This window comes from Schistocerca piceifrons, chromosome 2, assembly GCF_021461385.2.
Source record: "Schistocerca piceifrons isolate TAMUIC-IGC-003096 chromosome 2, iqSchPice1.1, whole genome shotgun sequence".
NCBI classification, from domain to species: domain Eukaryota; kingdom Metazoa; phylum Arthropoda; class Insecta; order Orthoptera; family Acrididae; genus Schistocerca; species Schistocerca piceifrons.
The window spans coordinates 411,546,821-411,618,909 of record NC_060139.1 but is presented as its reverse complement, the minus strand read 5'-3'; positions in this window follow the sequence as shown (position 1 = coordinate 411,618,909).

The following is a 72,089-nucleotide window of genomic DNA, read 5'->3' as shown; positions in this document are numbered from 1 at the left end:
AATTATCAGGTATGAGAGAGAAGCAGGTAAAGTTTCGCATGGAATGCTTCAAATTCAAGAGACAGGAAATTTCGAGTCAGAGAGTGCAATCTGATACGACAGGGAGACTAACAAAGAGGACGGCACAGTCGCTTCACGACTGGAGGTCACGTTTAAAAGGATCAGAGATTACCGCGTACAAGGGAGCAGCAGGGCAGTTTCACCACTGCAGACGCATTCTCAATTGATTTCAGGAGCATCAACTCCAAGTAGAAGAGATAAGCAATGTAACTAAAGATTTGATTTACTGTAAATTTCGCAAAAAAAGGTACAAATGAATGAGGTAGCGAGAAAGGAAATGTTACATGAAGTGAAGGCAACTAGGAAAAGGCAAAGGAAAAATTGTATATTCTGAGCCAAAATTTTAAAGCTACGAAAGATTAGCAATGGAAGCAAACAAAATGCTAAACCTTTGCCTTTCTGGGGCAAGTGCTCCACCAACTGAGCTACCCAAGCACGACTCACGCCCGCTCCTCACAGCTTTACTTCTGGCAGTACCTCGCCTCCTACCTGCCCGCGAAAGGCAAAGGTCCCGAGTTCGAGTCTCGGTCCGGCACACAGTTTTAATCTGCCAGGAAGTTTCATAACAGCGCACACTCCGCTGCAGAGTGGAAATCTCATTCTGGAAACATCCCCCAGGCTGTGGCTAAGCCATGTCTCCGCAATATCCTTTCTTTCAGGAGTGCTAGTTCTGCAAGTTTCGCAGGAGAGCTTCTGTAAAGTTTTGAAGGTAGGAGACGAGATACTGGCAGAAGTAAAGCTGTGAGGACGGGTCGTGAGTTGTGCTTGGGTAGCTCAGTTGGTAGAGCACTTGCCCGCGAAAGGCAAAGGTCCCGAGTTCGAGTCTCGGTCCGGCACACAGTTTTAATCTGCCAGGAAGTTTCAAAATGCTAAACAGTTAGCAGAAGTCTGTGAGAAGGCATTGGAAGAAATACGCAATTACAACAGCTTCCAGTCGTGGAAAAGGAATTGGACCAAGTATGCAGAAGAGAGAAAAAGTAAGAAAAACGCATAGCAGAAATCGTTAGAAGTGTGGACAATACTAATGCTGATATTGTCACGAAATCAGGTGAAGCCACAGTACTTTCAGAATCGGAGAAGGAAAATTAATCTCTCATGAAATACAAAAGAGATGCGAAGATCCTAGAAAGTTAGATACAGCTTTAACCAAAGAAAATGAGGAAAATCAACCATTGTTCAGTCGACTGCAGCACAGGAATGAAAAATTAGTAACCTCGTTCGTGAGTCAATCGTGTGACGTTCACGTTTGGAGTTGGATGACAACCCAAGAAATAACTGTCCAGTTTGCTGCAAGGTATAGTAGAAGTAGTGAGTCAGCAACATATTGGGGATCTGTAGCACGATACAGAGGAACACAAACAGCTGATAGGAGATATTGTCGGGAGAATGAAGCATTTGATTTTAAGCACTTCCTTTCCGTACATATATGGCCAATCTGTTCATCCCAAGGTCTGGACATCTCAATTCAGTTCATCATTACCACGATCCTGGGCACTGCAACACGAGAAGGAGATCCAGCAGACTGAGTGAGTGAGACTCTACAAAGGTGTAGCTCATATGTCAGGTTTGAACATGCTTCCTTTGCGATATATTAGTCGAAGGGAATCAAGAGCGCACAAAGCGAGAAATTGCTTTGCACAGTGGCCTAGAATCATCAGAACAGATGAGTCTAGTGACGTTCTTTGACAATCTTTTACGCAAGAACCAGTGCTTGGATACACCATATAGCAGGAGCAAAATCATACGATTTTGCTGTCTGAAACATGAATAACAGCAAGTATTGGCCATGTAGACATAAAAGCATTCAGAAACATATTACGGGAGTTGGAGCTTGTTGCCGGCCGCGGTGGTCTCGTGGTTCTAGGCGCGCAGTCCGGAACCGCGCGACTGCTACGGTCGCAGGTTCGAATCCTGCCTCGGGCATGGATGTGTGTGATGTCCTTAGGTTAGTTAGGTTTAAGTAGTTCTAAGTTCTAGGGGACTGATGACCACAGCTGTTAAGTCCCATAGTGCTCATAGCCATTTTTTTGGAGCTTGTTTTCAACGAGAATTAGGCGAAGGAAATAAGGATGGAAGCGGAGAATAATAGGAACAACTTTAATAATTTTTGTGGACCCCCACGATGGCAGAACAACTGAAGAAATAACAGGAACAAATCACCAGACATGGGTGGGCGGTTTCAGACGTTCCCATCAAACAGAAGGGCAGAGAACTATTTGAATCCGAAAAATCACGCGCAATTTATAGCAATGTGACGACAATCTCATGAAAGGGTACAGCAAACGTAAATCACAGAGATGAAGCCACCAAATGCTCGTGTGAGAGAGCACACCACAAATCGGAATCAACAATGACAAATGTCAGAAGCGGCGTCGGTCCTCTGTACACCCACAGAAAAACTCTGAGCAGAGCAGGGCTATGTCATAGATTCTGTAAAGATGTAAGCGGGAGATGCAACAAAGGAGAGACGAACATTGCGGAAGAGATGCCCAATATGAGAACGACGGCAGTTACAGAGAGGAACGAGCTGATGGGGATCAGAAAATAAGCATTTATACTTTAAGCCATGCTTTAGAGAAGGAGGAAAACGCGGGAAAGAGGACGATGAAGACTGGGAAATGATTCCAGACGATGAACAAGACGTAGATGAAGAATCACATTTAGTACTACTGATATAAAATTTTGAGTGTGATGAGAGGAAATCGGAAATGCAGGCACGACCAAAGTTAGTGAAAAACCTATGTCTGAGGAGAAGAGATGGGAAGAAGTAAACTGCGATCAAAGATAAATCCACCAAGACATGAAGCGAGCATGGGTTGAAAAAGAAAATAATAAATAGTGGGGACCTGCTCAAGAACGAAGACATTTCGGAGATAGTTGTGCGGTCTAGAGCTACAGCCAGTGGTAAAGATAACAATGGGGAAATGAAAAACTGAAGAGAATTTTTGATAGTGGCAGTAAAATCCTTGCGATTTCCAATGTCGCCTTGGAAAGATGTGAGAAAGGCGGAGACAGTGCTATCCTTAAAAAAGACACACATAAAGGGCGTGATTATAGGCAAACATACGAATGGGGGGGGGGGGGAGGGCGGGCTAGAATAGCATTTACATGTCAGCGACATGAACTGGAGTGTAACTCCATCATTATGCTTGAGCTTACCACAGTTTTGATATTCGGTATAGATTTCATGAGGGAAGATGAGGTCACATTAGAATGGGCGTAGCGTAATTATGCTTCAAAGAGAGAAAGAACTACTTATACGTTTCGAAGAACAAGCTATTAGGGCACAGGCTCCAGCAACGCATCTCGTGGAACAAGAAACGAAGGTAGAATCGAACGAAGAATTTTATCGGAACCAGCTGCGGCGATTCCTATAAGAGGAGCCGCAGATCAGGCGTCAGATAGGTCAGAAGATTAATGAAATAGTGAGGGCAAAGCATGACGTCGAGAATCAAGACAATTAAGACTGACACGATATTTTCTTTGGTAAAGCGAAGATATTTTTGGCCAAGACAGATGCAATAAGAAATCTTCAATAAAAATTCGAAGCCTGTGACCATCAGACGTTCTGCGCAACAATATATGAAATGCTACTTGCGTAGAAATAAGGTCTGTGAAGAACTGAATAAAATGCCCAATGAAGAGAAGCAGGCAACTTCACCTAATAACAGCCCCTTGAATGTGGTGATAAAGAAGGACCAGTCAATCCGTCTTATATAGAACTCGCGGCAGGTCAATACCATAACTGCGCCAGAGACAGACGGGATGGAGAAGCTGGAGACCTTATTACAAAAGTTTCGCCGGCCGCTGTGGCCGTGCGGTTCTAGGCGCTGCAGTCCGGAACCGCGGGACTGCTACGGTCGCAGGTTCGAATCCTGCCTCGGGGATGGATGTATGTGATGTCCTTAGGTTAGTTAGGTTTAAGTAGTTCTAAGTTCTAGGGGACTGATGACCTAAGATGTTAAGTCCCATAGTGCTCAGAACCATTTGAACCATTTTGAACAAAAGTTTCACGGAGTGTCATTATTTACGACGATCTATTTACGAGCAAGTTTCTGGCAGACAGAGCTCCACCCATGCTGTCGCTAATATAAGGCATTTCTTGGTTCTGTAGACGTTACCAATTCAAATGTCTACCATCTGGATTATATCGTCAGCCGCTTTTATCCGTTGAAAGATACCTTAAAGCAATCAGCTACGTAGATAATATATTGATAGCAGGAACCTTATAGGGAAAGCACAAAGAGGTATTGAAGACACTCTTTACCACCCTGAAAAGTCATGGAGTTACTGCCACTCTAAACAAGTCATCTTTTGGATCGCTGTATGTGAGGTTTTTGGGGCACAAGGAAAAGAATGTCATCCAGAGAAGATTGAACCAGTTGCTAAGCACCCTTCCCCAAACACCAGGGAAAGACTGTGGAGCTTTCATGGTGTCATTAAATTTTATAAAATATTTGTGAAGACTGAAACATTAGCGACCTCATGCCTGTGTGCCTGTGTGACAGGAAAGAACATGCCTTGGGTATGGGACGAGGAGACAGTGGAAGATTTTCAAACCTTAGAGTCAGCACTGAGTAATGCACCGGTTGTGGCCCATCTAGATATGTCGCAAGACTTCTGTATAACCACAGATTCGGCAACGACAGGCTTGGTGTGAAAGTCTTTCAAGAATATGAAAATGGTGACAACATATTTAGGTTACCAATAGAATTCAGCTGTAGGTTACTATCTAAGAGTGAAGAACTATTCCGTGACAGATCTAAATGCATTAGCAGTTGTCTGGGGTTTCCAGAAATGTCGTTATTTTCTGTTTGTGAGAAAAAATCAATTTATACCGACCTTAAAGCATTACAGCTTGTTTGCCACAAAATTGATACATGATAGTCTCACCAGATGGATCTTATATAATCAGGAGTTTGATTTTTCAATAATATACGTACCTGGTTCGACGAATAAACATGGAATATACGATACCGCAGACTGAAAGTTAGGAGAGGGGCTGTTGTAATTGGTTAAAACAAACCATTGAGAAATGAACGGAAGTCTGATTTTCAACCCATGCTTATATTTTTCTCTAAATTGAAACCGGTAATTATTTTTAGCACAGCTGAAAATAGAAACAAATACTTAATGAACGCCGTTTGTTCTACTGTAAAATGTTAAGTACACACAAAGTAATTTGTAGCGTAAAGTTGACGCTTGAAACCTCAGTCGCGTGTTGTAAAAAACAAGATCTGTGGGGGTTTGTTTATGAAGACTGCGATGTTTACGAGTTTGGATGTTTCCGTGTCTGCATGTAGCGCTTGCTGAATTAGTCCTTGAAATCAGAGTAACTGTAGTACACTGTGTTGACGAACGTCTGTGATAGTGTACTGAACACAAGTAAGAACAGAAGTACGCTCAATAAGAACGTGAGAAGGTCGCAAGTACAATAATATGTACAATGTTGTAAGAACTGTGACAATGGTTTATTCTAACTCTGAAAAGGTAGAGATGATACTTATCGATGGCGAGTGTAGACAAAATGGAGCTGCAGCCTGCAGGTTGTATGCAGAAATGTATCCGGACAGAGATCGTCTAACGCGCCGCACACTTGAAAACATCTAAAAACAATTGTATGCAACAATTATAGTCGTAACATGCAAACGGGTTCGTAACAAACCCATCACAGAAAAAGCAGGTGCAGTTGGTGTGTTAGCTGCGGCTGCCGTGAACCCACAGATAAGTTCACGTGACTTCGCTAGCGGCAGTGCAATGAGTCAAAGCAGTGTAATGCGTGCGTATACTTCATCGTCACAAATTTCACCCATATCATGTGACGCTGCATCAGCAATTGCATGGAGATGACTTTAATACTCTAATCAATTTCTGGAATGGGCATCAACAGAAAATGCGTTGCAGTTCCACCTGTTTACCGATGAAGCAGGTTTCACAACCACGGTGCAGTGAATTTACGAAACATGCATTACTGGTTAGTGGACAATCATCGCTGGCTTAGACAGGTAGAGCGACAGCGATCGTGGAATGTAAATGTATGGTGCAGAGTAAGTGGCGACCATCTCATTCCTCCTCACTTCATTGAAGGCACCCAAACAGCTGCAAAATACATCGAGTTTCTACAAAATGATCTGCCAACATTGCTAGAAAATGTCCTGCTGGAAACTCGTAGATGTGTACGGTATCAACACGATGGTGCTCTTGCACATTCTGCAATGAACACTAAGCTGATCCTTGACAGAATGTTCGACGGACGTTTCATAGGAGGTGGCGGACGCATAAATTAGCCATTCCGTTCTCCTGACCTTACACCTTTAGACCTATTTCTATGGGCTACGTTAAAGGAGAACGTGTACCGTGATGTGCCTACAACCCCAGGGGATATGAAACATCTTACTGAGGCAGACTGTGGCAACATTACACTAGATGTACTGCGTCGTGTAAGACATTCATTACATGGTAGATTGCAAATGTGTGCAGCAATGATGGGCACCACTTTGAACATTTATTGGCCTGAAATGTCAGGACACATTGTTTTACATTCTGTAAATGAAAACGAAAGACAAATTTCTAAGTTTAACTAAATTCTCAGGTTAATGTACGTTTTCTTCTAACAAATCAGTGCCGTATAGTATTCTTCGAAGAAAACTAATAAAGACGTTAGCATGTCGACGTAACGTGCTGTTCAACTCTCTTCCGTACCTACGTTACATCTCTGTTCTTTTTTAATCCCTATTTAATTCGGTTCTCTCCGACACAAACGACTGAACTGCTGAGGAGTTACTCAAGCGTGAACATTACCTTACAAATTACTCTGGATGTAATTAACATTATACAAAGTAAGAAACGCCATTGATTAAGTGTTTTTTAATTCTATTTTATGCTGTGCTGAGAATAATAAAAGGTTTCCATTCAAAAAAGACCAAAGTATGTGTTGAAATCATACTTCTTTACATTTCTCAATGGTTTGTATCAACCAATTACACCACCCCCTCCCCTAACTTTCGGTCTGCGGAATTGGTTTTTCCGTGTTTGTTGTGCTTTTGGGGGTGTTTCTAATGGTAATGGATAGGTGACTCACCCTGTGTAATTTGCACCATACATAGCTGCCTACTGCACATCAGATAGCACGTAAGTTTGAATGAGAGTGGTTCTAATAAGTATGGGAGTGATAGTAAGCATTATGCATTCCTTGACTGGTTGGCAGCACATCCCTTCGTTGTCTATTTTGTTTCCAGATACCCAAAGGGTAGGGATACTCAAATTTTTCTTCAGTCTGTAACACACTGAAGTCTGTCACAGACATCACAAGAGTTCAAACGTAAATGTGATGTAGTGAAAGACGGCAAAACCGACGGTCTCGCTGGCTTTCATGTTATTGATATGTAGCGTATTCCTTTATTTTTACTAAAGGTCATCAGATGCCGATCACCAGTATATGACGTACTCATGGGCACTTTATTTCTTAAGAATTTCGTTCGACTGGGCTGGCAGTTTCACAGACAGACAGCAGTTCAATGTGGGCCAAAGGCCATCATTACTTAACGCAAGTTGTAAAAGGTGACACTGACGCTATGCACAGCAGCGTTCACCGAAGCCTGTTGTGTGTACTATGTTGGACGGAAGGACACCAGTTTTGAGTCGACACAACGCTGTGGGTGTCCGGACAGTCGATGGAATCGTGCATGCTCCAGTGATGGTGTTGATGCTATGTTCTGGGCGGAGCATTGCAGGCGAGGTGTGAGGATCCTATAAGTGTGAGACTGCAACTGTCTCGTCCCAAACGTTCCTTTGTCTGGCCCCTCATATACATAAAAAAGATAGGAATCTTAGGAGGGTCGCATGAAACAACATGCTAACGCACTCCTTTGATGTACCGACAGGACAGAGCCCAGAAACATTCCTGTCGTTAACAGTAGGACCCTGTGTGTCAAAAAAAAAAAAAAAAATGCCGGAATATCATAGGTTTGCCTAGTCTACTTGCAGTAGTTCTGCAAATTTATTGAGGAGTGGAAGGGCGCTCATTGGACGAGTGCTCATGGGAGGCTAGGACGGGTTCTTGAAGAAGGAGCGAATGCTATGAATGGAGACAGTTAGTGAGAGAATCACTTTAAATTTGCCCACAAAATTTGATGTGCGATATAGCCAATTCTGTTATAATATGGTAAGATGTGTGATCGCCTTCGACATATATGGGTCGCATTGTACTCCTAGCCTCCCATGAGCACTCGTCCAATGAGCGCCCTTCCACTCCTCAATAAATTTGCAGAACTACTGCAAGTAGACTAGGCAAACCTATGATATTCCGGCATTTTTTTTTTTTTTTGACACACAGGGTGCTACTGTTAACGACAGGAATGTTTCTGGGCTCTGTCCTGTCGGTACATCAAAGGAGTGCGTTAGCATGTTGTTTCATGCGACATTGTACTCAAGTGTTAGTTAATAAGAAGAAGATGCCGTTGTGGGATGCATAGCTTTAGGAACTCAAATCTGGGCAGTTACCATTTTGTCGCAAGCTATAAATTATGGAGTATTCGCTGTTTGCACTCACTGCGTCCTGGGATGCCTACAGAGACACTTTCGTGGTATTTTACTAAGGGTCTGTTGGAGATTATATTTGCGAGATAATTAATTGTATGCCAGTTTCATTGTCTTTTACAGCAGTGTACAGATCTGATGTAAACAGAAATGGGTTAAGTGATATGCACTGAAAGACAATGTGTTCTGGAATTCCTTCGTCTCCACACTCAAGCTTTCTGCCTGAGGCTGAGTCGTTCAAGACGAGTGGGACAAAGACTGTGACCTGCCAAAAGATGCTCCATGCCCCTGGCAGGGTTTAACATGGTGCATTTCCAAACTTCACTGAATCTTCGGGAAGAGTGAGTAAACTCGTCTGCCCTTGTGCGAGCTTTTCTGCCATAAAGAGTTTCACATGATGTTTCGAGAATACAACCCGATGAAATAGATCTCTTGTGACGATATTTTGGCTGACAACCATTCCATTATCTTCAGCCGTAATCATTTTTTCCCTAGCAGGAGAACTGATTTCAACCACCAAGGCCATTTTCAACAGGTTACTAGTGTAGCATCGCGGAGGCATGCAGTGTGTGCATGCTATTGGCGATCCTAACACCAGTCAGCTTCTTGCAAGTTTCGAGATTCGCTTTTCCTTTTTTATAGCGATATCACTCGCATATATTTCGAGCTGTACATTCATGGTGATGCAACTGCCGTAACCGATGGGTTTTATGCAACCCACAACATCTTCAAATATCACGCATGAGATTTTCATATACTCTCTCAGGCTGCAAGTTATGAACAGGGTCTTTTTGTAAGAAATGCAATAAGGCTAAATTTTGTACTTTGGTATGTTTTCACTGGAGGCCGTAATTTACGAGTTATTCGAGAAATACTTACGAAGTGCCCTTCAAATGCACCCCGACTCCCACACTTAGTCTCCACTTGTTAGGATTTGTAGTATTTTTTCATCGCATTACCTCCTACCAGAGTACAAAAATTTTCGACTTAATGTATTATTTCCCACATTCGATCCGTTGGTCAGCATTGACAGACCTTGTTACACCACCACGTTAGGCGAGCACTTACAAATTGTAAAACTGACGTTTGCGTAAACCTTACCATGCAGTTTTGTGACTTTTAGGAGCATGAAATAAACAATTACACCGTTGCATTCTTCAGGTCTTCTGACTACGAATCTACCGCCCTTGTAAGGGTTAAGTTTGGATCGAAATGTTAACGTAATTAATTGAGCTTAACGTTTACAAAAGGCGTTTTTCTTTCAGTAGCCTCATGAGCGCGTTTAAACGTAAACTGAATAGCTGTCTATGCTGATGGTGTAATAAACCAATCAACAAAGAACAAAAAGGTCAAATACTGAGAATAGTTGTGTAGTTGGAAATTTTTGTAAAGTGGTAGGAGGGAGTGTCACGAACAACATACTATAAATCCCGACTAGAATGGGATGAGTGTAGGGTTGGAGCTGTCTTTGAAAGTCACTTCCGTAAGGTTCTCTTGAGTAACACAGAATATAACAGCATTAAGTTTTATAAAAAAAACTATTCATTTCTCTCTTAGCACTGTTTCCCGCGTAACGAGCAGGAGAATACAAAGATCTTGCGCATGGTTTTTGAAGATTTTGTGGGTTACACAGTGGTAGCTGAATGACCCTCTATTATGGCTGTAGTGGGGTGGAGTGAGACTTTCTGTTGAGTAATACGCCGGAGCTGTAGTCCCAGCGCAAGATATAGTTGTGCAAAGTGGGTAGTTCTAGGTAATCTATCTGCAGAGCCGTTTGTTTCTTACACAGAGCAGACACTTTCAAGCATTATAGCTGGAACATGACGAATAATATCTCAGAAAAAAGGGGAGTTCTCCCTGTGTCTGCGGTTCCTGAATGGCGCGCAGGAGATGAGGATCGGAACCGCAGAAGCGGGAGGCACTCACAAGAGCGGGCGGCGGCGGCGGAGGCATTCCGGAGGGTCTGGAGCGGTCCTCCTGTGTGCGCGCCCAGGAGGAGGCGGCGGGGGCGACGGCTCACTCGGCGCCCGCCGCCCGCCGCGCTCAGCCCTAAAAATGCGGCCGAAAAATGCGGGCCGCCCGGCGGCGGCGCGGCGCGGCACGCCGCTCCCAGAGGGCCGCTTCCATTACGGGCGCACAATGCAAGTCATTACGGCCGGCTTTGGCGGGGGTGCGCCACCCCCGCGCCGTCCGTCTGCTGCCTCCGCCTCCGCCGGCCAGCCACTCTGGGTGGGGTGGCGTGGGAAGGGGCGGCTAAAAGACCGCTGCCGCTGCCGTTCGGCTGCTCGGGCAACAAAGTGCGGCCGAGCTGGCCGCCACGAAATACGGCGATACTGTGCGCTGCGGTCCGGGCCGCGAGGGGAGCGCAGGGGAGAGCAAAGAAACAAATGGCTCGCGCTCTGTGATACTGTGCGGACGGCGGCTCTCCGCGTCCACGTTCCCGTGAATTGTGGGACTTCTGTCGCAGGCGGGTTTAACGTAACAATGGAGAAACGAATGCTTCGGTCAGGACGTTAAACACAGGCTGAGTTTTTCCAGGTCTGTATTTCAGTAAAGATCACAACGACGGTACGCAGTGAAACTGCAAAGGTTATTAATAGTTAAGGTCCTACTGGGAAAAAGCTGATTGACAAAATTGGGATAGCACGATATCACACAAGATCTGGTTTCATTGCAGTCCCGATCGCAAGAAAACCATGAAACAATTGCAGGACCGATTGGGTAATCTGTAATGTAGACAAATAGTGATTCTGCTTGTTTGGTAAAAGTTACATATTATTCTCGAATACATAGAAATTTCTGGTCCTAGTATCCAAGGTTTCATACAAGGGAGAAAAGCCTCTTTCAAGATTCTATCACCATTAACAATGCAAACAATCGACCAACGGTAGTAGCTAGTGGAAAATCTATGTTTATTCCGCCCTGATCTTAATTTGGCCTTCAAGACCATCATGCGATACTGAAAATCATACACGTGTGACCACGTGAAAACATAACACCTTCAGTGTCACTGAATGGCGATGACGTTCAGCGGATTGCGACGACAATAGATTTAAATAAAGCAAAACGGTGCTATCAGGAAACGTTTTTCATTCAATCACATTGCAAGAAGGCGTCACATCACAGCATAGTATTTTTCTTTCAGCCGAAGCCTATCATGTTAAATGAATCCTGTTATACTACAGTATTCGCCTAATCACTATTCATATAGGAAATGTAGGCACACACACACACACACACACACAAACACACACACACACCCACCCAAACTCGCGAGCGCGCACACACACAAGTTTCTTCACCTTAGCATCATGTTCAAAAATATCTGATTACTTATCAAATGTTGTATAAGCAGTTAGACGCATCCACGCACGAACACACACACACACACACACACACACACATACACACACACACACACACACACTCATACGCACACGCGAGCGCGCCCACGCACACACACACACACACACACACACACACACACACACACACACACACACACACACACACATACACGCACGCACGCACACAACAAATACTTTGACTGTTTCTGTATTGCGAAAGAAATGCAGCATTAAAATCTGCACAGCTTGCCCCTTTCTTTTCAGCAGCAAGCTTTGATAACAATTGCTGAACTCAAAGTCTTCCAGCTGTAGCTTTCTGTCATCCTGAGAGATAATTTGCTTCAGAAGCTTCTAGATAGATTGGTGAAACAACTTTGGTGAAAAGACCAGATTTTGAATAAAATCTTCTCGGTTTACAAGCCTCGTCAATTCGAATAAAATTTTCCACCTTTCGATAGCTATCTCCACAATAATCGTCACGAGTGAAACCATTGACTGCCGGGTCTGGTGCGATGCTCGTCTTATATAGCCACGAATACGGCCTCCGGCTGTAGTCAGAGAGGGCCGAAACGACCCGGCGCGGAAGGCGAGTTGGGCAGCTTACAGAAGCTCTGGCCCGCCGCGGGACCGAGGCCCACGAGAAAGGTCACGAAGATAGGCCTGAACTCGCTCGCTCGCTCAGCAGACAAAATGTGTTCCTGAGCCTGTTAACTCGCAGCTGCGCGTGTAGATACTAACGACCATTGCGTCTTCTGCTGGAATGTGTTGTTATGAAGTCTTACTGGTTAACAATACTACAACAAAATTAAATTTAAGATCAATAATCGATATAAACTATACAACGACTTGTTTACAGCATTTAGTCTCTTCTGCTTCACAGTCCTCATTTCATGCAAGAAGCTTTACGCAACTGATAATCATTTTGGAGTGATTTTAATTTTAGTGTACCTAATACAGCCGTAACAAAGTAGGTCTGTGACTTCCGATCATTGTAGGACTAATAACAGTAAGACTCCGTAATTGCGGATTCCGGTAGAAAAGGCAGTTCTCGTATGTACGTCAACACCTAGTTACGAGTTAACAAGTGCAGGTATGTAGTTTGTCTGCTGAGTTGAGCGAGCGAGCGAGCGCACGCCTACCTTCGTAACGTACGCGCCGCGACCTGTCTTTCTCGTAGGCCTCGCGCGGGACCCAGTGACGTTAGGTGGAGCGAGGGGCCAGCGCCACGTTTCAAACCACCGCTTCCGCCTCCCTACATGTGTCAGGCACTCGTAGTTGCTTCCTTTCGACATCTAAAGCCCGCTCCCCGCCCTGCTCAGTGTGTAGCCCTGGTGTCTGTTAAATTTTTTGATATTCGCGCTAATCTCAGCCGCCTCTTTTATAAAGAAATCGCAGTATGTTGACTTATGAACCAAGAATCTGGCGTTCTCAGACAGTATTTTGTATCCGTTTCCCAGGCAATACACAGCTATGGCCGAATTGTCAAGCTTCCTAGCTTGCGCTAGGTGCAATGCTCTGTAACTGTGCGAATTGTCTGACCTATACAGTTGCAGCCGCATTCGCAAGGGATACCATACACAACGGGCACAAGATGAGGTATGTCGTCTTTAACAGGGCGCAGCGTATGTCGTATTTTTGAGGTGGGGGGGGGGGGGGGGGTGGAACACTGTTCTCAGTCCTTGTTTTTGCAGTACACGTTCTAACTTGCTGTCTGCTGCCGCACGGTATGGCAGGTAAGCATGCAATGTCTTTCTTGCTACAATCATTCACTCTGAACACGTGCCTCAGGTGCTGCAATCCAGAGTGTAGGCGGTGATCGTCAGAAATAACTTTTACTCTGTGTATAAATTGTTCAGGAGCACTTTCTTGTGTACACGGTAGTGAAAACTACAGCGTTCGAGTATCGATCAGTGTGCGTTGCTTTCCTGTACACTGAATGACCAAACGGCCCTCCTGCCTTCCACTCAAATAAAACGTCCAGGAATAGTAGCTTCCCATCCTTCGCAGCTTCCCATCGTTCTCAAACTCTATGGTAAATTTAATGTTGAGATGGACACCGTTCATGTGAGGGAAACTGTTGCAGTGTATTTTCATCGTGAGACCATATCAGGAAAGCTTCATCGACGTACCTCAGGGAGCAAGTTGGACGCAACCCCGCCAAGTTCAGAGCCTGCTCCTCAAAATGTTCCATGAAGAAATTGGCTGTGACATTTCATAATATTTGCCGCGGTACAAGAACTATGTCGTTGTTAGTACATGACGGAACAACTTCGGGATTCCAGGTGGGAACTGTTGAGCGAAACGATACTGACTGTCTTATACTTGCAACCTCGTAAAAAAGTGACCTAAAGGCCGCTCTAACCATTACGTCGTTTGGCCTATTTTAATTTTCCTCAGTGTTTCAGTAAACGTCTGCGAGTTTACAATATGGCGTTGACAATGTCCTAGTTTTGGCGCTAATAACCCTACAAGACGTTTTGCCAGTCTGTAGGTGGACTAGCTGGTTGCGCTATCAATGGGCCTAAGAGGGACATTTTCCTTATGTATCTTCGACAATCCATAGAGCCTGGGAGCTATGGCTGTACTAGGCATTAATTTCCTCACCACTTCGTTCTACTAATCTAATGAAAATTATTCTTCAGCATCCGTCCCCGGTAGCTGGGTGATCAGCGCGACAGAATATCAATCCTGAGGGTCTGGGTTCGATTTTCTTCGCTCAGGGATTGGGTGTTGTGTTGTCCTAAACATCATCATTTCACCTCTATCGACGCGCAAGTCGCCGAAGTGGCGTTAAATCGAAAGACTTGCACCCGGCAAACGGTCTACCTGACGGGAGGCCCTAGCCACACGACATTTTTTATTCTGCAGTCATTTGGTGACAAATTATGATAGCATTATTTTAGAATACTCAGCATTAATACCGCAGCAGAATATTTTTGTAAATGCAGCTGGCCAGTTTTCAGTCTTCACACACACTGTATAATCTGCTTTCTGACTGAATAAGAATTGTCATTCTATCTTACAACAGATCTTACTTAGAATACCTTCCTATTTACCACATGTCCTTACATAGCGAAAGTGATACTTTGAAGAAATTATTCAAGTGTTGCGTCGTGTCACTAATCCTAATTACTTGTGAATGTTTCAAGGTATTGTACAAAGGGAATAAGGGAATAATTGGTAATGAAATTACTGAAACAAATGAAACAACCTACTTAGGTATGAATTCTGACTGGTCTTCACCAGTAGCAGCGCATCATCGTGCGAAAAAACTATTCGCTCTTGATAATAAAAGACAAAGCAGGTCGATGCATTGTAGACCCGGAACCGTGGATTGTCCCTCCTTTTCATTTCGAAAATCTAGGAAACAAGCTCTTAGCAGATACGTACATGGGAAGAATACTTTCCAACTTTTTTCCAGAGAACGTGGGAGAACTTGTGTATTATGTCGTTTTGTAGTATTTGGTACTTGTACTGCTTTGGAACGCAGTTGGTATTGCGTACTAGTATCACTGCGTTGCATTTTTCCGTCTCTAAAGCTGTTTGTGAAGCACGGTGTCATTTGCAGTTCTCGAAAGTGATATCCCGAGGAAAACTTACTGCAAACTTCTGAAATCTAAGTTCCTTTCCGCTAGTACTATATACATTCCAAGTCACAAATGTAGAAATTACTGTTTGAATGAAGGATCAGGCACACCGCCAAAATGCCGATCCTGCGGCATTCTGAAACGATACGGTATGGATTTACAGACACAACCACAAAGTCAACTGATCTCAACTGAGATTTTGAAGTGAGAACTTACTACCCATGTGTGATATTAAACTATAGCCCTCTAGATATAGTGGTCACAGGCAGCAATTGGCATACTACAGTATTATACGCTGGTAACCACGTTTCCAAACGTTGATTACATCGTACGTACACACAGGGTGTATCATAAATAATAGCGAAAAACTCACGTCAATGAAAACACTTATTATTGAAAACAACCATGTGTCTGTAAACAAGCCTTTTGCGAGATGACTGTGATTTCGTGGTTAAGAGGAGGCAGTCAGTGACTTACGACTGTACGTTCAGGCACGCACCACCAGCGGCGGCTTACGTCAAATGGTAATTGAGGACGCAGGTAAGCTCTGATTGTGCGTGGTGACACACATACGCGAGAAATGCATGCTGTTGACTGCCGTCGCTCCACTGCACACGAGCCGTCTAGGGACAAGACAACAAAAGTTTATAAACTCGATCTTTGAAGTACCCAAAATAGGCATTCCTACTGTATCAGCTTATCAAACAAATAAATTGAATCCGTTTAATTCTATGTCAATTAAATTTCCGTCAAATAGAACGTTCCTTTAGAAACTTGGTCTTGCAATCAATGATGCTGCCACATACCTATCTTCCTGGGATGTACCTAGTTGTACGTTTCTTTTCTTTCGTACATTTTGTATTTGTTTACCAACTACGGGTGATTCCCACCACTTACTAACAGTTATATGATATTTAGATTACGTGAAATGTTACTACATATACCGACACGTACCAATAAAATTCGCAGGACCAGCAGTTCTACGCGGGATTAAATCTGACTTTGCTTTAGAGTCTACCGATGTTCATGGTGAACAGAAATGCTATGGCAGTTGCTAGTGTGGACGAGGATAATACGCAAGAAGCTACAGGTGTGAAAAACCTGTCTTCCCCTAGATGCCTTCGCTTACAAGATTTTAATATTGTCTGAGACTGAGTGGTCATATTCTGCCTCCCACTGTGCACCTGTTGCTTTCGATAAAGTTTTACCTGTTCGTTCAGGACGTACTTGTTAATTACATCGTAACGATACGTTGAGAATTTGGATTAAATAACGTGATCATAGTTCCAAATTCACTGTATTAAAAATTTGGAAAAATATCGTCCATTCGGTTAAAGAAGGTAAGCGTTTCATTCTAGGTGATAAAGCGGGTACTGCCGCGTGACGTCAGACGGGTTGGGTGCAGGTCCTCCACTGACCTCCTTTTAACCAACACACGACCATCACTGGCACCGAGGCAGAACCAGTTTTCATCAGAAAACACCTGCCCTCCATAGAACTCTCGCTTGAAACCAATGAAGTCGCAAGTAGTGTTGCTTTGAGGTCAGTGTAATGGACGCTACAGGAAGTCCGGCTCGGATCTGTCCTTGAAATATCCGATATGTAACAGTTCTCTGTGCCACTGTGAAGCCATTTGCAGCTTACATTGGTACTGCAGATGCAGTGCGATGCGCCAGAGCCATATGCTTCACACGATGGTCTTCCCTTCCGGTAGTGTCAAATGGCCGTCTGGAGCCTGGTTCTCTTGCGACTGTACATTCTCGTGACCATCGCTACCACCAACCACGTACAGTGACTACAATCCTGCCAAGTCTTTCAGCAATATTGCGGAAGGAACATCCAACATCTCATAGCCCTATAAAAGACCTCGTTCAGTCTTATTGAGTTATTGATAATGGGGTTTTTCTCGACTTAGAGTCATTCTTGACCAACATCAACTCACCATGTCCAGTCTTAAAGGCAACTAACGATCGCAACCGTTACGGCATGTATTGAAAGCAAACCTAATTTGTTACCTCATAGTGGCGCTACTAGCGTCTCTCTTATTCGAATGGCGCGAAATCTGAATAGTCATAGTATTTCAGATGCAGAAACACACCTACCATCTTTCGTTAAAGTCACACAACTTCTTCTTGGTACGGCGATTTGTTTTCCGTCAATGTATTTTGGGAGCAGTAAATTCGATCCAGTCACAGGCAGTGTTGTTTGATGGTGAGACACGTTGAATGGTCGCAGAAAAACATTCTGTGTCTTGCTTTTGGTTTGGCTGTTGTTACCGTTGTCTGCATCCATTACTGCACTGAACAGACGCGGATACAAATTGTCAATGAATTGAATTAAGGTTACTTTCTGATGGCTCAGGAGACGAACTGTGAGAAGTATGGTAAGATTTTGGCATGCATTTTGCAGCTTGACGTCATATTCTATTTGCAGTGTTTCACGTTTTTAAACATGCTTTCACTTATTTTCCAACTTACTTCATTGTTCAACGAGGTTGATCTTGATCCATGTTGATTTCGCTCATTCATTCATACAGTAGGCGTACTGGCTATATCACATCCCTGTTAATTAAAACGTTTTCCAGATTTGTTAAGGCATCTACAGCTTTTATGTGTTCAGTTTTTCTTACATCGAATACTTGTGTGTCACGTGGTCCATCACCTGTTGTTGATTACTTCTTTTGAGTTGGGGGATAAATTTAACTAAAGGATGTATCAATTGATTTCATTCCAGAGTCACGAAACACATACTCCAATGTGACTCCACAAGCATTTTTATATCCATTTTCAAATCAATACTTAATTTGAGCACGAGCTTTACTCTGAATTCAGTCTTCGGCAGGAACGTTAGTCAATGCATTAAAAAATTGCTATCAGCAGAAGCGTTTTCAAAACTGCAGAGATCAGAAACTCTTTCATCTCTCTGCGTTCCTTAGAGTACAGAAGGTTTGCTGTTGCCAAGATTTCAAGAATACGTGCTGCTTATCAGTTTGTGTTCACCATGATTGTTTATATGTATATTACCTGGATAGCTGTTAGGTTTTCGGAGTGAGGCATGAATCCTCATGGTCTACCTACCAGGAAAATCAATCATGCGTTCACCGTATCACGTTATGAAATCTGTGGAAATAACTGTGATTTTAAGTTACCTTATGTATTTATTTAAATCCCTACATATCCCCTTGTGCAATGTAAGAATTCCCTGCTATTCAATATGTTTATGAAATCCTTGTCAGATTCCGTTATAAATTATTTCTTTGGGCAAAGTGTTATATTGTCTATGCCTCTCTAGGTATCAAATTAACTCAGTTTGATGTGCATTTGAAGGGAGACTTGAGACTGGTCACAAAGCCCCTAGCGCATCACTTCACTATAATGTGAGTATAGCCTGAGAGTATTTGCCATAGTTACAATGTCTTCTGTAATGCTTTTAGTCGGTAATTTATGTCTTTCTATCTAGCATATTATATTCTTTTGTAAATATTTTTATTCTGATAGTACATTATACGATTGATAATGGTTTTGAGGTATCGCTAAAGATTGTTAATACTTCCTAAAGCATCTTAAGCCTAATTGCAATTATTTGTAATATTCACAATGACTTCACGTAACAGAACTGTCATTGTATATTCTTTTAAGGAAAAATTACCCAGAACTGCTAAGGAACTTCGTTGCAACACGTACTATAAAACTCAGCGAATGCGTCATTTCTAAGCGAACCTATTTCCACGGAAGCTAAATATGAGAGAAACACAAAAATACGTCTAAAAATGAAACTGATGGTTTGAAAATAACTGTTTGCTTATCTTCAGAGTATTGTACGTATTTATATGCTGTGTATTACATATTCTTCTTGATGTCTTCCATTTCATTCTCTTCGATTGAACGCTTCTTTTTTTCTGTGTTCACTTGCAAAGGAATTATTTCTATTGTTATTGCTAAATGTAGGCCCAAAGTTTGATTTTCAGTTCTCGCCCTGAAATCAGAAGTATTCACCACATGTGGATTGTTCGAGTTGTATATAAACTACGATAGATAACAATCGCAATGCTAGCTTCGATTGACGAAGCACTTATGGTTCTCCAGATCCCATGGTCAACCGTCAATTCTTGTAGACTACCCGTTAAAATAAGGAATTTCCTTCGTATTCTTGATGTGGACTGTAAATATGTAATTCTTAAAACAGTTCACTTTTACGATTATGTGGTCTTTACCAGTAGAAGATGCACTTCAGAAATGAATGAAAATATTGCTGCGTTCACGTATGAAGCCAGAGAAATCTACAATAAAAATCTTTTAACGGAACATGAGACGAAGGATTCTTCATTTGTATGGCCATAGTATCCGTAGTTTCTTTAAAATTCTTGAGGGTAATTTTGTTCTGTCGTTTTTTTTTTTCTTTTGGGTCTAAAAACTAGACCAAAATTATCATTGTCTAACACAGAAAAATTTCATTGGGTGTATCCTAAGCATAATTTCACTATCTGCAGTATAGGTAATTTTCAGTGCAAGTATTACACTTGCAGTAGCAGTATAGGGTCAAAGAAATCGAGTGGAAAGGGCTAATATCCGTTATATAGTCCACTATTTTCCTGTCAAACTATTCGTGATTGTTAGTTGCATTCAGTGACAGGTTAAAGAATTTACTGAATACAAAATCAGTACACAAAGAGGAAAAAAACAGTAGTAAATAAACATAGGTTTGTAACAGGTTTTTTCTTTACCTTTGCTAACGGCAGCCCCTGAAATCTTTCCAGGTAGAATTTCTTCGGAAAAGATTCATTAACGTTCCACAGAAAAATCGAGGTCATTAAAAAGCAGACATACCAGATTGGTAAGCTAGCGCAGGACTTCCATAAGCCTATGTAAGTCACCTGGTTCCTCAACTGGAGCGACAGAATGTAAGGGACTTTTCGTGAGATACGACAGAGCGCTATCTCACGCAGCTCTCCGTGCGCCTAATCTAAGGTGGTCGAGTTTCCCGGTAAGCCGACTGGAAAGCGAGGATCTTCGCGAGGCGAGCAGTGCTGGCGTGCGTAGCCTCGAATGTCTGTCGCTAATGCAATTTGAATCGGATCCCATGAGCCGGCTAGTCTGCTATCTGGAGCAGGCCAGTAATCCTGTCGTAATGCGCACAGGTGGCGCGTATCGGCCGGCTCCTACAGGTAGGCAGCCCCGCGGCACGCTGCGCGGTGCGCTCCCCGTCCCTCGGCCCCGCTACCTGGCCGTGGATCGCCGAAGAGCGGCCCCCGGGGCCGATAAATCCCGGCGCGGCCGTACATCGGGTCTCCAACCCCTCTACCGGCGCGCCTCGTCCGCCGCCGTCGCTCGCTGCTCCCTGCAGAAGTAACACCGTACTCGCTAAGCCAGCCTGCTCCCCTGCTGACAGCATACAGAAGCGCACATAGCGGACGAATTTCGCGGCAAAATGCTCGGAACCGTTGAAATTCTGAAGTCCGCAGTCTGGCGAACGAAAAATCGGCCCCGAGTACTAAACTGCTCATCGTCGCTCGTCAACTGTCATTTATTCTTTCGAAGTTGTAGCGACTACGTTTTACACTGTCAGCTCCATGTCTCTTTCACCTGGTTGGTCAATATGGGGGCGGCTAATGCTGTTTCTGGATGACATCTGAGTTGTCCCACATGTGCTCGATTGGAGACAGATCTGGTGACCGAGCAGGCCAAGGCAACATGTCGACACTCTGTAGAGCATGGTTAGTTACAACAGCGGAATGTGGCGAGCATTATCAGGTTGGAGAACATCTCCTGTTCATAAATGGTAGCTCAACAAGTCAAACGAGCAGACTGACATACAAATGTGTAGTCAGCGAGCGTAGGATAGCCATTAGAGTGCTCCTGCTGTCACACGAAATCGCTCATCAAACCATAATTTGCGTGTCTAGTACGGAGACAGGTCGGTTGCAAGCCCTCAACTAGCTCCCTTCTAACCAGCACACAGGCATCGCTGGCACCGAGACAGAAACACATTTCATCAGAAAACACAACAGACATTTATAGTGCCTTACACAGAAATCTTGCTTGATACCACTGAAGTCGAAAATGGCGGCGATTTGGGGTCAGTGGAATGCACGATGCAGAGCGTCTAGCTTGAAGCTATATTTAAAGTAACAGATTTATAACAGTTCGTTGTGTCACTGTGGTTCCAACTATTTCTCAAATTCCTGCTGCTGATGCAGTACGACGCGCCAGAACCATACGCTGAAAACAATGGTTTGCGCTGAGTGTAGTGCCACGTGATCATCTGGTGCCCGGTCTATGTGCGATTGTATGTTATTGTGACCACTGCAGCCAGCAATCATGTACAGTGGCTACATTTCAGCCACGTATTTATGCAATATCGATGGAGGAACATCCAGCTTCTCCCAGCCCTGTTAAAGGATCTCGGTCAAACTCAGTGAGTTGTTTACAGTGATAAATTTGCCGTCTTAGAGGCATTCTTGACTAACATTAACTCGCCACTTTTAATCTCAAAGGTAACTAAGGTATTTGTAAAGCAAACCTGAATTTCACCCTCATAGTGGCGTTGCTAGCGCAACTCTAGTAGGAGTGACATGAAATATGAACAGACAGTATGTTCCAGACGTAGAAACACACTTAACAAGTTCCTTCTTGGTGTTGAGATTTTTTCCGTCAGCTTATCTCGGTTAGATGTATCGTCTTCAAGAAAGAATCGCAGTAGTGGTGGCGTATGTGTCTACGGACTCATTTAAGAAAACGTGGTACAATTTTGCAAAGAAGGTTCCTGGTGTTACCATACTATCAAAGCGAAGAGTACAGGATTTGATGACATGGTGGCATACCACATGGTCAGTTCCAAACCGAAAAGATATTCAAGCATGAATGAATCTGAGTCCAAAGTAGTCGACACGTAAGTTGTTGCAACAAGTGAACGTTTCGTGAAAATTTGTCAACATGTTTTACGCCATTTACTGATGAAGTCTTACAAAATGACATGTGTGAAAGAACTGAAGGATGAAGATAAGGCAAAACATGTGCATTACTGCACAAGTCTATGACAAACACCTGAGAGTGGAATGTTGGATCCTCCGCTGTATTTCGTGAATGATGAAGTCTTGTACCATCTGAAAGGACATGTGAACTCCCAAAACATCACACACTAGCCAACAAGGGATCCCTAGACATTTAATGAGGAACCTCTTCACGCTGAAAAAATTTTGAACTCCCAGAACATCAGATACGGGCTAACAAGGGATCCATAGACATTTAATGAGGAACCTCTTCACGCTGAAAAAATTGGAGTGTGGTGTGTCGTGTCAGCAGGTCGGATTGTGGGTCCCATGTTTTCTGAGACAGCAGTAAAAACTGAGGTGTATGTGAGAGCCTTTGAGGAATTTTACTTACACTTGATCCCCATGAACTTACGCATGGTGTCTTTCAACAGGTTTGAGGCGACCTTCAGGCAAGTCAGTATCATGAATTCATGAAAGATTCAAAGAAAAAAGGACTGTTAGCAATGGATTGTGACCTTAGAGTTCACAGGACCTAACCACTTGTGACTTTTATCTGTGGGGCAGTCTAAAGGGAAAGTGTACGCAAATAACCCAATGACGTCATGTGCTTTGAAGGAATATTGAAGCACAAAGAGTTCAGTTTTAGTACCTTATGTAATGTAAAAGGCATGATCAGTTTAGTAAATGTAGATCTTTACATTAGCTTACTTGTTATTTAATATCTAACTATTATATGATTCTCTATTTTTTGTTGTTTCTAGTCGTGGCGGGCAGCAATTCGTGCGTAACTGGTGAGCATTTTGTACTCGGAGCCGGTTTTTCATGCGCCACCCTGTATTTCCTTAGCTGTTCAATATATATAAACCAGGCTTTCCATAAATTGCATGACACAAAACGGCGAGCATTCTGCTGGCTGATAAGTTCTCGTATCTAAGATTTTCATGTCGACATCTACATCTACAAGACTACTCTGTAATTTACAGTTAACTTATTTTAACAAAGTGGTGTTCCAGATCTGACATATGTTTAATGAAACACATCTATGTATAGATTCAACATCATCTGCTATCAAACACATTATTAAGATAATAATAGTTTCGCTCATATATAGACGATCTATCTTTTGGCACGGGTCAAAACATTCATTGTAGCATTTTGCTTTCCGATGCATTACAAATCTTTGCCTTTATATTAAGTTACATATGCAAGTGTCAGTGTTATTTTTATATGTCATTAATACATCTTTAGTATCTGGAAAGTTCAGATTTGTCTAGAAAGGGAAAGTGAATGGTCGGCCGGAGTGGCCTAGCGGTTCTCGCCGCTACGGTCGCAGGTTCGAATCCTGCCTCGGGCATGGATTTGTGTGATGTCCTTAGGTTAGTTAGGTTTAAGTAGTTTTAAGTTCTAGGGGACTGATGACCTCAGATGTTAAGTCTCATAGTGCTCAGAGCCATTTTTGAAAGTGAATGAACAACATGTCATAACACTGATTACGTCGATCAGTTCTAACTTCTAAGGATACCATGTCGTGCAGCAATATTCCAGAACAAGACACACAAGCCCCGTATATAACTGATTTCGTGCTTTATGAATTTTATTCACCCTTTTCTGCAATAAACCATAGAGCTGAAAAACATAAAATCCTTAATTCCATGGTACACACTGTTCCGAAAGTTCTAGGTCGTAGGTTAAAACAATGTTTATTCACACTTCATACTGGTGTATCGGAAGAGGGAAATGGTTGGTCTGGTTCTTGAACATATTTCATTTCACAAAAATTCATGCAAAAAGGGAACAGCATGGATAAGAAAACTCATGGCCATTACAAATTCGACTTATTGTCTGTGGATGCATATGACAACAGTATTGCAACAAAAACCATTTAAAAACTAGTTAATTTAACGGGTACATTATTATAACATAATCTAATATGTACATTCCCATAATAATTTGATTAAAACACCTTTACTCTTAATAATTGTCAGCTCACTGGTAGTTAATTGATTAGAGTAATTAATGCCTGATATGGCGTAATGACATTATCTCCATGTTAATTTGGCAAGTAACAGAGCACAAATCTTGGACTTACGTCTCGTTAAATATGAGTTGCATTAACAACGATTAAGGTTAATTAAAATTGTAATACCAGCGCAATCAAAAAACTTGTAATTTCAATGGAGTTAAAAATTCCTTTCACTCGCGCTACTCATGAGCTTTATCTAAAAACATACATACGCTGTAAGGTTTGACCTCAACTTCACATTTTGAAGTACAGGGAGACCGAACACTCTCCTCCTGACACAGTTTTAACACAAAAGTAAAAATGTCGCTGGATACATGAGTGAACACAAAGCCACTATTACACACCAGAAGAATTACAATGATATTCAGATCAACTCAGCCTTGCCAACATGGATTAAACGTACGAACATTCTCTGCACAGCCATAACAATGCTATTATTTAAAGAAACACAACTGCCCATGTTTTAGTTCGAGCTAACGCTACGCTCCGTCTACAACACTATCCAGTAAACTTATACATTATAAACAAAGCTCATTCGATTACCCAATGGAGTTCACAATTATTTTGCTGCTTGTAAAATACACCGATGTTATGAGGTACGCGGACAGTACAGTAGTGGCAGGTGTAAGAGATCTATCCGTGTCTCTGCCCGTGCACGCAGGAGTATCATACATTTAACATACTTCACCTATACCTGTACACATACATCGTCTGTATGCCCGCGCACGCAAGTGTAACATATTTCACATATTAGTCTCCTACAGGCCGTAGACAGCACGGTGGATCTATCGAAACACCGCCCTCCTGCAGTCGCAGCTGATAATCCACACACAATGTTGATCGCGCAGAGAAAAGCTTCATCAGCCGGTGCTGCATGGCACTTCCAGTGGTAACGCACTGTTCCAGCAGTCTCCACTTGGACTCTTTATATTGAGAAATGGTTCAGTGAACGTTATGCCAAATACATTTTGCAATTTACTGCGCAGCAGATACTCCAGCAATTACTGATTCTTGCCTATTTACATTCAAACATCGACAGAAAGTTAAGTTCTCTCATTTTCCTCATAGCATTAACGTGTGCTGTAGATTTTCGATTCATAGCTAAAGTGAAAATTCTTATATATGAAAACCAGAAAACAAATATGAAAACAAATAAATTTCATGCAAATTGTATCCCCTACATATTCAGGAAATACGAGAACAGAAAATCCCAAGTAATTTTTGAACAGCATGTTATTATCCACTTTTTTATAGTCTCAAATCGCACTTTTAAATATCTAATTCCACACGAAAGACATTACAACTTCGTCATTATAGAACGCAATGCAAAGTGAAACAAGTCAGTAGACTATAATTTATACTGCATGTTATGTACATGTGTGGCAACGGTTTTGCCACAATCGTAACACCGATTCCCTTTCAGATCGGCGAAGCTAAGTGCTGTCGGGCTGGACTAACTCTTGGTTGGGTTAACTTCCGGGCCAACTGGACGCTGTTGGCGACCGGTGTACACTCAGTCTTTGTGAGGCTGATTAAAGACCTGCTTGATTGAGAAGTAGCGGCTACGGTCATGAAAAATGACAACGGTGGGAGAGCGGTGCGATGACCGCATGCCCCTTCACATCCGCATCCATTGGGCATTTCCGAGGTCTCTTCGGATGGAGTTTACTTCCTTTACGTACAAGGTGGTCCACATAAAGTTCTGAATACAGAGTTGTTCATGATCTTAGTGCTTTCAGTATTATTTCATATCTCCAGTCACCTAATTACAGCCTATAAACGTACGACATAATGAGAAAGGATGTCGATATTTTATTCAAGGGTCTCTATGTTTCCGATCATGCGTTATTCTGTTATGCCTGATGATTGATATTTGATGTACCAGGTGAACTTCAAGTAAGTCTTGTACATGCCAAGTTACCAAGTTGTCAAATGCCAAGTTACTTCAGAGAACGGATATATTATTTCACGAATACTTCACTGAATTGAAGTGCAAATGAGCTGTCAAATTATCAGCTTTAATGATGCCGTGATCGATATCCCTACCAGCGAGTGACCTAGCTATAGGCGCTAGCTGGCACGCCTTAGATTCTAGAACATTCTATAGTTTCACGCCTTTCCGGAGGACTGTAGAATGCCGTGTGACGCCGACAATGCTAGCCAAGGGAGGCAGTCGTTCGAGTGAACATCCACTGAAACAGCCGAGAGGCCGAAATTAAAGTGTAAAGTGTTTAACAGTGTGTTGAAGGGTGTATTTAAGTGAAATAAGACATGAAAAGTCTGTCTGTGACTTCTTCAGAGTGAATGATCATTTGAAGTTTTCCAGTTCATCAACGTGAATGAATGAGATATGGTTAGGCATAGCGCTATTGTTGGCAGCTTAATAACAACTAAATAAATATAACCTTGCGTTGCAGGAAACTCTTACCATCATTTATTATTAGTCTTGACAGTTAATTACAGACATGGACACGTTCAATTAGGCTGTAGTATAATTATCGATCATGAACTGATGAAAGTCTCTTCACTTAGGGCCCAAGGAATACAGTATTTTCATTCCATTTTCATTCATTGTTACTGAGAGAGAGCTTACAAAAAATGGCACTGAGCACTACGGGACTTAACATCTGAGGTCATCAGTCCCCTAGAACGTAGAAGTACTTGAACCTAACTAACCTAAGGACATCACACACATCCATGCCCGAGACCGGATTCGAACCTGCGACCGTAGCAGTCGCGCGGTTCCGGACTGACGAGAGCTTACAAACATTGGTCATTAATATGTGAGTGCTTTAATCGCACTACTGTGTACGTTCTTACACTTGTGGCTGACGTGTTGAGCGTGGTAAAATGTGCATAAATTTTTTTGTGCTAGTAATGACGTCATCGTCGTACGTTTTATTCGTATACCCACTGAACTGCAACATTTCTGCAGTATGTGAAACGAAGTATATGCATTTATAATCGTGTAACGGAGTAGTCATAATAGTTGACAGCTCTTGTTATCATAGCAGACCTGTAAATTTCGGTATAGTGAGCCAGCCACATCGTGTCATTTCTCTCGTACATTAAAACTATTATTTGTGAAGTTGTCAAAGCTGCAATGAAAAATATTACTTACTAGCGATGACTAGCTTCGGATGAATCGTTCATTGTCAAACCATCCCCAGCATCGTAAGAACTAGAACGTAGTACACCCAGTACGTTTGTAATTAGCCATAACCGGCAATCATTAAGTAACATGCACAGAATGTCTACAAGCTATGATCAATGATTCTTATCAACAGAATCGAGACAACTCTGTTGATAATAAACGTCGATCAACAGCTCCAGGACAACTCTGTTGATAAGAAACGTCGATCAACAGCACCAGGACAACTCTGTTGATAAGATAGTCTGTACATGTTACTTATGATTGTCGGTTATAACTAATTAAAAGTGTATTGGTGTATTGCATTCCAATACTTACGATGAAGGCGGTGGTTTGAAAACGGACGTTAAGTCCGGAACTAGTCATAGCTTCTAAAGTAGATATTCCTCATTGCAGCTTCGACAGCTTCACAAAAATTAGTTTTAACAAAACAAAATAAGCTGTTGAACCATTTTTCCTGTCTCATGATGGATGCTAGTAAATTTATCAGCTATGAGAAGATTTCAACATAACGACTACCTGCCACCCAGTGCAATAAATCGAAGCAATTGCAGGAAATCAATGGTACCGAATTACAACGCAACAAACTTGACAAACGATACTTATAGTAAGTGTAAGAAAATGATAATCGTGGGAAAACTGGGAGACTTCAATAATGATACGTGTCAAGAAAATGTGTTAAATTAATAATTGCAGCGCCAGTACGCGAAACCAAACAGATAATAATAGAATATATTTATGTGGTACCTATGTACTACATCACAATGGAATTATCTTGTACGAATAGCGTTGTACCGGCTTCGTTATGCGACATTTCAATCTTAAACTGAAGACAGTGTCACCACAAATTTATCAACAGCGTATAGACGATGCCTTTACTTCACGTTTAAATTAAAATAAAAAAGTATTTTATAACAATGAAATTCCTCGACATATTAGTAAAACGCACTAGCGATAACCAAAATAGACAACCTATTGCTTCGTGCTCAAAAGTATTGCAAATACATTTTGAAAACCGAGCCTAAACAACAAACCACATGATGATTTCATTCTGGATTACATACAACATCTTTCGTCTTACTCGTTATTAATAAGAGAGGAGAGAGAGACGTGAAACTTGAATAGTGTATGATATTTTAAGAATAGGTCACGTTGAAAAACTTGTTTGGGAAAAACCGAAGAATTACGAAGTTTCCTTTCACAAAATACATGCTCCAGTGCCTGTATTATCAGTTCCGCATATAAGATCGTGTTTGTTTCCTACAGAAACTTCGAACTGAATGGAGCATGAACCAAGACCAAGATTTGTCATAGACCATTACGTTCGTAACCTATGTTTCCTTATTATTTAACGTGATATTAAGTTAAATGGTTTGTTAGTCATTTGCACGATTTTTATATGAATAGTATGGAATCGAGCAGTGACGTGTGCCTCATTAAATTATGTATTATTCGACATTAATTAATGAAAATACTGATAATATGATTAGACGCAACGGCGTAATTCCTTAGCAGAGTGTCACAGTGAATCTTCTTAAATTGTCATCCGTAAAATGAAGCAATTTCTGATTAAGAGACTACACCATGGCAAAAAAGGAGAGGAAATCAAGATATTTCACCTTGGTAATCATTTTGTAGTAAGTTCGAGGTCATATGATTGCTTAACGTTTAAGATTTAGTGCAAACGATTCGAATTAAGTGCATCCCGTTTCTTGAAAGGTGCTTATAAGTGTAGATGTGGACGATAGATGCTTTATTGCAAGAAGTTACACAAAAGGTATTCAAACCAAAATATGACTGACGATGACAGGTAAATCCGTGTTTCAACACCAAGTACCTTAATGTTTCCAGTAAGTCTCAGTTCGCGTATAAATTCAAGGCGCGGGATTGAAAAGTCAAATAAATTACCACCCAGCAACTTCACCAACTCGACTGCCTCGGTTGAAATCCACAAGGTGAGGAAGGAACAGAGAAAAAAAGGAAAATAGCAGAGGTCGTGTGCGGCGCTCATTTTAATTCCCATTTACATCGCGGGCAGTCGTTGCGCCGCGGCAGAGGGCAGCACGGTACGGTCGCGGACAGGCGCTGCGTCTGCCGACTTCTTATGGCGGCCCGCATCTGTCTGAATAATTCATGAGCTGCGAGGTGTCTGCGCAACTTCTATAGGCTGGCTGCATCTATTTCGTAAACTTCGGCCATTTATTCTTCTCGCAATTCATGTCATATGACCGAGCAATATTTATGGGTCTCTGTGTTTCCCAGAAAAAAAAAGTTACCTCCCATCTTGTTTTGTCTCTTACTATTTATGGACACAAGAAACTTTTATCGCCAGACCTGAACTGAATATGCTTCCATACATAATAAATTAAATACGAATACGCTCCATTTCCGATCCAGAGTAACTCTTCGTGAAATCCTAGGTAGTGAAAGATATTACAGAACTATTCGCATAGTAAAACGTCTAATAGAAGTTAGTTGTATAAATCACTTGATAGATGTCTTTCAAACATTCATGTTTCGCGGCAACTCAGTCAGAAATTTCGGGGTGCACTCCTGGTACGAGGGTCAGCCGTAAAACTTAAATTATCACCCCTCTCCATCAAAACAGTACAACAATATTGGGCGAAAAGGGAGGGGGGGCAACGAAACTGATGCAGTCCATTGATAACGTGCCGCAATTTTCGGAATCAGGCAGATGATAATTATAATTAAGCTATGCTATTTTCTTTTGGGTCCTTTAGCGTCGTAAAGATGCAGTGGAAAAGGCATTTCAGTATGCAGCAGGCATGTACCTCGTATTAGGCACTGTTAATGATTCACCTTTGTGGGAAAGACTGCTGGCATTATAAATGGGAAATAACTACAAATTCCATGAATCCTGCACAAATACGACCAAACATACCGCATGTCCATCTAAAACTGTGATTAAATACTAGCTTATTAATGTACACAAATAAAAATCAGTTACCACCTGTGTGAAAGGTCATCACCAATTTGGTTAATTTTTTTTGTCGTGTTCGTTATCGTGAGGACAAGGTTTAAATGAAATAAAATTTTTGGAAAATCCAACGAAAAAGTCCGAAATTAACATCAGTTGTCGCATATATCGAATATCATCACTTAAGATAGGCTCGATTGGTTTCGTTGACTTTTGTCTTTGATGTGTCTGTAATTATCAGGACAAGGTATGCATGAAAGAAAATTTTTTAAAAAATCGACTGGAAAAGTTGGTAAATAAAATGAATTGTAACAGATCCATACTTGAGAACGCCTCGACCGATTTTGCTGTTTTTCTTTTTTTCGTAATTATGGATCGTTACAGCATTTTGCTATGAAGAAAAAGAGATTCCTGCATTCCGTTTGACAGTTCTGTTGACACATTCTTCATAACAAAAAAATCATTTTGACAGTTATATACAGATAATATAAATTCGTATATAATATAGAAATGGGAAAAGTTGTTGCCGAAAATCTCGAAAAGTATTTTACCGATTTACTACAAATATTTACACGGCACTCCAATGAACGTTCGGACGGACATACGCTGTATGTTTTTGTAAGACGTATGATATATGCATTTTTCAGTAATATGCAATGGGGAAATGCAGTTACCACAAATCTCGAAAAGCTTTTGACAGACAGAATTTTTGCACGATATTCTAACATATATTTTTGTAATACATTTAATCTACACGTATGTCTATAATATGCTGCAAATATTGAAAAGTTCTTGACCTTTTACTTCAAATTTTTACACTATACTCCTACTGAATATTCAGACGGAAGTGCACTTAGTGAGGGGGAGGAGGAGATGGAGTGGTTAAGGAGGTTATGCGCAGAGAGGTGGGAGGAGGAAGAGATGTACAGAGGGGGCAGGGGTGAGGGATGAAGGGAGATCGGCAGAGGGAGGGTGGTCAAGGAAATTAAGATGTATCTCCAGTTACCATACATATTTAGCAATTAGAAAGCACTGCTGGGTTCGCTAGTGTTTATATAAAATGGTGAGTTCCTTCACTGAATCTCAATTCCAGCTCATACAACGGTTTGTTATTTGCATTTGCTAATAAAAATCGTTATTTCGTACATAATTCCTCTGTAATAAACATTTCATAGATATGAAACTTCATGGCAGATTAAAACTGTGTGCCGGACCGAGACATGAACTCCGGACCTTTGCCTTTCGCGGGCAAGTGCTCTACAATCTGAGCTACCCAAGCATGACTCACGCCCCGTCCTCACAGCTTCACTTCTGCCACCACCTCGTCTCCTACCTTCCAAACTTTGGAAGATAGATTAGAAAGACCAATTAATTTATGGCACACATTATTGTGTAGTTGTATATCACATGTCCCATAACAGTAATTTCACTTGAAACGAAAGCGAAATGCGTATAGACGTTCTTCCGTTGTTTGGTTCTTTATTTTGTGTATGACTACAGCAAATGTGTTTTGTTCTGAACTAAATGCTAGAGGTTTCAATTAGAATGGAGATATAAATAAATGTTGTGTGACTAGGGCCTCCCGTTGGGTAGACCGTTCGCCGGGTGCAGGTCTTTCGATTTGACGCCACTTCGGCGACTTGCGCGTGGATGGGGATGAAATGATGACGATTAGGACAACATAACACCCAGTCCCTAGGCGGAGAAAATCTCCCACCTAGCCGGGAATCGAACCCGGGCCCTTAGGATTGACATTCTGTTGCGCTGACTACTCATCTACCGGAGGCGGATAGCGACAGATGAAAACTACGTATTGTACGACAAGATGTTATGTGTAATGTCTCAGTGAGAAATCAGAATCAATTTTCAGTACTTTCCTTCAGAGTTCATATACAGGAGTTTCTCTCACAAAAAAAAAGCAAAATCTCAGTACCTTCGAGCCCGATATTTAACGATTCTCGCGAGGAAAGTGGTACGTAAGGTATATGGAGGAGTGTTAGATGCGGTACAAGTTCACGTAAATACACATTTCAGTTACATTAATCCGACCACCTTTCAGAAGCTCCACGAACCAGCTTCTACAGCGCAGACAGCTGCAAGACGTCCAGGAAGAGAGGCAATGAGATTCTGGGAGGTATCTTCAAGAATGTAGAGCCGAGCTGTCTCCAGTGTCGTGGCCAGCTGCGCTACGTATCTCGATTTCGGATGCATGGTGCCAACAGTCCAATCGGGGTGATCTCACAGATTATCGACTGCGTTTAAACCCGGGGTGTCTGGTGGCCAGGGAAGAAAAGCAAACTCATTCTGGTGCTCTTCGAATCACTCGCGGACGTTGTGAATTGTGTGACACGTTGCATTACCCTGGTAGTAGATTCCGTTGCGCCGAGTAAAATTATACTGCATGTAGATGTGGACGTAGTCCCCAAGCATAGATCCCTACTTGGATTGACCCATTGGGCCCCTAAGAATGACGAGAGGATGCAGGGAATGCCACGCTCCTTTTTCCGATCAGGATACTTTCGACTGTTGCAGGGTACTTCCATTCAATCTGATGGAGCATAAAAAGTTATTAATCAGCAAAGGCCACCTACCGCCACTCTGTGGTCGTCCAGCTTCGGTATAGGCATGCAAAATCCAGCGTACGTCGCTGGTGATTGGCAGTCAACGTGGGTGTACGAACAAGTATCCTGCTGTGGAGGCCCACACGCTGCAACGTTACCGAACGGTGGTTCAGAAGGCACTGTTGGTAGTCCCTTTGTTCACCTGGACGGTCAGTTGTGCAACAGTTGCTCATCATTCGTCCATAAACATCTCCGCAGATGTCGTTCATCTGTGGCTTGTGGTGCAACACAGTTGCCCTGGCGCCAGATTTGGATAGCGCTATTTTGCCATGCACAGTACACTTTAACCGTGACAACATACGAACAATTTACAAACTTTGCCGTTTTGGAAATTCTTCTACCCTTGATCGGAAAACCAATGTTTATACCCTAGTGGATGTCAGATAAATCGCTCCATTTCTACATTACAGTAACGACTGCCCTGTTCCCATCCCCCCCCCCCTCCCTCCTCCCCTTGCCCTTTATACACTCTCCAGTGCTACTGCTGCTGCCTGCCGTCTGTGATTGTTTATACGCAATGACCACATTAATGTAACAGCACCGTCTACAATGGCGCAATGGTTTGAATAGAAAGAGTGATGGCCTACGAAAGCTTGCATTTTTGCAGCATTTAATCCTTCCTCACGAGGGACTTGTTTCTCATCCTAAAGCACACCAGCCTTGTTTCCCGTCGTAGTTGACGCACGCTTTGAAACGAACCGCTGAGGCTCACTGAACTTGACGTGCCCCTCATCGTGATTTGCGACTGTAGCCCTTTCCAGCTGTAGTTCCCCGCTGAATCTACCGCGTAAATCACACAGGTTCTTTACGATAATGGACGCTAATAAAATATCTGAGGTGACAGAGTCAGCGATTGTCGAAGAACAGCGGAGAAAATCGCAAATAAGTTTCTGGACTGGTAGAGGACCACTATGTAATGCTGTATCACTACCTGAGATACGTACTAGTAGAACCTATTCGTTAACTCAGTAGAATCTTTTATTTTGAATAAAGTTGATGTGTAGCTACTAATGACAGATTTCTCATGTATTTAATCCACATTCACTATGTTACACTGATTACTATCACTCTGAAGTAAAATATTTCATGAGATAGATTTCATGACTGAGATTCCTTCTGTAAAATGATTTGAACGGAAGAGGAAATTTTTTCGAAGCTGCTCACCGTCACAGAAAAAAGTATTTACCGGCTGGATACAAACACGAGACTCTTCATGAAGCCAAGAGATAGGTATTTCATATTTTTCAGAAAGTCAAATAATATTAAAAACTCCCAGTGTGTAACCTGTGTTACTTTCTGACATAGACTAGCAGTTACGTTTAGATTTCTTGCCACTGGAGAAACATTCAAGTCGTTCGTCTTGGCAAAAGAATTGCAACAATTCCGTTACATATAATAAACCACATCGACGTTTGCAGATAATCCTTTTATTATTTTAGTAAGAAAAAGCCAAATTTTATTGGAAAACGAAAGGTGTAAAAACCTATTAGGAAAGAGGTGGACACAAATCTGTAATCTTTTTTTTCACAGCTCCGGACACTATCATCTACGACACACGTTCCACCTTGCAACAAAATCTCTGTATATGGTATAAACTACCACAGCCTTGCATCTACTAATGTCATTATATGGTGTTTAATGTGAAAACTATACCAAAACCGCGCACTTCTGATAATGCCGTGGCAATGAAGCGTTGTACTTCCAAAGCGCACAGGTCATAACACTAAAACCATCAACTACAGGAAGCCTTTTCCTACTAATATGTAGCTTCCTGTCATTACAGAAAATTGTGGCTAAGACAATGCATTTTCCAGAATTTCTCATTTTTCTGGTGGTTTGAAACAGCTCACATTCATTCCACGTATTTTATGATACAATATACCCATCAAATACGATCGCTGGCGCCATATAGTATTGCGGCTTCGGAGTTCTGCATGTGAAGTAAAAACGATGTCGGGTCTCAATGCTCTCGTTCCCCTCCAGGAGGCAAAAACATGACAGTACAGAGATTTTACTTCACCCTCTGCTGTGTAGTGGAACGAGGATTTCCGTGCTATGAGTTGACCAGCAAGTCGCCCATGTGGGTTTTCAGGACACGAGAAAGGTTGGCTTATTTTAATACGAGAACTGTAGCGACGAAGTAACAACATGCCGACACACAGTCATTTCATATACGGGTTTTGTCAGTCTGTGGAACATGAATAGGAAAAATTATGCAAATAAAACCGGATTTAGTGAAATAAAGTGGTTGCTATTGGAAGGTCTATGTGACAAGAATATTCACATAGCTGCTAAAGATAATTTGGCGAATTGGTACTATACAGAGGAGGTATGAGAAAACCTAAAGGTTGGATAGTCGCTAAAAGCTTGCACTTGTAAATACACATCCGAAAAAACTTTGTTTTTTGAGTTGTTACTGAAAGAAACTAAAATTGGGCTTACATTAAGCATTTGCCACTGCCAACTCTAAACCGTTCTTTATGTGCATTGCAGATGTAGGTGACTAGCAGAGCGGTTGCCTCAACGCATTAATTCACATCCCCTGGAATACGATTGACAGGTAAAGCAAGATGGCTAAGCAGGAATAACTACAGGACAAATAGAAGGATATAGAAGCCTATATAACTAAGGGAAGGACAGCTACCACCTACAAGAAAATTAAAGAGACCTTTGGAGGAAAGAAAACAGTTAGCTATATTTTATTAACAAGTTCTCATATGGAAAACCAGCACTAAGCAAATAAAGAAAAGCCGAAAGGTGGAAGGAGTATGTAGAGAGGCTATAAATGGGAAATGTGCTTGAAGGTAATACAGGGTGTTCCAAGATGGACTTTACAACTTTGAAAATGCATAAAAATTAATTCTCAAAAATGCAAACGTGATTTTAGTGTCAGTTTGTAGAGAAATACGTCAAATTTTGTCTCGAGTATTTCGCTACTACCGAATCTCACCGTAAGGAGCGCTAGCGGCAATTGCGTTAAAGATGGCTGCCTTCACTCGACCCAAGCGCGCTAGTTATGTGTTTTGGTTTGAAGAATCGAGGTTGGTGACAACAGTTCAGCGTAATTTCCGTACCAAGTATGCTAAAGATCCTCCTAGTAGGCCTACAATTTATGAGAGTCATAAGTGTTTTAGAAACAGGGTGCTCGGTAAAACTAGGGAAACACAGGCCAACGATGGTGCTGGTGATGTTCAAAATACGTTATTCTTATGCTTTTTAGGGTGGGAAATCAAAATAAGATACTTAAAAAACTATATCACCAACAATTTCTTCACATTTTACAGTTAAATTTATTAAATTAAGCGATTTTTAAATAATTTAAAAGTTTTTATATAGATAAAATAATTTAAAAAGGAAGTGTAATGAATGTGATGATGTTGGTAGCACCGCTGATAAACATTTGCTGGCAAAAAACGCTCGATTCTATTTTTGTGTGAACAGATGGTGTTTTGTTCACTGTCAACCTAAACTCACTTTCCATTTCCTGCATATGTGCTCAGTACAATGTCTAATCATGGTTGCAAAATCTCTTCTGACAAGTTTTGTTGTATTTGTGATTAAAAAACATAAAAGAAACACTACAGACTTTGTGAAAAAGGTAATCTATCATACCTTGGATCTAAACTTGCTGATCAAGATATTCCTTGTTTGCCCTGTGTTCCAGTCCAGATGCATGAACTGGTTAGAATTTTGAATTTCCTTCCTGCTGCTATTTCTGTTTTCTTGAAAGTTACCATCATACATCACCTGTCTGCATCTATCATTATACTGAGGCTCATTATCAAAAATTTTGTCTTGAGATTGGTTCCTTGTTGCCCATTTTCTATTTGTGTCTTGCCCAACATTATATCCACCAATGCACATTGCAAACTTTGTTCATCAAGTGTCCTTCGGTCCCTCACATTTTGTGCTTCCTTGCCAAAGTCTAGCTCTAGTAGAGTTCTTTTGAATGACTTTATTGTGTCATTAACTTTGCCAATGAACAGTTCCTGGTACCTCAATGGCAGTTCCATGCAGCAGTGTCGCATTACCTCCTTGGTCCTGGTAACGGTCCTTGTTAACAAGCATCTCAAAAAACTTAACCAGACCATATCACCCCGATAAATCGTATCCTTTCTTAGGTGTCGTGTGACCAGTAGGTCTTTAGGAAAGCCTCTCTGAATTCGCAGTAGCTGCGACAGTTTGCTGCAATGTGATGCATGCACTTTGCTGTTGAACGTTTCAGGTATTCACAGGCAAATTCCAGTTTGTATACTAGTACTCTATTACCTAGTAGTACCCTATCATACTGATCAATCCATGACTGGAGACCTAATGCATTGTGGTTATCTTTGTGCACATGAAAATTTTGACTTGGGAGAAAATGTTTTAAGTCGAAATAATCTTAATTTTGGGCCACTGGACGTTATTTAACGCCCTTGCGCCCAAGATTTCATGGCTGACCAATCCCCACATGCTGTTGTTACTCCGTCTCGCGCCTTCAGTCATGTAATAGCGTTTCCGTACATCTCATCCCATCCGCTAGCACATCTGCAAGATAGTCAGAAGTGTTAGCTATCTTTGATTTCTAATGTTTCACCTACTCTGTGTCCCTGCTTTATAAGAGCAGATACGGCCTTCTTGGTTGTGTTCACTTCGACCTTTGCCAGCGCTGCCTGATCTCGCGGAATTTTGGTATTTTTTCGCTCATCTCGTTCTATTAAACTCACTATCCCAGCCTCACGTCTGGACTCTACCCGTACTTCTCGTCTCTCGCCTTCTACCTCGGCTTTTACACCCTTAACTTCATTCCTGACCTAATATACATTTTCGACAAACTCATCAGCCCTGCTTTCTATTATCTTAATTTATTTCATGACCTCGTCCTCTTTTCTTTCTTGTCTTGTCGCTTCTGAATTTCCCTAACTTCATTAATAAGGTTCTTCTGGCTTCAGTCTTCTTCCTGCCGTGTCTTTTCTTCCATTTCCCTCCTCTGTTTGTCCTCCTCCTGTCGGCTTTTCTCTGTCTCTTGCATCAATTGAATTCGAGAATCTAATTGCATACTTTGAGTAACGTACTCTGGACTAGACGCAAGCGACTCAAGTGCTCTTTGATTCCTTGCCTGCGAAATCGGACTATAACTTTCTCTGCATGTAGCTCTTTCCGTTGTTACCCAATCTACACGACCTGCCGTCTCGGCATCGTTTTCACTTTTATTTCCTGAGTGAAGTGAACCCTCATCACTGGAATATTGTGCATTTGACATTTGCCCCCTGTCTGCAGACTGATTTAAAAGAACTTCTTCCGCCGTTCTATTTTCTGTTTGTATCAACGGCTGGTTCCTCTTTCATTTTCTACGACATTAGTGCGCAGCCTTTCTCACTATACAGACGAGTTTTGCTTCTCGTAAGCATTCAAACCGATTGCTACTTCCGCAAGTCTCCGATTCTAGCGCATCATGCGGAACTACTCTATAACGATCTTCTTTCAAGTAATGCACACTTTTGTGCCTAAGCGCGTGAAACGCTCTAAGATGTCATACACATCCCCATAGTCAAATTTCTTTCACAAAAGCTTGCACATTGCTGTTGGCAACGACTTAACATCAAACAACAAGTGACCCAGAAGTCACTGACAAGACACAAAAAAAGACATAATTGATACATACACTGCAATAAAATGACTACAACATGCTACAAATTGCTGAGATACAAGGCAAAGGCCGGCCAATGTGGCCGAGCAGTTCTAGGCGCTTCAGTCTGGAACCACGCGATCGCTACGGTCGCAGTTTCGAATTCTGCCTCGGGCATGGATGTGTGTGATGTCCTTAGGTTAGTTATGTTTAAGTAGTTCTAAGTTCTAGGGGATTGATGGCCTCAGATGTTACGTCCCATAGTGCTCAGAGCCATTTTTGAACAACGCATAGTTCCAAACCATAATCTAATAGTTCTCAGTGCACCATAGTCTTACTTTGAAAATAAAAGTGCTTGTTCCGCAAGATAAGCGCTAATTACTTCACAAAATTACAATGATTCGTTGTCCTTTCCAAACAAGGGACGTCAGTTGCAAATAATCATAAATATATGTCTGATTGAAGCTTAATTGTATTATCTTCACATAAAGACAAATGTTATCTTGGCAACAACTTTCAAATCGTGTGATACATGTGTCTTGTATACGGATTAGTGAATTTACTCATGGCACATTTGTTGCCCTAACCACCTAATCACTTTCAGAAGTCAAATTAATATTCAAATTAACTAATTTATAATATGAACCTTAAGTTGCTGGTGTATGTGAGTACCACTACAATAAAATAAAAACAGTGAATAACAGAGGGGGTATAGTTGATTGGTTGATTTGTATAGAAGGACCAAACAGCGTGGTCATCGGTCCCAGAGAGAATAGTGATGTATTTAAGTTTCCAAAATAATGTTAAGTTTTACGAAAACCTTAGTATTCTGGAGAACAAGGTGATAAATCTTACACAAAGTGACAAACACAAATCAGAAAAGAGATGGTGTTTGACGGGCAAAGCATACACTGTTGTGGAAGCTATACAAGTTCTTCACTGAATTTAAGTGCAATCTGACTTCGTTTACATGAATCGACTCCGAGGCTCTACTCTTATTCAAATGCAATCAACTGCGATCGACAACATCACAAAACTACGGTTAACCTGAGAAAAGGGATCTGTGAATATCATTTAACAGCCCTACGCTGGTGCAGCAGTACTTTAGCCTTTCACCTGGGAACTGCTACACACTCTCAGTCTACCACGAGACATAGACCACAAGTCTCACCCACTATAGAAGGACTTGAAGTTCTCCGTGAGGGTAGGACCAGAAGACAAAGTCTGCTGAATATTCACAACCACTTTCCACCAAGTCTCAGTATGGGAGCTTAATCAGAGAACTAAAACCACCCATGTTGCACAAACCAATTGAAGTATGCTCTACTCATTGAACGTCCCGCCTCGAATGTTCTGTTGGGCTCACAGCCAATCCAGGCACAACACCGGGATACCCACACTAGGGAGTAAGCTTCTACTCTGCATGTACTGAGAGGAGCCAATCAGCACCTCAAAATCTCTCTTGTATGAAAAAAGAAGATTTCAGACTGGGGAAGCATCGTTGGCAGAGTAAGCCTCGTCATGTTTCAGGAAAAAATACCTACTCATATGGGGCCAAAGTCCGTCAATTATGGAGTGATTCAACTTCCTGCGGCAACCATTTCCAATTTCTGAAAGAAGGCTATTAAATTTTCCAGGCAGTCGTGCCCATGAAATACATGTTTTTTGCCACCTGGTGACTTCTTGGTGTCAGAGTGGGGTTACAGTTCAAAATGGCTCTGAGCACTATGGGACTTAACTTCTGAGGTCATTAGTCCCCTAGAACTTAGAACTAGTTAAACCTAACCTAAGGACATGACACATATCCATGCCCGAGTCAGGATTCGAACCTGCGACAGTAGCGGTCGCGAGGTTCCAGACTGTAGCGCCTAGAACTGCTCGGCCACTCAGGCCGGCTGGGGTTACAGTCCTACCTCCACTAGACATATAAACCTGCCGCACTGTCAGTATCGTTCCAGGTTCTCACATAAGAATGTTACAGCAGTCTCTCTTAAACGGCTTGATCCACCAATTTTCAGTCATCAGATCATCTTCCATGACAGACAGGCGCCTGGCGCAGATGAAATGTTTTAGGAACCAGCGCCCTGTGTCCAACCCTAAGCGGGAGGAGGAAAGAGCATTGGCCAGAGGTCCCTCAGCACCTAAGAACCACTGAACATTGCATCGCATGTGGAGGTCGCTGTGGTCAGCACTTATGGCCTCAAATTCATCTCAATCTCTGCGCTTGGTCGCCTCCGCTACCGATCTCAGTGTAGAAACTATGTACAGCTTGCACACTAAGTTACAAGAACATTCTGCCCATAATATCCTCATGTAGAGAAAGTCATTAACCGTTCATAGCGAATGTATTAGCAGGGAACACAGAGATTATGACCTACAACATGAACATTAATCTGACTCACGATGCTGTTAAAGTGAGAGATTAGTGTACCACCTATCAATGTCGGTCATTTTTTCCTCCAGAGCTTCAAGTGAAAAATACTTTTCTTCAAAATTTCTTGTAACATTAATAGTTATTTATATTTCATTTTTCGTAGCAATAGAGAAAAATTTTCTTTTGGACAGCGCTCCACCATATCGTACATTAAAATAGAGATGTCTAATATATTATTCGAAATGTTTTCCTGACATTTGTAATTATCGTTAACTGGCAATGCTGCGGGACAGTGAGATGATTTTAAGGTGGCTATTTTCGTGACAGTCATAATAGTCACACTTTCGTGCTTGGTCTGCTAGTCTGGCTGTGAAATGTCCAACTGTAAACCGAGAGGTCACGATACTGAATCCCTACTGGACCAGTGAAATATCCAGTCTGCTTTAATCTACCCTCTACCTTCTAACGTGTCTAGAAATGTGTCCATTTTCCAGATGCAAGTCGATTATGAAACGAGTTTTCTACAAGGAATAATCATCAAATCCAGAGAAGAGTATGTCATCGTAGAGCAAATCTGTGATGGCAGCTGTATATGGCAGCTCGTAATGAAATTTAAGGAAGTAATAATATGCGTACATAGTGCTGTATATATGGTGCTATATCCGTCAACTAGACTGCAGTGACCTGGAAAACAAGGTTTGTCACTCGCGCCAACAGCGACGCTACGCTACGCTGGTATACGCCGAGAATGGCGCTGGAGGCAGCGGGTGTAGCTTCCTGGTTCTAAGGTGACATGGATCCAGCCTGTGCTCTCCTGGGTGGCCTTTCGTATTTCACAGATTCTTTATGGGTTAGTGTGTTGGCTAGTTTGACGGATACTGTTCACTGACGACCGAACCCAGACTTTGTTAATTCAACTAGTACTTGTGTAACTATTATTGTGGATATGTTCAACAAATGTGACGCTGCACCTCGTCACAATAGAGCGTAACAATGTGAAGCACATAACAGAATGCTGCGATGAAACCAAGACGACTCAAAAAAAATGAGAAACAAAACATTACATTAACGCTAACTAAGGAAAAGGGGTGAAAATATTGGTAATGAGTCACGAAAATGTCCCTCCCCCCCCCCCTCCCCGTACTCACGACCAAAGAAGAGGAAGCACAATTTGAATGCTGAAATCTGTCATTTCCTGGCACAAGTGAGGTGTCAGATAACGCTGTATATTAGTATATGGTGGTAATTCTGGAAAAGGAATGTGTTTTCAGATGTAGTTGATGCTTCAAGCCGGCCAGGTCGGCCGAGCGGTTCTAGGCGCTTCAGTCTGGAACCACGCGACCTCTACGGTCGCAGGTTCGAATCCTGCCTCGGGCATGGATGTGTGTCATGTCCTTAGGTTAGTTTGGTTTAATTAGTTCTAAGTTCTAGGGTACTGATGACCTCAGATGTTAAGTCACATAATGCTCAGAGCCATTAGAACCATTTTGTGACGCTTCAACACTTCACTGCAAAGAAACAGTGTCGGCACATCTAAAATCGAAAAAAAGGAAGGAAGGAAGATTACGATTCAAAGTGCCGTCGACATCTAGCTCATTAGAGGCGGATCATCATGTCGGACTGTTTTAAGGAGAGGGAAGGAAGCAGTCTGCACCGTTTCAAATGAACCATTCCGGACTTTGCTTCCATGGATTTAGGGAAATCAAGGAAAAGTTAAATCTGTAAGGTCGAATGCGGATTTCAACTGTCGTCGTCCAGACTGAACTCGGATCATTTATCAAAAGCATTAAACAAGGGAACAGAAAAAACATATGTTTTGTTGCAGATCAAAGAATAAAATAGGAAAAACGGAATAATAAGCCAGTGACAGCAAAATACAGTAATACGTTAGTATCGAATCAGTGACAATTGAACTAATAACTCGTATCATACAGAAATTAAGCGATGCAGCCCAATTATCCTCTCTGAGGGCGTTGATACACTGCATGGCATTGAAGCAGATCCCTCTCAAATCTATTGGCTCTATATGCACATTACAGTCAGATCTATGAGCTGGAGAGATCCGGAAACACTGAATCAGATTCTGTGACCATTCGTTTCACCAACCTGTCACCTTCTAAAGTTGTGTCCCCAGCGCAGAAGACAGCTCGTCTGTCGTGGGATGTTCGGCGTAGGCTGCTGTGCTGACATCTCCAACCTGTGATTGTGCTTTTTATGACATGTCACTTGCCCAGGTTAGTTTGTATCTATAGAGGGCAAGATCTGTAGTACTGACAATGATGGTAGTCGACATTTCTCATTAAGGTATCCTGTTTGAAATTTTCACTTGTTGCCATTGAATTTATTTTAGTGCCGGATTACTGCTGAGGACTGAGTTTCTCTTATATCATACTACACAAGTGCTCGACCGTTTACTGTGTACAGTCACGAATATGGGATCTTTACAGGATGGGAATCTGCTACGACAATACGTCGTATGATACTGTAATGCTTTGGCGTGCGATAAGGCATCCGTCGCATTTATGATGCTGTGGTATTATTTCTGCTACTTACAATAATAGCCGAATCGTAGGTGCCACCACAACGGAGGGGTATCTGTTGAAAGACCAGACAAACGCGTGGTTCCTGAAGAGGGACAGCAGCCTTTTCAGTAGTTGCAGGGTCAACAGTCTGGAAGACTGACTGATCTGGCCTTGTAATACTACTCAAAACGGCCTTGCTGTGCTGGTACTGCGAAAGGCTGAAAGCAAAGGGAAACTTACCGAATATTTCCCGAGGGCATGAAACTTTACTGTGTGGTTAACGATGATGGCGTCCTCTTGGGTAAAATTTTACGGAGGTAAAATAGTGCCCCATTCGGATCTCCGGGCGGGGACTGCTCAGGTTCAAATAGTTCAAATGACTCTGAGCGCTATAGGACTTAACATCTGAAGTCACCAGTCCCCTAGAACGTAGAACTACTTAAACCTAACTAACCTAAGGACATCACACACATCCATGCCCGAGGCAGGATTCGAACCTGCGACCGCAGCGGTCGCGCGGTTCCAGACTGAGGGGCCTAGAACCGTTCGGCCACACGGGCCGGCGACTACTCAGGAGGACTTTGTTGTCAGGAGAATCAAATCTGGCGTCCTACGGGTTGGAGCGTGGAATGTCAGATCCCTTAATCGGGCACGTAGGTTAGAAAATTTAAAAAGGGAAATGAATATAGAGGGAATTAGTGGAGTTCAGTGGCAGAAGGAACAAGGCTTCTGGTGAGGTGAATGCAGGGTTTAACTATAAAATCAAATAGGGGTAATGCAGGAATAGGTTCAATAATGAATAAAAAATAGGAATGCGGGTAAGCTACTACAAACAACATAGTGAATGTATTATTGTGGCCAAGATAGATACGAAGCCCACGCCTACAACAGTAGTACAAGTTTATATGCCAACTAGCTCCGCATATGACGAAGAGATTGATGAACTATATGATAAGGTAAAAAAAATTGTTCAGATAATGAAAGGAGACGAAAATTTAATAGTCAGGTGTGACTGGAATTCGACAGTAGGAAAAGAAAGAGAAGAACACGTAGTAGGTGATTATGGAATGGGGATAAGAAGTGAAAGAGGAAGCCGCTTGGTAGAATTTTGCTCAGAGCATAACTTGATCATAGCTAACGTTTCAAGAAGTATGAAAGAAGGTTGTATACATGGAAGAAGCCTGGAGATACTGGAAAGTTTCAGATAGATTATATAATGGTAAGACAGAGATTTCGGAACCAGGTTTTCAATTGTAAGACATTTCCAGGGGCAGATGTGGACTCTGACCACAATCTGTTGGTTATGAACTGTAGATTAAAACTGAAGAAACTGCAAAAAGGTGGGAATTTAAGAAGATGGAACGTGGATAAACTGAGAGAACCAGAGGTTTTAGAGAGTTTCAGGGGGGCTATTATGGAAAGATTGACAAGAATGTGGGAGAGAAATACGTTCGAAGAAGAATGGGTAGCTTTGAGAGATGAAATAGTGAAGGCAGCAAAGGATCAAATAGGTCAAAAGACGAGGGCTAGTAGAAATCCTTAGGTAACAGAAGAGATATTGAATTTAATTGATGAAAGGAGAAAATACAAAAATGCAGTAAACGAAGTAGGCAAAAAGGAATACAAACGTCTCAAAAATTAGATCGACACGAAGTGCAAAATGGCTAACCAGGGATGACTAGAGGACAAACGTAAGGATGTAGAGGCTCAATCACTACGGGTAAGATAGATACTGCCTACAGGAAAATGAAAGAGATCTTTGGAGAAAAGAGGACCACTTGCATGAATATCAAGAGCTCAGATGGAAACCCAGTTCTAGGCAAAGAAGGGAAAGCGGAAAGGTGGAAGGAGTATGTAGAGGGTATATACAAGGGCGATGTCCTTTAGGACAGTGTTATGGAAATGGAAGAGGATGTTGATGAAGATGAAATGGGAGATATGATACTGCGTGAAAGGTTTGACAGAGCACTGAAAGACCTAAGTCGACACAAGGCACCGGGAATAGACAACATTCCATTATAACTACTGATAGCCTTGGGGAGTCAGCCCTGACAGAATTCTACCATCTGGTGAGCAAGATGTATGAGACAGGCGAAATATCCTCAGACTTCAAGAAGAATATAATAAATCCAATCCTAAAGAAAGCAGGTGTTGACAGATGCGAAAATTACCGAACTATCAGTTTAACAAGCCACGGCTCCAAAATACTAACTCGAATTTTTTACAGACGAATGGAAAAACTGGTAGAAGCCAACCTCGGGGAAAATCAGTTTGGATTCCATAGAAATGTTGGAATACGGGAGGCAATACTGACCCTAAGACTTATCTTGGAAAATAGATTAAGGAAACGCAAACCTACGTTTCTAGCATTAGTATATTTACAGAAAGCTTTTGACAATGTTGACTGGAATACTCTCTTTCAAATTCTGAAGGAGGTAGGGATAAAATACAGGGGTGAAAGGCTATTTACAATTTGTACACAAACCATATGGCAGTTATAAGAGTCGAGGGTCATGAAAGGGAAGCAGTGGTTGGGAAGGGAGTGAGATATGGTTATAGCCTATCCCCGATGTTATTCAATCTGTATATTGAGCAAGCAGTAAAGGAAAAAAAAGATAAATTCCGAGTAGGTGTAAAAACCCATGGAGAAAAAATAAAAACTTTTTAGGTTCGCCGATGACATTGTAAATATGTCAGAGACAACAAAGGACCTGGAATCGACAGTGTCTTGAAAGGAGGTTATAAGATGAACATCAACAAAAGCAAAACAAGGATAATGGAATGTAGTAGAATTAAGTCGGGTGATGCTGAGGGAATTAGATTAGGAAAAGAGACACTTAATGTAGTAAAAGGATTCTGCTATTTGGGGAGCAAAATACTGATGATGGTCGAAGTGGAGAGGATATAAAATGTAGACTGGCAATGGCTAGGAAAGCGTTTCAGAAGAAGAGAAATTTGTTGACATCGAGTATAGATTTAAACGTCAGGAAGTCGTTTCTGAAAGTATTTGTAGGGACTGTAGCCATGTTTGGAAGTGAAGCGTGGACGAAGAATAGTTTAGACAAGAATAGAAGCTCGCGAAGTGTGGTGCTACAGAAGAATTCTGAAGATTCGATGGGTAGACCACATAACTAATGAGAAGGTATTGAATAGAATTGGGGAGAAGAGACCAGAAGAAGGGATCGGTTGGTCGGACATATTCTGATGCATCAAGGGATCACCAATTTAGTACTGGAGGGCAGCGTGGAGGGTAAAAATCGTAGAGGGAGACTAATAGATGAATACACCAAACAGATTCAGCAGGATGTAGGTTGCAGTAGGTATTGGAAGGTGAAGCTTGCACCGGATAGAGTAGCACGGAGAGCAGCATCAAACCATTCTCTGGACTGAAGACCACATCAACAACAGCACTTCTATTACTGAGCTTAGCCGACTAGCAAGCACTATTTTTCAGGTTCGTTTAACAACGAAATTGTTTTAACACAAACGTTGAAAACAATTTATTAGTACTAAACCACTTTCCAATACATATACATTTCACATTACACACCAATTCTTGCACCATCACCAGTGGCTCACAACAGTGCAGTATCTACTAATTCTTGACGCTGTCAGCGATGCTATATTCAAACACGTTAGGCTACTTTACAAACTTGGTTGCCCCGCGTTCGGTTTTTACCTATACGTTAGTAATTAAGCCCCATTTTCGGTGTTCGATACTGAAGTACGAGTGATTACATATTTTTACAATTTCATTCATATCGCGTACTGGATTCGTGACGTTTACTGATAATTGCCCGTTCGTTCCTTTCTCGTCCGCCTGGCTACTCTGCGAATCACTTAATCAGTTAAACCTGTGTTTTGATTTTCTTGTGTTTAGCGTTTAGTGTGGGTATGTAACCAAATCCTGAATTAAATTTTCTAAATGAAGTTGTGCTGCTACTTATAAGAAACAAGCGCAAGCACCGAAGGTAGTAGGTGTTAACGAAGACACTGAGAGAAACAGTGTTATGGATAGTTCATGTATTACACAAAACTTTGGCAAAAATGCAAAGTGAAGTGTTTACCTCCACAATTTTTTTTCGTGGAACATCTTTTGTAACTAAGGAGAAACGCCTAACATAAAAAATTATCAAAAGTGTAATCTCGGTTCCAAGTAGCATTGCCGATGTGGAAACAGTTTTAGATCATATGAGTCACTTATGCTGTGAAACTAGAAACGAACTGAGCGTTGATATTGTTATGCATTCGTTGTAATCTGGAGCTTGCGAAGTTTGTCGAAACCTGTAACTTGCAATAGTAAATATAATTTTTAATGTCTGCCAAGTGTTTTATTGGGTTCACCCGCAACCCTCAGCTCAGCAAATCCTTTCGCCAGGCACGTTCGGCAATTTTGTCGATTTAATCTGGCAACAGTACTTAGAAGTCAGAGTGGAATTGCGGAAGATTGAAATGAAGGTGACGTGTTTCGTCACAGGTTCTTTTCATGAACTCTAGAGACATAACGACGAAACTCAAAGAAGCCCTTGGGCAAACACGAAAAGGAAAAGTGTTGTCCATCAAGAAGTTTACAGCCAAAATTCGAAGAGATTACGTTCGCAGAAGTCAGGATGTAGGCTCTACATTATATTCTCATGCATAGATCTCGCAAAACGAAAACGACGGGTAAGCAAACACATAAATAAGAAGTCTTACAAAAACTTAATAATAACGGCTCCTACAGCGCGCCATTCGGGGATGGAACAGCAAGAGGAGGGGAGCGATAGTAGTTCCAGAAGTAAGCTCTGCCATAAAAATTTAAGTGGCTTGTGAAGTATAAATGCAAATATCTAACTAGATCAAAATAGCGAAGTGACTGACAGTCGAGCGTGGAAGCCGTTGACATTTGTCTGGGTAGTTCTGTTCTAGATACAGTCACACACCGTATTTCCAGATACGATATTGGGTTTTTTAGTAGGGTGGTTACAGTCCTATCACTTCCCTGAGCACTTGTATAACTATTTTAGGACATTCTGTTTCGTAAAATACTCTGCAAAGATAAAAAATGCAGACGTAGAAAACGAGTCACGAATGTCACATTACCAGTTTCCTGAGCAACTCTCTGCAGCAACTAGTACCCGAAGGAGCAGAGTCATATGACAACAACGAACGGCATAGGAGGTATGATGAGGCTCGTTCTCCGATTGGTTGTTGATTTGGTATCAGACCTCAAAACTAGTAGCTGCCGATCACCTTGTCATACTGTTGTACGTATATGTGTGAGATTTTTTTTTCCATCTAAATAAACTAATAGTGCCCCTAGTCCGTGATGACAGCTATGGAACATGGCAAAACCGAGTGTGTCGCTCCAACCTTGTTACGCAGCGGAATGCTGTGTAACAACGACCCATTCAAAGTTCCTTGCGCATTTGCTTTAGAACTGAAGCGCTAATGACCAGCTTTCCCTTATTTTTTAAAAAAATAATTAATGGTTCAGAAATATAGGATGACTCACATTTAGAGGAAGAGCACCAAAGAATTTAATAAAATCACTGCAGTTTTCCCCATACTAGGGTAAGAGAGAATTTAGATTTTACTGATTAGACACCAAAAACAAATGAAAATGTTTCTCGAGACTACAGTAGATTAAAACACGCAGGGCGTCTATTCGACGCAAAGTATCGTCGTATTTCGTTTCACAGTAACATATTAATATTCAGAACAGGCAAAGAGATCAGAATGTGAGGGACAATTGCAATACCTCGTTTCTAGGAATGTGAAGTTGTACCTGCCAAGTGCGTGACGCTGTCGTAGAATGCCACCGTGTTTTACCAACTTTTAATTGCGGCTCCGGAATAAAATGGCCGGTTGTGAAAGAGGAAAAAAATTTCGAGATTTGACTGCCGGTATAATAACGTCGGTATTTAAAGCAATAGAGAGTGCGTGACATTCCGCCCCCGCAGTTGCACGTAAAATTTAGGAATGTAGTAGCAAATTAAATTTTTCTGTTAACGGCGTCGCGCCGCCCGCTCCTGGCCGGGTGCTCATTTCGGGCGGCGTTCTCTCATAAAAGCCGCCGTGGGCCGCAGCGCCACGCCCCTCCTCTGTGGAGCCCGGCGGCGGGCGCCGTGTCACGTACAGCAGAGCCGCCGCCACCCGCCCGGCCAAAGAGGATTAAAAACTTTATTGGCCCGCCGAGCCGAGCCGGGGCCGGGCCGCCAGCGCCGCATTGTTGCGGCCTGTGGACCGGAAGCGGCGCGGGCCGGCCGTCTGAACAGCGGCTCTCTGGGGATTCACCCGACTATCCCCACTCCACTTCCGCTGGAACAATCGACGAGAGCTAGACGGCGGCACGGGGGAAAGCTGCACGTTGACTCCATTTCCCGTGCTCGTGTTCCTGATTCGCCACTTCGCAATTGCTGATGCCAAGAGAGGTTCGTATCTAAGAGTGGAATCTTTCGGCGGCCGTTGTTAAACTCTCAAGTTTTCTGACAATGTCGGTCACTCTATTATAATTACTTTCTCGTTCAACGGAGCAGATTTTAATCTACCTACAATTTTCGAGTTAGTAACGCCAACCGTATAGTGGGATGCAGACAATGAAGGGCAAGGCAGGACAGCGCAGCACAGGTTTCTGTGACTCACGGGTGCACATACAACAGCACAAATTGTGGCGCGTGTCAGGGCAGGGCAGCACAATGCCTGCTTCCGCCTTCACCGGACAGCGTCCAGGAGACAGTGTACTGAGTTAACGCCGCCCTTGCTCCCGCAGGGCGTGTTAGGAACAACAGCGAAGGTGAAGCGATTGGAAATATTCGGAAGGTACTACCCCGCCACGGTATTACTGCACTTGGTCTCCCGTGTCCGTGTCCGGGATGACGTTACAGTAGTGACTAAGAAAAACGCATGAGACTGTGATGATTTCCAGACAGTTCTGCATAAAATATCAAGTGGTAGAGTCTGCCATCGTGAAATATCATGATGAAAATTCAATATCACCCGACCAAAGTGCCGTCACTCGCAGGTGCAATAACATCGTGCTCTCTCAGTGAGAGGGCCTACAGAATTGGACATTTCCTTATTAATCAAGCATTGTTGTAGTAATGAACAACTAAATAAAATGAAGAAAGTTAATGTTTCCAAGCTTATACAACATTCCATTGTGTAGAAACAGCGACTGAACGTTAATGACTGAAGACTGAAAGTTAGAAAGTGACCCACTCTACCATTTCCTCACGTCGATGTAATAACAACTAAAAGTATGCTACTAGCAAGTCAACACTTTGTCCACACTAAAATATTTGTAGTTATTTCGCAAATTGCGGCATCTCTCCAAGAAATTCACAGCGTCCATTCAAGCACTTGAACCACCTCCGAACTACGACGTAACAAGTGCTTCATATCCATCGTAGTCGTCAGAAGCCAGCTGTACATCTTCACGAGTCGGTGCACTTGCCTTCAAGTGCACCTGCTGGGCCTTACGCTCAACTCACGAAAATTAACAACAATTTTCTTCTCTAATTTGTATTTATTTATTAGACCGGGGACCTAGAAACGACGTAGAGGCTTCGTCCCCCGCCGTAGCCCTCAGTGGTTCACAACCCTACAACAGGTCATAGCAGTCCACCCACCCCACTACCACCCCACACCGAACCTAGGGTATTGTTGTGCGGTTCGGCTTCCAGTGGACCCCCCCCCCCCCCCCCCCCCCTCTTGGAACGTTACGTACCAGACGAGTGAAACCACAAATGTTTGCTTGTTAATTACAGTGTACGTGTATGTTTGCACAGCAGTCGCCGACATAGTGTAACTTAAGATGAATAAGGGGAACCAACCCGCATTCTTCAAGGCAGATGGAAAACCACCTTAAAAACCATTCACAGGCTGGGCGGCACTCCAGCCCTCGACACTAATACGCAGTGGGTTACACCTCGCGGCTAGCCGGGCGGCCTCTTCACTAATTTTGCTAAGTAACACACGTAACTCTTGCTTATGCCATTCCTTTGTAAGAAATTCGACCAAACACAGCTAGCTTCGCTTCACGTACAATAGGTTTTCGGGCATCACAGCAGTACAGATATCTGCACAAGCTTGTGAACCTTGTGGAATTGACTCTGTTCTAAAGGGAAGTAGTTGGTGTACTGTTACCCAGAAAACTCTGATGTCAAAGCGAATTTGCAACGAGTATTTCTCTTTTCACGTATCCGCTTTTCGATTCTGATTTGTTCCATTGTAAAGGTGTCTTTAAATTACCGCTACCAGTCACAAACTTCGTCAACTATTGTATTACTTATTTAGTTAGCGACATGTTTTGAGGGTTTACCTCATCTTCAGGCTAAACGGCATTGCAAAAACAACTTTACAATAATGCTGTGGTCATCTTTGTTCTTCTGAGTGGCAGTCTCGTTCTGATGCATTGAGGTGTTTTCACGTCCGTGGCTCTCTTGGTCACTGTTCACAAATTGTCACTAACATAGCAGTAACTTGGAAACACGATCACAAACGGTTCTGTAGTGCAGTGGACAAGATGACGATCGAAATACAGCTCATGTCTTCAAATATGTTCTATTGTGATCTGTTATGTAATAACATCAGCGTGTTCACTTCCTTATCAGAATCCGAAACTGAATTACGCTTCCTAGGTCAGCCATACTATCGCAAGGGAAGAATAAGGAATGGAACAACAATGAAAAATGGCGCTACAGAGGTTAAACTTACTTTAATTGATAGTGGAGGGGGGAGAAAGGAGAGGAAAGGGAAGAGACTATCAATATCAGCTACATCGGTAGATCACGCGGAATCGGCTACGACGACTGAAATTGTGTCGGGTTGGGACTCGATCCCTTCTCCTACCTTTTAGACTGTTGCGCTAACCACAACGCCATCTGGATAACGTTTACCGCCTCCCGGTGGACCCACAATCCTGTCTAGCGCCACCTATCTACATTCCCCGTCCTTGTCCTCCATGCTCGCTACTTCGAATTGCATCAGGAGGACGAAAGTAATTGTGCATGGTGGATTAATGGTTAATTGCTCATAGAGGTTAATCATTTATATGATAGCATGACGTGATCTTTCGGACATAACCGAAAGAACAGACATCACGCAATCATGTACGTGGTTAAACTGTTTCCAAATATGCACACGCACTGTGTCACCAAGTATTTTCTTCGCTGCTCTGCTCTTCAATGCCCTTCGTTGTCTGGTGCCTACCGTGCGCCTGGCCTTACCGGGCGTCGTCACATATGGTATGTACAATCAGTGGAAGCAGTCAGTGGAAAACTGTGGATACCAGTCCCAAAGGATTTAGGCGAGGGGTAGTAAAACTATTTCTACACACTTATTTGGTTCCCTTATTATTTTCTTCGTATAATTCAGATGTTATAGTTTTCTTTGTTACATCTACAGTATGTGATGATAAGTATCCCAGCACCTGGCTGAAAATGACTTAAAAGTTTATGGAGCCCTCCATCGGTAAAGCTGGAACTCGATATGTTGTTGGCCCACCCTTTGCTATGATGACAGCTTCCTCTTTAGCAGGCATAAGTTCAATTAGGTGTTGGAAGATTTCTCTGCGGCTGGCAGCCCATTCCTCACGGAATGTTGCACTGAGGAGAGGTATCGATGTCGGCCGGTGAGGCGTTCCAAAAATATCCCAGAGGTGTTGTATAGGATTCAGGTCAGGACTCTGTGCATGCTAGTCCATTACAGGGATGTTATTGTCGTGTAACCACTCCACCACAAGCCGTGCATTATGAACAGATGATCGATCGTGTTGAAAGATTCAATCGCCATCCCCGAATTGCTCTTCAATAGTGGGAAGCGAGAAGGTGCTTAGGACATCAATGTAGGCATGTGCTGTGATAGTGACACGAAAAACAACAGGGGGTGCAAGCCCCCTCCATGAGAAAGACGACCACACCATAACACCATCGCCTCCGAATATTACTTTTGGCACTACACACGCTGGCAGATGACGTTCACCGGACATTCGCCATACCCACATCCTGCCATCGGTTCGCCACTTTGTGTAACCAGATTCGTCACTCCACACAACGTTTTTCCAATTTTCAGAGGTCCAATGTTTACGCTCCTTATACCAAGCATGATGTGTTACCTGCATGATGTGTTGCTTAAGAGCAGCCGCTCGACCATGAAACCCAAGTGTTCTTACCACCCTCCTAACTGCCATAGTACTTTCAGTGGATCCTGATGCTGTTAGGAATTCCTGTGTGTTGGTCTGAATAGATACCTGCCCGTTACACACTACTATCCACTTCAACTGTCGGCGGTCTTTGTCAGTCAACAGACGAGGCCGACCTGTACGCTTTTGTGCTGTATGTGTCTCTTTACGTTTTCACTTCACTATCACATCGGAAACAGTGGACATAGCGATATTTAGGAGTGTGGAAATCTCGCGTACAGACAAATGACACACCCAAACACTTTACCAAATTCGAAGTCCGTGAGTTCCACGGAGCGCCCCATTCTGCTCTCTCACGATGGCTAATGACTACTGAGGTCGCTGATATGGAGTACCTGGCAGTAGATGGCAGCACAATGCACCTAACACGAAAAAACTATTTAACTGTTGAGCTACCGGCAGCAGCTGAGAGAAGAGTTTCAGCCTCTCGGTGGTGGTACCAGCCGAGTATCCTGAATTACACTAGCGACCCTGATGTGAAGTTATCAATTTTTTATGCATATGATATGTAAACTTCATTAATATATCATTTTTAAATTTAATTAATGAACAATAGAAATTATCAACAACTGAAGGAATCAGTCTGGTAAACCAAGAAAATCTGGATGAATATATCAAACAACAATTGTAAGACCAAAGATGTGTAACTGGAACAACTAGAGAAATTTTCAAAAGTTGTAAGAATTAGCCGTCATAAAACAAAAGGTGATGCCCACGTTATCTATTTTCTTTTCCTGCGTGTAGAGTGGTAGTAGATTAAAATTAGAAAATTATATAATAATCAATTTTAACAATAGTGAAAAATCTGAATTGTACAAGGTGAGTAACTGTGCATCGTTAGTCCGAGTAATTTCGCAGCGTTATTTAGCCGTTTCATCTCAGTAATGTTGTACTTTCGGAACATCCTTACTTAGCAATATTAATCATTTGTTTGCTGATATTAACTTAGATTACGCGATTTCAGTAATTTTACGTGTTACAGGTTCATGAAAAACAATTTAATAGCGATGAAGGAAGATTCGCTGTTGTGGCAATAAATGATGAATGCACTTCAGCTAGTGAAACTAAATCACTTCCTGACACTTAAATAATTAATTCTAATCACCGGCCATACATCTGATCAAAATACCGCAATGTTGAGCGCCTTAATGGATAAGACGAAGAAATGTCAACCAAACAAAATGAATTACGTAATGAAATATCAACTATGTTAATGGAATGTCAATTAAACAAGATGAATTCCTAAATGATCTGACTAAAAATGAGGAATTTAGTAACGAAATGTCCACTAAAACGACGAATTCTGTGATGAACTATCGTCTAAATGTAATGAAATGTCTACTAGCTCTCAATGAAATGTCCACTAAATGTATGCCTACAGATTTTTTTTAAAGAGAGAGAGAGAGAGAGTGAGTGAGAGAGAGAAAGAGAGAGAGAGAGAGAGAGAGAGAGAGAGAGAAAACAATGAAACTTCAATACAGATAACATGGTTAGAAAAATCTAATACATAATTTAATGATGATTTTACTTTAGCAATACTCACACATTCGTTTGCAACCTCGAAAGACAGGAAGAAAAATTGACCAAACAGTGTCATATCTCAGTTCTTAAGACATGCAATGAAAACATTATTGAAATTAATTAACCAAATATGGAAATCACACCACCTGTCTTCTGAAAAAATTTAGTCATTATACCAGAAACAGGAAAACCAATAGTTAACTTGGAGAATTACGGACTCTTATCATTCTTCAACAATATTAGCTAAAACTTTGGAGAAAATTATAAATTTTCGATTGATGTGGTGCCTTGAAACAGAGAGACTTCTTTCTATGAACCGACAAGGAATAAGAAAATTCCATTCAATCTCCAATCAGATTTCAAACCTCTCACAGGAAGTAAAATATGTCTTGAAAGGAACCCGTGATAATATATGGAGGGTAAAATTGCTAGAAAAACTAAGAAACTTAAACATTTCTGGGAAAATATTGCACTGTATAAGTCAATTGACTTCAAACAGACACGATTATACGCAAGTAGGTTAAATAATACCTTAAGTAAATATATTAAATCCATGGAAGATGTTCTTCAAGGTGCTGTGACATGTCTGACATTTAATACCGAGAGGTCCCTGCTTGATCTCCCTCAGTACTTCATGTGATATTCGTTTCGTGTGCTGACTATTTCTGTCGTTTTTGAGAACACAGATAGACTCGGAGACGAAAGAGCTTGTTTGTTTAATTAGTATTTATCGACAGATAGCCAATTTTATTTTCATTTCGTATTCCCTGTAATCAAATTCTGTGTGAAACCCGAATCTATGGAATGTTTCCACGTAGCGTAGTTGCCTCAGATGGTAGGCTGTGGCAACAGCTAGACAGGTTTACGAAATGTAGATGAGAGGGTAGTAGACACGACGGGACCGAGGCGCTGATCAGGTGGGATCCGGTAGGCTGGGAGAGGAAACAGTTCTTTGAAAGGAAGCGCGGCTTGAAGACTCCGGGAGTAGGGAGAGACTAACCAAGGAATTTAAATTTCCTGGAGAGGCTAACACACGAGTTACTGTGCTCCTTGCGGCAATTAGCGTTAACTCGGCCGCCATGTTTCCGGTGGTCAGAAAATTGAGACGAGCTAACATAGCGTTTGTCTATGTGGAAAATGAACTGCTTTATCTGGAGACTCTTACAATTTCTACTTGCAATTTGTTTAGAGAAATGTAAATTAATCATTCCTAAAGCGTGTTTAGCATTCAATGGCACGAATAGAAGTGACAGGAGCTGACGTACAGATGGGCACCAAATATGAAACGGGACAAATTATTTCGAACAAAATCGAGAAACACCTGCTTAAATCACTTCGAAGAGAAATATATTTGCAACACAAATGTTCAGAGGCGCCTCTTGTCCTCGGCAATCACAAGTGTTTTTGATCTTCTACAACATTAAAAAAAGGACGGAATCACACAACCTTAGCTCAGGAAGCGAGCTTTCGACAGGTCGATCAATAACACTCTTAATGAGTCATCATTAGCATACAGTAAGTCTGCAATTCTGTAATTTAATAATCACGCTGTTTTTACATATTTTCACACAAACGAAAATACCGTGTCCATTAGCAAACCACAAAGAAATTCAAAGTTTGCTCCGTAATCTTCAGGTGGTACCTGCTCGTTTTGCACTGATTTATGTTCAGTTTGCGAACTACAATATGTATCGTGGGTGGACGAAAATGTTTTGTGTCGTCTTGTAGTTTTATTTACATCGAAAAGTTTATTCATACTTCGGCTGAAACTTTCTTTGTTGTGTACACAGAAATCACGGCTGTTCACTGTTATTTGAGACAAAATAAAGTCAGCATGAGCTATTTGAAGTCAGTCAAAGTTAATTCCAACAAAGGTGGCACAGCAGACGACTCCGCTGATTACGGGTAAAATGGAGAGCGGCTATTTCGTCTGCTTCAAACATGGCGGACGTATAGACACTCTACGAAACTTAAATTCTTTGAGAGCAACGGCATCCCCTATGTTCTAGGATCCCTTCCTGCGAGACTGTTGGTAAGCTTATGTGTCTGAAATTGACTCGCTGAAGGTATAACGAAATTGCCCGTATCACCATAAATGAATCGTTTGGTCGAAATTATTCTTTTTTAGCACTAGGATTATAGGAATCAGTGTGTAGGCATAAATGTTACTAAACAAACTTTCTTTCAGGTCAAGAATATTAGGAACATCAATGAAATTAAATTGTGTATGTGAAATATTTAGGTGTGTTAATTATTAAGGTCAACGTCATTTGAAACTTTGTGTGAGAGCCATGGTTGCACTTGTGCCGAACACAGGCGCAAAGATTTGTACATCGCTGTCTTCCGCAAGTGGAGAGTGTTGGCACAAGTGCAATATGAAATGCGTATATAAGCATTTGCGTATGATGTTTTTAGGAACGCTGTTTTCCCAGATCCAGTGGATACGAGCACTCAATTGGCAGGAAAGGTATTGTCTAATTACTTAGCATTTTATGTTTCCATATGTTTTGCAATGGTTGGGAACTGATCTTGAAACGTCAAGGAGGCTTACGAGAAATATGAATATGAGATGACTTGAAGGACTTTATGTATATAACGTGTGGGGAGTAACACAAAGAAACGGTGTTCTCATTCATCTACACTGATTTAGCCTTCGTATTGGCAAATATTTTGTGGATGATTACATTACAATTTGTAACGCCCCTAGCAGAAGTCACCTTGCTCAGATAATTATCCTTCTTGTTTGAAGCATTTTAATAGCGGTATTCCCTTCTGGAAGTAGTGTCTGAATAACGCGAAAAGAATTTAAGCACCTTGTTTCGTGAAACTTGCTCAAAATTAAGGAGCCACGTGCAGCTTCACTCTGCAAAGAATGTTTGATTCTTGTAGTCCCTTTCGTAACTTGAATCACTGTAGTATTTCCTTGCCGGAAGATGCGCGTCATACAGATACGGGGACAGTTATATTTCACGCGAGTGAGCCGCTCGCTCCGAATTCATGTTGTACTGACGCGGCTTTTGTAAATCATGTGGTTTGTGATTCATTCAAAACTGTATGCTTTGGAGAAACGTGGAATTAGTGCGTTCGGTAATTCACGTGAATCCCCAATACAAATTTGAATCAAGTTACTTGAAAACTATGAAGTTCTTTATGTTATGACTCCTTCAGGAAAATCCAGTTGACATAGTTAAATTATGTATCCGCGGCACCTTCTGTTCCCAATCTGTGACTCGAAATCCAGTTGCATTCACCTGGTGTAATTTTTCTGTTGCGCGCTAACACTTCCTACTTTCCACAGAGTGTGCCACAAAATGAAGTCAGAATCACTTGCGGAACTGAAATTGAATCTTTCCTTTGACTTTTGTGTAATTTAAGGAACCACTAATGCCGTTATGATCGGGGAAAACCAGCCTACACTGCAGTGTCCTATCGAGCCTATTATTTCTATTGAATGTACAGAACTTGGAACTTGAGTTGGCATAGAGGGAAGCATCTTTCGCCATTGGCTCTATTGAGCGAATGCATTAATTGATTGCGGAATAATCCTTATCCACAAACCTGTCCATAAAATCCACATATATTGTTGGTTTTCTAATATATTATTCCAACTACTACAAATGAAAAATGAAATGTTCACTCTACACCAGAGTGTGTAGTGTTATCAAAATTTCTGGCAAGTGGTCTATTGAGTGAGCTACTTAAACATGACTCACGAGCCATCCTCACAGCATTACTTCCGCTAGTACCTCATGTTCCAATAGTTGTTCAAGTTAAAGAAATTCAAGAAGTAATTAAATGTCTACAAGAGGACAAGAAGACAGTTGTAGTTCAATGGGTACCGCCTCACCGTGGCTTAGACAAAAATGAAAAGCAGATTTTCTAGCCAAAAGGACGCCAAAATTAATCACCCTGGGAAGACTACCATGTCGTATAATAAAAGCGAAACACATTATTAACAATAAATTTCAAGAATAATTAAAAAAATGAGAAAAAATTGCATGTGAGGTCCCATTATGGAGAAAACTCACTGATTCCTGAAGGACTAAGAAGAAAAGCAGTAGCCATATTCCGTTTGACTAAAGGACATGACTGTTTGGCCGACATGAGCATACGATCTCCATCCTGACATCTACAAAATGTGTTGTGTATCACAAGACTGGTCTGATCATGAACAAATAACGAATAAACAGGATTTACAAACTTTAAATTGTAACTAAGACTTAACACTACATTGGGAAGCGAGAAGACAAATGACAACTACTCAAATGCGAGAAAATTAAAATAATAGTGATACTGAAATGTCAATTCAATACTATACAATGTTGTCTACGTGTGTGGAAATGTCATTTCATGTGAATCAAGTATTGACGAGACCAAGATGCTGGGTCACCCAAACAAGAGACAGTATCTGATGAAATACTATTTAGCAGTAATGAAAAATGAAATTCAGAACTGACACACGTAGTACGGCCTCCAGATACTGAAATTTCACCTCAGAATGGCACTTCGGAAAGAGTTGTGGAGACTGAAGAACCAATTTGAGAATACATTAGGTGAAGGTTTACTGTAATATCATGACACTGATGTTATAATACAAATCAGTAATTTGCCACAGGAGCAATTCGATGTAAAACAAGCAACATAATATGTTGTTACCTAAGGGAGTAAAATATTTATCCCGCACTACGCAATCAGATCATTTAACAACGAAGCAAACGAAGTAAGTCTGACACTCAAGTACATATCATTTGGTGGAGGAGTAGTCCTTATTTACAGTAAGTTTTATGGCGTGAATTCCTGTTTGAAGATGAACAAAGTCAGATATTTACAAACAAAGTGAGTAACAATTATAACAACAACAAAAGCGGCGCAGTTGACTTCTTTCCACTGCACGTGGAACATTAGTGTTACGGCATGCCGAAAGATGATAACACCAGTCTTGTGCCACAGCCGATGTCGCTACCAGTATGCAATGCTCACTATGTGGAACACGGCCCACCTAGTCTCATGAAATTGAGCAGAGATAGTAACAACACCAAATCAGTTACCATCATAGCGGACTACGGTAAGGCCATCATTATGATACGCTCACTAACCTGAAAAAAAGACACTTTTGCTAGAAATTTTAATACTAAAGTGTACTTTTAATATAAAATGGCGAATAAAGGAAGCTGCCATAAACATTGTTCGACTGGTGAAGGAACCCTGATACTTTTAAATCTAACCTCAAATATAAAGCCGTGAGTGGATAGGGGGCAACATAAATAATACAGTTGATCTGTTATCTTACATCGATGACACAGACATTGCGGAGATAGTAACTACAGGCCAAACTGTGCATCGTAAACAGTGTGAAACAACGTTGATTTGTAGCGATTTGTGTGAAACGTGTTAACAATGGTAACAGTTCCCTGATTTGAACGTCTGACGTGTGGTGAAGCAAATGCTTTTGCTGTGGCACTTGAAAATGGCCCAAACGCCCGAATTGCAACTGCGAAAGAAGTAATTTTTGTAGTCAACGGCAAATACGACGTTATTTAAAAAAAGAAATTTAGTCTCCTGATGCGAGACTAAAGCATTCCAAAAAGTTTAATATCATACAACCTGAAACAAAGGTGTCTGCCTGAGAGTATATAAACAGTTTTCGTTTAGTAGAGTCACTTTACATAAGGAAGAAAAGAAGCAGAGATTAGCTTGATGCCGAACTGAACATTTCAAAGACGCACAGACTATACCAGGAATGGGTCAAGGAAAGTAAATTGGTCCCCTTGAATTCTGAAACATTAGGAAAGTACACCGATATATTCAACCAAAAATATGTAATTCTTTCAACCTAAAAACTGTAAGTGTGGAACACTGGAACTTAATGGTAGCTCTTCTGGAGACGAGAAAGCGATGTTTGCAGTCAAATACGCTTGTCACATTGCTAACAAAGCTACTGTCAGGGAACCAAAATAAAAAGACCAAATAACTTCAGTGTGTGAGAAGCTCATTATGAGTGCATGTTTCGATGTGCAGAAACTGTTTGCTACTCCTCAATCTGCTGCGAGCATTTACTACTAGAAACGGAATTATCCTAACTTCAGTTATACAGTATGCGACTTGGGAAAAATGAAGGGCAATGCTACTTTTGGCATGAAGCCATTTCCCGACGTGGTCCAAATGAAACATCCAGCAGTCTTTACCCATTATTAGAGAATCATACTGGTACTTCGAAAGCTACGGAAGAGAGACTAGGAACAGATTACTATTTTCTGTGGTTGTTGTTGTTGAATCTATCAAGTTCGGGATATCAATCACAAATCGAATGATGTACGGGGAATTGCTGATTTAGAAGGACGACCAAACGAAGTGTACTTCAAGTACACTTACCAGGAAAAATGAAAGTTTATCTTGGTCCAAGAGTGATCTAGAGGAAGTCGCCAATCGTCTTGTAACATCCTCGAACTATTACGTGACGGGTTTCTGACGATCAACGAACAAAATCTGATGGATCTGTTGTCCTTGTGCGATATCAAGTGTATCCCAATTGCGTATCTTCATTTTTGGCAAAAACAGAAACCAGAACACCAGGATATATTGATGGTGATGTATCAGGTACTGACGAATGAAGATGTCTTCTGAAACATGCACAAGAACGTCATAACACATTATTTTGTCAGTTTTTGTTATCATCAAGCTACTGCAGCGCACCTTACGATAGATACATGCTGTATATTTTTCGAAATAAAAACTATTAAGTTGGCTAAGTTGACTTGTGAACGCAGGTTGATCACTTAAGCATAGGATTTTTCAAAGCTTCCATTTGTAACAGTTCATGTGTGCGGTTTCAGTAACATCTGGACGGTGAAACTGACAGTTTGAAGATATGGTCTTAATACTTGGAACCGTCTGTAAGTAAAAGAAATATCTGCATGGGCTGAACGATTACTAGGAGGTCAATGCTGTTAGTACTGGGACATTCATTACAGAAGTCTGAGTTGGTAATGTGTAGGTGAAGTTAGTTCTTACATACTGATTATTATGTTGCATTAATAACTTGTTAGGTCCTGCTTAGGGTATTTGAATATTTATTACTGAACACAGATACGTAAATAGTAGTTATAAGAAGAGCAAAGCACTCTGTAGCAATAGGTTGGATACTGCATGGACAGTACTCGGAAACACAGAGCAGTGATGATCGATGCAGAAGTACTTTGAGAAGATTTACTATTTCTGATTACTAAGTGAAAATGAGATCATACTATCCCACGGGAGTTAGCACTTTGTAAACAGAGTAAAAAACCACGACACTGGTGCATTTTTGTGGATTGGCTCTTCACAGTGTGAACAGTCTGTTGTTTTATTTGCAGTAATAAGTAATTAGCAGAATAGCTTATAACTCGGAAAAAATTTTTCAGTACTTATTGAACCCGCAAGGCAAAAGCTTATCACAAGAAGAGAGTGCTTCAGTTGCTAATTATTTTGTGAATATTATGTCAGGATACTCAGAGTTGACTTAGTATTATTGCTATTCAAACCCATGTAAAAATTAACCCTCTACAAACTAGCCGGCTTTGAATGAGTGCAGGTTTCTAGGCCCTTGTGAGTTATGTGTTTGTGCTCAGTTTGGGGCATAACCTTTCTTGTTGACTCACTTTGCTTTTCCGAGTTCCACATATTGGTTTGATTTAACTCTCAATGCCAAAGTTGGAGTTTGCCCTATAAATAAGCAATGTTTTCCTAGTCTAGAAAACGTGATCTTAAACCGAGCAGGAGTATATAGACTCAGGGCAGAGTTGTCATAGGAAGGATATTTAACGACAGTAACCCTATTTCTGTTGCAAAATACGCGGATATACTGCCTACAAAGGGATGTACAATTTGTTTTATAAATATGCTGCTTAATTGCGTTTCACTGTGAGGACGTGAGATCAATGGGGCGGAAACAGTACCATGCACTGTACACAGCAGATTAATGAAATGTGCTGTTGTGAGCAAATTCCAGAGAAAAGGTTACTGTATTACTGAAAATGTGACGATAATATGGAACAGTAATGAACACATGTCGAGAGCTTTAACGACACAGTCAAAGTAGTACTGTCTTGGTGGGTAAGGTTATGGACCACAAAAACTGAAACTCTGGCACACACTGCACGGTCAATATTGTGCTTACCTGGGGAAAATCTCAGCCATATGCTTGCCATTCCTGGTATAGCGCAGTACGGTGAAGTTTTCCGAGTATGAGACGCGACGCCTGTTCGTACTCCTCATAAACTCTCACACTAAGGCATTCACAGTTTTGACGCGCAACAGTCAACAGTATACTGCCCATTCCAGTCCTCCTGCGAGGCGGGATGGCAGTCCTGATTGTCGTTGTCGAATACTCGGTACGCCGTCATCATTTAGTTGAAGTATGTGTTTAAAAAAACAAGACTTGCCTCACGGGGACGCTCAAATTTTGAGTGTTATGGAGATTAATTGCAAAAGTAATTTTGATCGAATGAACAAGTTCGTCATAAGCTTCAGTAGCTTAAATCGCTGTAAGATGGACAGTGAATGACACTTTAAAAATGAAACATGGCCTTTCTAAACGCGGAACCATCTAGTATATTAAAACTATACGTTCTTACTTATATACACTTCTGGAAATTGAAATAAGAACACCGTGAATTCATTGTCCCAGGAAGGGGAAACTTTATTGACACATTCCTGGGGTCAGATACATCACATGATCACACTGACAGAACCACAGGCACACAGACACAGGCAACAGAGCATGCACAATGTCGGCACTGGTACAGTGTATATCCACCTTTCGCAGCAATGCAGGCTGCTATTCTCCCATGGAGACGATCGTAGAGATGCTGGATGTAGTCCTGTGGAACGGCTTGCCATGCCATTTCCACCTGGCGCCTCAACTGGACCAGCGTTCGTGCTGGACGTGCAGACCGCGTGAGACGACGCTTCATCCAGTCCCAAACATGCTCAATGGGGGACAGATCCGGAGATCTTGCTGGCCAGGGTAGTTGACTTACACCTTCTAGAGCACGTTGGGTGGCACGGAATACATGCGGACGTGCATTGTCCTGTTGGAACAGCAAGTTCCCTTGCCGGTCTAGGAATGGTAGAACGATGGGTTCGATGACGGTTTGGATGTACCGTGCACTATTCAGTGTCCCCTCGACGATCACCAGTGGTGTATGGCCAGTGTAGGAGATCGCTCCCCACACCATGATGCCGGGTGTTGGCCCTGTGTGCCTCGGTCGTATGCAGTCCTGATTGTGGCGCTCACCTGCACGGCGCCAAACACGCATACGACCATCATTGGCACCAAGGCAGAAGCGACTCTCATCGCTGCAGACGACACGTCTCCATTCGTCCCTCCATTCACGCCTGTCGCGACACCACTGGAGGCGGGCTGCACGATGTTGGGGCGTGAGCGGAAGACGGCCTAACGGTGTGCGGGACCGTAGCCCAGCTTCATGGAGACGGTTGCGAATGGTCCTCGCCGATACCCCAGGAGCAACAGTGTCCCTAATTTTCTGGGAAGTGGCGGTGCGGTCCCCTACGGCACTGCGTAGGATCCTACGGTCTTGGCGTGCATCCGTGCGTCGCTGCGGTCCGGTCCCAGGTCGACGGGCACGTGCACCTTCCGCCGACCACTGGCGACAACATCGATGTACTGTGGAGACCTCACGCCCCACGTGTTGAGCAATTCGGCGGTACGTCCACCCGGCCTCCCGCATGCCCACTATACGCCCTCGCTCAAAGTCCGTCAACTGCACATACGGTTAACGTCCACGCTGTCGCGGCATGCTACCAGTGTTAAAGACTGCGATGGAGCTCCGTATGCCACGGCAAACTGGCTGACACTGACGGCGGCGGTGCACAAATGCTGCGCAGCTAGCGCCATTCGACGGCCAACACCGCGGTTCCTAGTGTGTCCGCTGTGCCGTGCGTGTGATCATTGCTTGTACAGCCCTCTCGCAGTGTCCGGAGCAAGTATGGTGGGTCTGACACACCGGTGTCAATGTGTTCTTTTTTCCATTTCCAGGAGTGTATTTATATTTATGTAAAATTCTTTACTTGCGTCGTAACAAAAATTTATTTCACTGTAACCTGTACAGGTTATAAAGAACGTAGTAGTAGTTCAAATGTACCACTGCTTTATGTAATCTAGTAATGGTGGGCTAAAAGAGGTATAGGAGATCGGAGTCGATACTTCCCGCCTACTGCTCCGGTCGCTGACCATTCTATCGAGAAACTTGTCACAAAGATGAATCGTACTACAACTGACGATGTAGAGTGCATCTTATCCACGGATGCATCACACCTGGCCGTTGCTTAGCGAAATATCCAACCACTCCTACAATCCAGCATCTAAAGAACTGTAAGGCTTATTGTTCTGCGAACCAAACCCACAGTAATCTTCCCTTTTGATTTTGACCACTTTGTGTATTATAACCCGGTGCTTATGTTGTTTACAGACATGAATGAACTAATAACTATTATCCAGGAAACAAAGGACATAAAGGATTTGTAGCAAACAAAGCCTCATAGAAAGACCCCATAATGCTAAAGCGAAGTGCGTTAAGATTCGTCAATGACTGTAAAGAGCAACTTGTCTTTCAAATGTCCACCTAAGAAGTCTTATTTCCAATTAAAATTGCGTTTGTTCGTACTAACCCACGAACATATAATTTTCTATTACCAAGATGTTAAGGAAACCTTACTGATTACTTTGTTTAACCAAATGTCACGGTGAAAGAGTCACACCTTCAGCATTAATTTTCTGAAAATGTTTACATAAAAAGGAAAACAATTGTGTGTCACCTTTCAAACATTTTCTGATAATTACGAATAAGACCACACACAACACTGGTGTAACATTCTACAGTTTTTGTTATTTAGTTGAAAAACCGGTTTTCGGCTGTTACGTCGTCATAAGATACAAAAATAAGTATGTGGTGCTTTGATTTTTCGTTGGATGAAAAATTTTAACCTAGGGCTTCCACAGAGTTTCTCCATTTCCAGCGACTAAAAATGATCTTGTCTTTAGTAGATCGTAAATTACAAATTGAGAAGATGTACTAGTGAGATTAAGCAGGTAAGTGAAGCAGCTGTGATTGCACAAAGTATAACTTTTAACACAGCAACAAAATTAGTGGTAACCGATATATTGGAAAATGCGGCATATGAGTAAGACAGGTAATTTTCATCATGGCCTGGATGGGATTATGAGTACTATCTGCAATTAGATGTGGCGAGTAAGGGAACAGTATCTGGTCACTCAGGACTAAGGTAGGGCTGATGGACATTTGTTTATTAATTTTCGTTATTTCAAAATAGTTCACCTTCATGTTTGGATGTTATGTAATACTTCATGTTTCACCTTCAGCTGCGGCCTTCTTTAATCAGGCGGTCTGCAATCGCAGAGTCTTTTTTTCTAAGTTTCCACTTCTGTGTTGTTCCATCAGGTGGGTGTATATTGCCCTGCCAGACTGACCTACATAGAATTTGCCACAATTGCAAGTAATTTTATATACTCCGCTTTGCTTTAAAGTTGAATTGCAGTCTTCACCACTGGGAAAAACGGTCTTGGAAATAACAGAGATTAATAAAAATAAGCCCAGGCTTAGTAATGAATGACCAGACACAGTTTCCTTACTCGACTCTTCTAACTGCAGATACTACCGATAATCTCACCTGGGGAATGTTGTAACTTACTCCTCTTACTCATATGTTTAATTATCCTTTATTTTTGTTACTATAATTTATATTGTTGTGCTACAAAATTTTACTTTGTTTGATCGCAGTTGCTTCGCCTACCTACTTAATGTTACTGGTATATCTTATCACTTTGTAATTTAGGAACTATTAAAGACAAAATTATTTTGTTCCGCCAAAACTTGTAACATGTCGTCAAAATTTATTGTTCAGTTTATTTTCTTCTATGAACAACTGCTGTAATTTGTATATAGAACATTAGTGAATATGCCACATATTTTATTTTAGTCAAATAATCTTACATCGTATTTCCACTGATATAATTCCTTTCATTTTAACAATCCCTCTCGTTTTATTCCTAAATCTAACATTTTTGATCTCTGGAAACGGAGATACTCTGCAGATACACTAGGTTAAAATCTGCGATCCAACAAAATGTCAGTGCACCGCATACTTATTTTTGTCCCTAATGATGAGATAACAGCCGATAACCGATTTGTGAAATAAATAATAAATGTTGTGGAATATTACACCAGTGTTCTGTACATAAGAAGAATAAAAGAACGGACCCGAAAAATTATAGACCAATATCTTTAGCATCAGTTTGTTGCAGAATCGTGGGGTATATTCAGAGTGCGAATATAATAAATTTCGTAGAGGCCCAAAAGTTCATGTCCACGAATTAGCACGGCTTTAGAAAGCATTGCTCGTGCGAAACCAAGATTGCTCTCTTCTCACATGATTTACAGCGAACTGTGGGTGAAGGGTAACAGGTAGATTCCGTATTTCTAGATTTTTGAAAAGCTTTCGAAACGGTACCCCACCGCAAGAGTGTTAACGAAGGTACGTGTATACGGAATAGGCTCTCAGAAATGCGAGTGGCTTCAAGATTCCTTAAGTAATACAACCCAGTATATTGTCCTCGACGGCGAGTGTTCATCGGAGACAGGGGTAAATGCAGGAGTGCCCCAGCAAAGTGTGATAGGACCATTGCTATTTTCTATATAAATAAATGGTCTTGCAGACAGGATGGGCACCAGTCTGCCGTTGTTCGCTGATGAAGCTGTGGTGTACAGGAAGGTGTCGAGGATATGAGACTGTAGATTGATACAAGGTGACGTAAATTTCTAGTTGGTGTGATGAACGGCAACTGGCTCTTAATGTGGAAAAATGTAAGTTAATGTTAGTGGCCAGGAAAAACAAAGCCGTAATGTTCGGATACAGCATTAGTAGCTTCCTGTTTGCCGTAGTCACGTCATTTAAATATCTGGGCAAACGTTGCAAAGCGACATCAATGGAACGAACATGTGAGGATTGTGGCAGGGTAGACCAATAATCGTCATCAACGCAGTAACAACGGGTGTCAGTACGACTGCTGTGGATGATGATGAAGACTGACAGCAAGAATACAGCAGCCGCAACCACGGACCATCTGTAGCGTGGTTATCGTATACGGCAGTACAAATAAGTGATAAATTCATTGTTTTGTTTGGGCTTGTATCTTTGTTTACCTACTCGTTCTTCGTTCCCTTGGTATATATCAACACCAGTCATTATCTGAAGGTATTAATATAATTCTAATTCTGTGTGGATTCTAGTTTCGTCTTACGAAGCTGCTCAGCTGTTAATAATCCATGTAGCTCAGTTGCAGGGAGAGACAAGGCAACTAAGAGAGGAAGGAAAGGAACACTCACTTCTTAGTCCACCTATCCTGGACCCTAATACCACAGCTCTGGTCACAAAAATCAGAGGAGAATATCTTCGCGGTTTTAGATAGTTTCGACAGAGCCGTTTGGTAAGAAAACCATAGTAATCAACAAATTTTGGGTATGGTAAAACTAAATCTAGGAGAGGAGCTATGTGGCACGAAAATTTGAGAGATCAACTCTGGGAAGAAATCCACTACGTCGAGATGTTACCGTGAGAAACTTAACAGTATGTTTCAAAACATGGAGACTCAATGGAGGGTTTTGTGGGCCGTATTCGCGAAATTAATATCAGTACACGTGAGTTCTCGGAGAATGATAATGCAAACAACGCCAATTTTCAGGAAGCTGAGTACAGAGCACTTGACACGTTTTTTATGTTTAGAAACTGCGGTAGCGCTAAATGAAACGGATGTGACCACCAAACCACATGAAAAAAGGCAATATTTATACGGATGTTCAAAATATGACACATTGTCGCACATGGCATACGAAGCGTAATTGCAGAGAACAGCAGTGGTGGATATGCAAACGGTTTCATTACTCTGGGCGAAATTGCAGTGAAACAAATTGGCCGAAGGATGGAAGATGGTCAAAGGATGGACCTCGCACTCTGCCGTTAAATGGTGCCAGGGGCAGAGTGTCAACAGTACAAAGCTCCGAGTAAGAGCTAGCACAAATGCGAGATAAGTGGCAAACTTTCTTCTGACTGATTACGTAACAGGAATGTTGTAGTAGTTTTATTAGATTCTGTATATCAGGTATTTGAGGGAAATAAGTGTTATATCTGCCAAAATAAAATTAAATCAGAAACGCTGGGCATTAAGCAACGGGTGGGGGTCGTGTAGATTTCCTGGTTCGAAGGTAATAAATTTATGACTGGTGGAAGGTGGAAGGAGACTTCCTGGTTGATTGAGAAGTTCTCCCCATGGTTGGTACGAATTTATTCTCTGGTTAGATTTCCTGTTAGCAAATCATGGAAAATTTGAATTGAAACAGGGTATAGTAGAACTGAATTAAATACCATTTTATTTTGGCTCTGTGGCCAGAAAACTATTAATAACACATGAACCACCCCTAGGCTAGTTAAGACGTACAAGATCCAAGTCGTGGGATATCATACTAAAAGTTACTGGAAGAATAATTTGGGATTATGTAGCACCTGATCTGTGAATAAACTGTTTGCGTATTGTTGAACCTTGTTTCACAGTGAAGAATGGGTAAGGCCAAATGCTTTGCACAGCATAGATAACCCTACGTAGGGCAAATCGAAGGGAGGATGTAGTGGTTGTCAATAGTGATACCTTTAGCCGTAGCAAGTACAATTATCATGTGGTACCCTGATAACTCATTTGAAAATACTTGACGATGAGGAATTGGACACGAATTACCCATTACGTTTTACAGCACAAGGACAGTCTCTCAGCTTGACACCATAAGAATTAAAATAGCACATCAACACAGAAAGGACAAGGAGGACATGGACAGACCTTTTGAAGAAAACATAGGGTTGTTTAATTCTTCCTGGCCTATTGTCTATAAAACTACTAACTCCACATTATATTCCCACTGAAAATGAAGCTTTTTTATATAAGAAACCATCATGTGTTACTCAGTACCTACAACCTGTCATGGAGAAATTCATAAGCAGCACCTTGAAGATGGAATCATGTAAACTAGTAATTTCCCTGGTAAGCACCTGTGGCCATCATACCCTAAAACTCGCCAGATGGTGGCAAAACGTATCGGTTCTATTGTGACTACTGCGTTTTATATCAGAAACAGTAACAAAAGTCAAATATAACAGAAATCTAAGATAATCTGGACGAGTGTCAGTATTTCACAAAAATGAGCTGGACGACATGACCAACGGTAAGCACGTCAAGATCGAGCAAAGACAGTATCTAGTCATTATCAATATTGTCATATGTCTGTTGGGCTGAAAACCGTACAGGCTACTTTCCAGCGTCACTTACGTGATGTATTGACAGGATCAAAACCGAATAAATGCATGGTTTATTTGGATGGCTTATTTCTGATCTCCAAGCATTTAAATAGAAAAGAGTGCATTTATACGAAGTTATCACCGGTACGGTATATATGCAGCACGGTTTAATCTTATGCAGGAAACGTGCCATTTCAGTTTGCTAGAAATTCATTAACTGGGCACATTATTGGAGAAACGAATGCCATAAAGCCCTAGGACTTGTTGATGCCATTAAAAATTTTCTCACACCAAGTACAGTAATGTAAGTGCAATCATATTTAAACCATGAAAATTTTTATTCAATATTATCTGTAATTGCAATCGCAACTGCTATTGCTAACGTTCCATTGCTCATGTTGGTGACACACGTCATCCACATTATTTTTCTGCTCTTTTTTGGCTTGACTGGGCTGGATTGAGTTCAGGACATTTTCAGTAACTTTTCGTTAAATGTCCATCTTTTTCTTCAGCCATCTTTGTCTTTCAGTTACACGAGTTACATTGTGTATGAAACATTTTTATGCCTTGAAGGACAATGGTTCAAATGGTTCAAATGGCCCTAAGCACTATAGGACTTCACATCTGAAGTCATCAGTCCCCTACACTTAGAGCCACTTAAACGTAAGTAAGGACATCACACACATGCATGCCCGAGGCAGGATTCGAACCTGCTACCGTAGCAGCAGCGCGGTTCTGGACTGAAGCACCTAGAGCCACTCGGCCACAGCGGCCGACATGGATACTGGTGATCTCCACGAAATCTGCAGCTACAGTCTGAAACAATGAAAGTGAATGCTGCTTTCCTAGATTCAGTCCAACTTTCACGTGTGTAATTTTAGAGGTATCGAAACTAATTACATATAATTTGCTTCTTATGTATGATAAAAGTAAATATTCTCTTTACTTTTACTTTGTGGAAGGAATGAAAATGGTAAAATCACCATGACAGAGCTTAGCAGAAATGCTGGCGCATGCCAAAAAGGTTTCCATGATGCGTGTGAGTATCGTGACTGTGACATTGCTGACTCTGAGAGCAAAGATTGTGTACGTAAAAGTAGTATGGTTCACGATGAGAACAGGAAGTGTCAAAAATGACGAATTTGAGTCACAGAAAGAAGTAACTCCAGAGGAAATTTTTTCCAGGAGAATGTCGAATAACTAAATGGAGAAAAAGTAAGTATCTTCTATCAGAACAAGGTCATGTAATATTAATACATATT